General features: G+C 33.0%; 1 protein-coding gene across 1 annotated transcript; it reads right to left on the reverse strand.

Moving 5' to 3' along the window:
* Positions 1 to 21,505: 21,505 nt before the first annotated feature.
* Positions 21,506 to 24,031, reverse strand: LOC128207315 (microfibril-associated glycoprotein 4-like). Its single transcript, XM_052910166.1, has 3 exons — positions 23,895 to 24,031; positions 22,888 to 23,134; positions 21,506 to 22,491 (listed from the first exon to the last, which is right to left on the reverse strand). Exons 1-3 carry the CDS (start codon positions 23,961 to 23,963, stop codon positions 22,058 to 22,060), a joined length of 750 nt encoding a protein of 249 aa, XP_052766126.1. The 5' UTR covers positions 23,964 to 24,031; the 3' UTR covers positions 21,506 to 22,057.
* Positions 24,032 to 72,089: the final 48,058 nt, after the last annotated feature.

The raw sequence follows: 72,089 nt of genomic DNA on the forward strand, positions 1-72,089 counted from the left end.
ATAGTATACCCTTGGAAGAAGGTTCCAAGGGGAAGGCAATGGACTGATTAGCATAAGCGCAATGCAACACTGTCCCAGTATTTTCAAACGGATAAAATAGTCTGCCCCCAAATAAACGCAAACCATAGAAAGTGATGGAAATATTCAACGCATATAATATTGAAGAATAAATACAAGGTGAGACGATGTGTTTTATTAGTCACGAGCTTATAGCTAAAATGGGAGATTAATTTAATACGTGAATGATACACAGTTAACTTAAATGTTAGGTGAGACACATGTTGTGTTTAGTACATATGCTAACATCTTTAAATGGATGAACAATGGCATGAAACAATTATGTTTTTATTATTATTATTATTTACCAAACTTATATAGCGCCCTTTTCATATACACGTTCAAAGGCGCTTTACAACGATATAATCTGATAGCTAACTACAAGCAATATCATTAAAATACTAGACAGCTTTTGAACAATAAATGTACAACATACTAAAAAATATGAAACACAATAAAATAAAATGTGGTATTTAACTGGTCGTCTGAATTAAAAACAATAAATATTAATATCATACGATAAAAAAATAGTCTAGCGAAACTTTAAAAAAAAATGATATTAATATAATTTACGCCTGACATCTAAATTGCATTTATATATTGTCTCAATAGTCTAAAACAGTTTACATAGGATATGTAACTGTACTAAAAGATCATGGTAGAATTAAAACAGGTTGTAAAATTTTGTTTTAAATCACATAATGGTCACACAGTCTTCGCGAATCACTGTCACAGATCATTCTTGGTAAAAATGCTACTCATACGCCTGTTTGAAATAGTGTGTTTTAAGTGCACGTTTGAAAGAACACAATGAACTTGAGTCTCTCACACCGGATGGTAGGTCGTTCCACAGTTTCGGAGCTGCATATTCAAAACGTCGGTCGCCGTAGGTTACAGTTTTACTTTTTGGTATGATATGATGTGTGATATGATCGTACCGCAAGGTTCTGGTGATGATGCGGGCAGCAGTATTTTGAACGATCTGCAGTTTGTTGACTAATGTTTGAGAAACTCCATACAGTAGTGCATTGCATTAATCTAGGCGCGAGATAACCAATGAAGTCACAAGTTGTTTAGATGCATCAATCGTCAGATATTTCTGAATTCTGCCTATTTGTCTAAAATGTAAATAACATGATTTGCATACTGAATTAACGTGATCTTCCATGTTCATGTTTGAATCAAAGATGGCACCTAATTTTTTTACATTCACGGACTGTTTAACTTTCGAGTCACTGACGGCTACCGATAGATCTTCAATGTGTTTTGAGTTATGAGGAGATGAGAACATGATGACTTTTGTTTTATCAGTGTTAAGTTTGAGCATGATTAGATTCATCCATGATATTACGTCTCGAAGGCACGATTGAATGCGTTGTAACGTTTCTTCCTTAGAAATGCCATCTAATGGTTTTGTTAATATATGATACATGTCCACCTGTAACTACTCTAAGACAACAACAATGTGAATTGATGCGCAGTTTGTGATTAGTACGCGTACAGACCTTTCAGGTAGAACGGGAGATAAAATTACATAAAATAACTATGTTATGCTGTATGTCCATATTTTAACAAAACACAGCTTAACTGTTATGTTTGGCGCAAGTTTTGATTTGTTAAACAGCCCATAGATTGAAATGCAGATAAAATAACATTGAATAACTATTAATGCTATTAATTCACATGATGATAATACACTGCTTTACTGTTATGTGTTGGGCAGATGTACTCTTGATTTGTACACGGTGTCACTGTATTAAATGGAAACAAAATGACATAAACCAAATTTCTTATGTTAGATGTTCACATTTAAATACTATACAACAACAGGAAATGAAATTACATATTGAACTTACTGTGAGAAACAAATCGCAAAATTAATATATCAGGAAGAAATATCTAAGAAACAAAACCAGACGGGTCTGAAAACCGCACTTCATTCCATTGAAATGCAATATCAGTCCCCATCCAATACCGTTGACGACACCCTGAGGTACTTGTAATTAGGTTGTGCATTTAAATTGCTGTTGTTTTAACAACTGCTAAATATTTTAAAAATATTCACTTTTGGTATATTATTTTATCAACTACCACTCAGCCATAACATTGTGCAAACCTGCATGGGACCTTTGCAAAAGTTGGATAAAACATGATCCGGCAGATGCACCTCACATTGCGTTAAGCGTAATGCTTTTCTTTGAAAGATATACATCACATCAACATGTTAATTTAGTAAAGACATTTAGAATGATTTTTTAAAGATGCACTCTTACTCCCAAATAAGATTTAACACAGTTAAAACAACTGTATGAAAATAAATGTCGAAAACAATGGTTCTTATGAACGATACCGAGTTTAATTTGAAAGAAATGTGCAGAAAACACGGTATTTCTACCTTATGTGACGATAAAAGATCACAGTATATCTATTAGCATTCATCAATCATTTAATATTTTTGCGCATTCTATTAAATACACGGTTACAATCTTGTTATCAGTAATTATTAGTTTCCATAAATGCATTATTTAGTAAATAATATAAGGTGTATCACTCAAAATTTATGTTTGTTATACATGTGTATGCATTGATTTTGAATAATAGTGTTACTTTAAAACTTTTAATAATGCAAATTGCTTGCAAGTTACAAAAACAATTTACTAGCATCTTGGCTCTCTATTTGCCTCATTCAATTTTTACAGTCATAGTAAAAGTAATATATTATAGAATCTTCTTGGATTTAATTAGCTTGTTAAAACGACTTAGTTACTCGTTAAGTTGACTTACGTTGAAATGACCTCGTTACAACGACTAATTATCTCGATACAAGGAACTTTGTATCTCGTTAAAATGTCACCTCTATTCCATCGAAGATAAATCAATTTTAACATATCATCAAATCTCCTTTACAACATAATGAATATGTTGACATTTCAAAATATTTTTTCTTGTTTCAAAATAAAACGTTTTTAATCATCGTCAGCTCCAACAGTATACATTCCGTATTTTATATAAAGTAAGTTTAGTGAGAACTGACAAAATTTCATTTAATAACATTTACAAGTATATGAAATATGTTGGTTAATTTGATGCTAACCTATGACGCAATATTCTTTGCGCTGTGCATATAGGAGCGCAAAGCGATTTAGCTGTCAAGGATTACATAAAACCATCCTGCTTAAGTTTATACGGAATACAAAGCTATTTAAAGGGACTAGACACCAGATGGTTCGAAATTCGGCAAATACAGTATTTCCTAATAACAAGCGTAGTATTACCGACACGAGGTAGTACGTGACCAATAATACATTAATTTACTTTATAAATTTTCGAATTTGAGTTATACGCAAAAATATCGAAAGATACATGTGTAGTAAGCAATGTAATATATCAGTCAGTAAAAACTGAGTGTGGATTTATCAGCCAACTATCAGAATGTACATGCTGAAAAGCAAAGCATAATTATCACCTGGGCCATTTTCAGCATAATTACATCTAATTGTTGTATTTCATAAAGATTAGAGATGAAGTACAAATGGAACAATGCATATAAAAACAGTTTCGCTCAGGAATTATTGGCTGTTTGCCACAATTCAATACCATTGATAATAATATTGATAGCACTGGACAATCTGTAAATGATGCTGTTAATGATTTTTCGAATTTTATACGATCTGTTGCGGATCCTTTTTTTCTCAATATGATTTCATTATAATAATAAACCTATTTCTTTTTGAATGCTTGTGTAAAAAAGAATGACTGGTTTGACGCTGAATGTATTGAAGCGCATAATGTATACTTAGGTGTATTTATAACCGATAAATCACTTGAAAATAGTTCGTTATTAGTAGAATGTAAGCATGTGTATAAAAGTATTATGAAAAAGATAAAGAATGCTGCATTTAGATTAAAAATGCAAGAAATAGAACATCTAAGGAAACGTTAACCTATAGATTTTTGGAAATATTTTAAATCTTATTCTAAATCAAAGAATAATAGCTTATTAAACGAAACTTTTAAAGAATATTTTTCAGCTTTAGGTAGTAGATTTTTTGAAAGTTTCAATGAAGAGTCAGATAATTAAGGTAGCACAAATGATTTTAATTTTATCAATGATACATTTCCTAAACTGGACCAGCCTATAACTGTCAATAAAATTCATATTGCTGTTAAAACACTGAAGCGTAAGACATTTCTAGGTACATATTTATTGGTGAATTAATATTTTATAGTCTTTATATATTTTGTTATCGCATTTGTGTGATATTTTAACAGTATTTTAAATACTGGATATTTCCCCCGTTAAGTGGATGGAGGGTGTTATTATACCGTTACACAAAAAAGGGAATGTAGACGATGTTTATAATTAAAGGGGAATTACTCTCCTTAGTTGTATTTCGGAAAAGGCGATCCACCATCGATGCTTTATTTATTTTAATGTCATTAGTACAAACATATTTAAATGACAATAAAAGGCTTTATGTTGTATACGTCGATATGATAAAAAGTTTTTCTATTTATAGAAATGCGTTGTGGCTGAAATTATATAAATGCGGTCTCAAGGCAAATTACTTCGAATAATTAGAGATATGTACCAAAAAGACAAATCTTGTGGTGAAACTTGTTCTACATATTCCGATTTCTATGACAATGTAGTAGGCCTCCGTCGAGAGACAGTTCTATCCCCTTTGTTATTTGCTCTGTTTGTTGAAGGCCTATAGTTATATTTACAAACAAATTTAGACTCAGGCTTACTTATTGACGATATTGTTCTTATTCTATTATTATTTGCTGACGGCATGGCTATCGTAGGTGGAAATTCAACAACATTTAGATAGACTTTCAGAATATTGTAACAGTCCAAGATTATGGTCTTTCGTTAAAAGGAAAGGGCTATTGCCAACAAATTGGGCCTACAATGGCCAGCCTATTGATGTCGTGAATGATTTTAATTATTTAGGAACTGTTTTTAATTACACTGGTAATAATGCTTTAAACCAGGAACATTTAAGTGGCAAAGCTTTAAAAGCATTAAATGTGTTATTGTGTAAATGTAAGGAGTAACCTGCAAACCAAATATTTTTGTCAACTATTTGATGCTTTTGTTGCCCCCGTTTTGAATTATTCTTCCGAAATTTGTGGTTTTACTAAGTCTAAGGAAATTGAAGGAATCCATTTAAAGTTCTGTTTAACGTTAGAAAAAAATACATGTACGACAAGTGTAAATTGGGAGCTTGGTATACATTAGAATTATACAATATTGGTTAAAGGTTACAAATAGCGTTAACATTATAATAAGTAGTGTATATAGGTATGCATTATTTGACTGTAATAAAAGAAAAATTAACTGGGTATCAAATGTTATAAAAACTTTTGAGTCAATATGGTTTTGCATACGTATTCAATAATTCTAATACGGTATTTGAATTTATAGCAAGAATAATTGATTGTTTTAAGCAAGAATGGTATAGATCCCTTGATAGTCCAGTTTTATATTTGTATTAGGAATTTAAGACTACTTTTGTGTATGAAGATTTTTTGGATGTATTACCTAAAAACGTACGACTAATTTTCTGTAGACTTAGACTTTCTGCACTTTCTGCACACCCGTTAAGGATTCAAACGGGTAGATGTAATCGTAATCGTATACAACGTGAAGAAAGATATTGTTTATTCTGTAATTCAAGAGGTATAGAAAATGAATTTCATTGTATTTGCATTTGTACACGTTTTTAAACTATAAGAAAGAAATACATAAAACGGTATTATTATATACGTCCGTCTGTTTTTAATTTCATTGAACTGTTAAACACTAGAAATAAACAAGAACTTATAAATCTATCTTTAATTTTCAAACAAGCTTTGAGTATTAGAAGATCAACATTAAATATTAATTTAAAATTATAATAGTTTTGTTAATCCTCACCTGATTTGAATATATATTTTTGAATATATGTATGATTCTATTTCATATAATGTTTAACCTATGTTATAGCATGTGTTTGTTTATTTATTATTTATTTGTGGTTTAGAAGATGATGTACTTTGTACAAGTCTTAATAAAATATCTGTTCTGTTCTGTTCTGTTCATAAAATTTAAGGGGTGTGGATTATCGTACGATGGTATTTTATAGTAAAATGTCATCTAATTAGTGTTTTTCACAAAGTCTTGGGTGTATCTAGCAATGGTTTACAGTAAATATTACCTTTTAATATTTTCCTTAATAAAAGTGTGGGGGGATCTCGATTGGTTTATAATAAACTTACAGCTATATATTTTATTTCATAAAATACCGAGGAAACCTGATTATGGTTTATAGGAAAAATGCATCTAATTATTGCAATAAATGAAACACAGATATACGAGGGTTTGAGTAAAGATATATTTTATAGCTTTTTTCATTAACTACTAAGCTATCGGACTATGGTTATGGTAACATGTTAATATTGTAACATTCATATATGGCTATTGTCTTTTAGAACGAATTTTTATAATTATTATATTTTAAAACATATTTGTGTTTAGTAAGCATACATCTAAATAATGTATTGCCTACACTGAAGGAAAAAAATCAAACCAAGAGCACAGTAATCATTAATGACAATTGCAGTTTACTCAGTTTTATTATATACACTTGCACCTTTTCGTAACGAAATATATCAAATATCATATGGGATGGTAATACTCGTTCATTTATCTTGATCAATCAGGTGGCATTACTCGACAAATATATAGCAAAAACTATGGGACTTGTCATACATTTGTGTAATGGCACTGTGGTCGTATTTATCGAGTATCATGTTGATTCAAAAATGGGACTTGTCATACATATGTGTAATGGCACTGTGGTCGTATTATTGGGTCTCATGTTGATTCAAATATGGAACTTGTCATACATATGTGTAATGGCACTGTGGTCGTATTTATCGGGCCTCATGTTGATTTAAATATGGGACTTGTCATACATAAGTTTAATAACACTGTGGTCGTATTTATAGGGTCTAATGTTGATTCAATTGTGTTGTCTCTTTCCGTTTTGGCCAACATTTAAAACTGCGACAAACCGAGGCATCGGCGGTATCTCCAAGAAAAAATTAACAGACGACCGAGGAATAACATGTACACCTTACCATAGAGAGTAATATTTAAGTTTGATGAGAAATCTATACACCTTAACTACAGCATTAATTATTTATAAAGCAGTTTTAACAAATAAAAAGCTATTACAACTAATTGGAAGTTAGTCCTTAAAGTTCATATGTATTTATCTAGAGGGTTTCCGCGCAAATAACGGTTACTGAGATGGCGGTTATTCCTGGATCAAAAATTCCTTTAATGTCCATTTAGATGATTTGTCTTCTTGTCATATAACCATTTTTTTGTATCAGAACAATCTCATAATTGGCAAAGTAACCTACCTTTTCTCAGAAAGAGTACAATTGGCAATGTAACATGGTTTTCAGCGTACAACCCCTATTCACATTAAAGCCCTCCGTGGTGTTAGCTAGATTAATATTTCAGATCATCGTACATTTTTGTACGCTTTATTCTATTTTAACAATTTAAAACTGATAGTCATGTCAGGTTTTAGAATGCCACTATACGAATAAATCGCAAAGGCGTGATCATGCAGTGGATCATTCATTAAAAATATATAAAGGTCGATTGGATTTCGCGAAGTGAAACATGTCAGACTTTGCTGACATTCTCTCGCATTATTGACTGGACTGTGGAAAAGATATGCCTCTTAACCAACAAAATATAAACTAGCTTACTTTTTTTGCCTTACAATTCCTGTTTTCAGTTAGATTTTCATTACTCATGACTGTGATATCTTATATAGTTTAACATTCTTCAATTTATAAATAACAATCTAAAACTAAGTGCCTTGTGGTAGTCTAAAGGTTTTAGAAAGCTACCATATGACGAAATAACAACGGCTATGATTTACAATATTTATGTACTACACAACAGTAAACGGACAACTGTTCAATATGGGAAGTGAGTATTTTGCTCGACCCACTGGAACTTTGTATTGAAGATGTATTGTTAAAGGTTAAAGATATAGGCGTTTTCTGTATTTGAAAAACTGTTTCTAAATGCTTCAGTGGTTAATATGTTAAAGTGTTTTAAGTAAATGAAGTGTACATGCAATGGCCATTTTATTCCAACTCCCGATCAGTTTAACAATTAACATTCATAAAACAGAGGAATTCCTCTTGGAATTACTGCAAATTTATTATATTCAATGGTTAAGTGCTTAGGCAACTTGTCCGTAATTGAAAGAATTCGGCTAACGAGATTAAGAGGATTCTAGACATACCAAAACTAATGTTATTGGTCTTTGTCATGTCGCATTTTCTCAAGTAAAGTACATGTTAAGAGGCTAGTCAGGTTATGGCATATAGTTTCGAAAACTTCAGTCCTGTCGCAACTGTCATTCTAAAATTAAACCATAATTACTGCAGCATGTTCAAGGGCACATTCACCGCTCACTTTAATAGGTGTCCGTTCATTTTCGTCATTTATTACCAGATAAAACAGTATTGCCTTATCACAATGTGATATACGAGAATATCCTTCTGGCATACTGTCAAGTGTCGATCTTACTTGGATTATTTTAGTTTGTTAACTAATGTTTTTCGAATTGGCAACAATTTGGATGACACTTTCGTCGTATTATTCCTCGTTATATTGTAACATTTCATAAACGGCTATTGTCTTTTAGAACGAAACCATATAATTATTATATTTTAAAACATACTAGTGTTTAGTAAGCATACATCTAAAAATAATGCAATGCCTACATTAAAGGAAAAAAATCAAACCAAGAGCACAGTTATCGTTAATGGCAATTGCAGTTTACACAGTTTAATGACATTCACTTTCCCAATGTCTTAACGGGGTATATAAAATAACTAAAAGTATGGTAATATTCGTTCATTTATCTTGATCATTCAGGGGGCATTACTCGACAAATATTTAACAAGTATTATGGGACTTGTCATACACGTGTGTAATGATGATACTATATCAAATGGTGTTGATACTTTCAGGTTTGGTCAACATTCAACTTTGTATTTACCAGATGAAAACGGCAACAACACCGAGGCAACGGTATTATTTTCTAGAAAAAAAACAACAAAAACAGACGATCAAATAATAGCATATATACCTTGCCATAGAGATTTATTTAAGTCTAATACGAAATCGAAAATCCTTAATTACATCATCTACATTCGTTCCTAAACAGTGTCTAAAAATAAAAAGCAATTCCAAGTAATTGGAAGGGAATCCTTAAACTTCAGATGTATTTATCTAGGGGATTTCCGCGCAATTTACGGTTACTGAGATGGCGTTCTTTCCGGGTTCATTAATGCATTTAATGTCCATTAAGATGGTTTATCTTCTTGTCATATAACCCTTTCTTGTATAAGAACAATCTCACAATTGACACAATAACCTACTTTTCCTCAGAAATAGTACAATGACACTATGACATGGTTTTCAGCGTACAATACCTATTCTTACCACACATTAAAGCCTTCCATGATGTTAGCTAGATTAATCGTTCAGAACATCGTTTACCTCTGCACGCTTCATTCTATTTGAACAATTTAAAACTGAAAGCCAGGCCAGGTTTTAGAGAGCTACTATACGAATAAATCGCAAAGGCTTGATCATGCAGTGGATCATTCATTTATAATCTATTAAGGCCGATTGGATTTTCCAAAGTAGAACATGTCATTGCTGACATTCATTCACATCACTGACTGGAACTGTTGGACTAGACATGCCTCTTAACAAACAAAATAAAAACTAGCTTACTTCTTTCTGTTACAAAATTGGTGCCATTTTACAATTCCTGTTTTCAGCTAAGGTTTTCATTACTCATGACTGCGATATCTTATATAGTTTAACATTCTTCAATTTATAAATAACAATCTAAAACTAAGTGCCTTGTGGTAGTCTAAAGGTTGTAGAAAGCTACCATATGACGAAATAACAACGGCTATGATTAACAATATGTATGTACTACACAACAGTAAACGGACAACTGTTCAATATGGGAAGTGAGTATTTTGCTCAACCCACTGGAACTTTGTATTGAACATGTATGGTTAACGGTTAAAGATATAGGCGTTTTCTGTATTTGAAAAACTGTTTCTAAATGTTGCAGAGGTTAATATATTAAAGTGTTTTAAGTAAATAAAGTGTACATTCAATGGCCTTTTCATTCCAACTCCCGATCATTTTAACAATTTCCTTTCATAAAACAGAGGAATTCCTCTTGGAATTACTGCCAATTTATTATATTCAAAGGTTAAGTGCTTAGGCAACTTGTCAGTAATTGAAAGGATTCGGCGAACGAGATTAAGAGGATTCTAGACATACCAAAACTAATGTTATTGGTCTATTTCATGTCGCATTTTCTCAAGTAAAGTATATGTTAAGAGGCTAGTCAGGTTATGGCATATAGTTTCGAAAAACTTCAGTTTTGTCGCAACTGTCATTCTAAAATTAAACCATAATTACTGCAAGATGTTCAAGGGGACATTCACCGCTCTCTTTAATAGGTGTCCGTTCATATTCGTCATTTCTTACCAGATAAAACAGTATTGCCTTATCAAAATGTGATATACGAGAATATCCTTGTGGCATACTGTCAAGTGTCGACCTTACTTGGATTATTTTGATTTGTTAACTTAAGTTTTTCGAATTGGCAGCAATTTCTATGACACTTTCGTCGTATTATTCCTCGTCGCGATTTGTATGCCTAATTTAGTTTCCTATTCTCTGGTGGAGAAGTATTTTGTACTTTTGTATGCCTAATTTAGTTTCCTATTCTCTGGTAGAGAAGTAGTTTTTAATTTTATATGCCTATTTAAGTTTCCTATTCTCTGGTAGAGAAGTAGTTTGTATGCCTTATTTAGTTTCCTATTCTCTGGTAGAGAAGTAGTTTGTACCTTTGCTCAGCTTGTATCGACTGACAGATATTTAGGTGTTTGGTAATTTCAACCTTTTGATGCATCACACTTATGCAATAGAAAGATAATTAATCCTTTGAGAATAATAGCTAGAACACGCTTAAATCAGATTAATTTGCTTAAAATTGCTTTCGAATTTGCAGCAATATGTCTTTCGAAAACAAATTCATTGAATAATTCATGTGATGGTCATGTAAGTTTCAGTTTCCTATTTTCTTTTGTAAATATATTGTTGTCATAAAGATCGATTTTAAATTATCCTATTGCAGTATGATATCTTAATGGAGTATCATCCATCGATGCTTGATAAAGAAAATGAATGTTAAATCATTAATGCCTTAAGTGGGCTTTGTTTCAAAACCATCAAGTATTGAATCATATCATTTCAAAATATGATATTTTAAGTTTAGAACAATAAAATTGAATAATACTTTCACAGCGCGAATTGATTTTCCAACTAATGAGTGGTTATGTTTAGAAACAAACGATATGTAAAAATAAAATGTATCAACCATGTGGAGCTTAGGCAGTTCGTGTGATAAAACAACTAATTTTACTTTAAACCTTTAAAGTCGTTTAAGTTTGTTTTAAAAAAATAGAAATTAAACTTATTTATAGGCATTTCAAAGCATAACACAGCCGATAAACTGTTACATCTATAAATGTAATGATTATAAATCTAATGAAATTATTATTGCGTATCTTCGTAGTGTTTAACTTACTTCAAGGAATGTTTTATGTTAAATGTTATATAAAACATTTCCATGTTTCCCTAAAAAACTTCCGTTGACCTTAAGTCCATATCACTGGCATAAACTACACTCAATACCAAGACATGAGACGTATTTCTAGAAATTCTTGATAAACGGGAAGGGTATAATCTTTTCATTACAAAAAAAACTTTATAATCTAATTTTCAAGGGATTACTATGTCTATGAGATCCAAAAAAGTGGTAGAGGACTCTACAAAGACACGGCATTGCTTATCTCGGTTGCATGAACAGCAGATTATACTGACCTACAAATATAACGTTGTTAATGAAACCTGGTTGCCAATCTTTACAAAGATTTTCTTTTAGGATTTGTTATTTGCGTGCGTACTCGTACATCATCCAAATATGCATGCATCCACTTAAAATAGACGTTTTATAAGGTACCTTAAATTAAAAAAAATTATATTGATATAATGAAATAATGTATATGAAAAGCTACAGAAACAATCTTAGTAGCCGAAAGTTTAAACATAAATCCCGTTTAATTGCACAGGGTAAAGGCCAAATAACACTTGGTACAGTTGATACGCGTGAAACACTTGATACAGTTAGAAAAATAATCTTTAAATACGTACACGTTGAAATGCAAAACAAAACAATGATTAGGGCAATATTTAAAATAGTCAAGCCTTGTTCGAATTTCCTTGGACATTAAGTATATAGCTTGAATTGCTGTTAAATGGAGATGACTAAATAATTGTCAGCAGATCATTTGGTCATGATAATGGCTGATATAAAGATATATCAGTGTCAGGCTTATCAATAGCGTAGGCGGTTGTTGGCAAATAATCACATCAGTGCACATATTGGAAAAATGTTTAGTCCGGTTTCCTCGTCCTGTTTTGTTAAGCATTTTATAACGGTATACATATGAACACTGTGTCGGTATAGTTATATTTGATGGCCGAATTTACACAACTCACAATAGAACAAATATCAATTGTTTTGTGAAATGCTGAAAATTGCATTTATCTTAAAGCGTAAGTAACGCTTCAGTCATAATACAACAATTTTAGAACATAAAATATAATAAACGAAGAACTGATATTTTGTCAACAGTCGTTCGAGACATTTACGCAAAGATCGGCTCATACAAAGACAAAAACTTAAGAAGTTAAACGATACCTCTATAAAAGTGCAGCTTTAAAGAAAGTACTTAAAAATCACAAAAATTAATGCCTTTTTCGCTATTTTCATAAACAATGCAGATGTCGTCGATGTCTTCACTAAAATTATATAATTATATATTATCAATTGGGAAAATACCAGGTTATGGCAATAACAGTTTCACGCTTTGACACACCAATGGGGATTTTAGATACATATTAACAGACGCTAAAATAGAGTTTCAAGATGAAAATGACTCCATGCAGGTAAACACTATTGATTTGAGAGACCCGAATGTAGTCCTTTGTAACTATGTTGTGTTAATTAAAATGTATGGTTTGCTTGCTTCATTAATTATAATTCAACAAATACGATTTTTATTGTCTTAATATTTTGACAGTAGGCACCGAGAAATTAATTAATCTCTTGAAAATGACATCATTGTTTGATTTTTTTTCCACGACTCACTTCAACAACGACAAAGATTAAAGAACGCGAAATTTTCATAATTTCGTATTATCGACACAAGAACTGCGGTTTGAATGATGTTATGTAAATCAAAGGCTGTGTGTACTTTTAGATACTTTACATTTAAAACATTTCAGCAATGATGCCATAAATATAATTATTTTATTTTTTTATCGCGGTTAATTTTGTAACGATTTACTTGCCCGATTTATAGCATTGCTTTGTGAGTGTAATTTAGTGAAAATAAATTTTGCATTTAAAATCTGTTCATCAGGTTAAACCTAAAAGGTCCGAGTTGACTTTTCCCGAGCTGTTGTCAAGCTGTGGCATTGCTGGGAGATGTTGGTTATCGAGAATTCTGTGTTGTATTACAGGCATGTTGAATCTTCCGGGAATTCTGTACTTGTTGTTGTTGCTCCATAGGAGATAAGAAACACTATTTTCACCGAATTACACTCACAAAGATATGCTGGGCAACCCCGAAGAGCCCCGGTTACAATATAAATTCTGAACCAACTTAACGGCGCCCTTATCCGGAAGTCATGTCCCTGAATCTCTTATTGACATGGCAACAATTTTACGCAAATGTGACGCATTAATTATTTTTTCTAAAAGTGCATGGCAACATTGTATTGATTGTCTTTTAGCCCTACTTTTATGTTCTATTTGTTTGCAACAGCTTGTAAGCGAGGTTAAATTTATTAGGTTGGATATTCCAGTCCTGCTCTATCGATAGAACATTTAGGTGCTAGCATTAACTAGGTGAACAAAAGTGCATGTCTGAAACAGATAATAAAGTATCGTATTAAGATGAAAGAGTGTACTTTCTTGTCAAAGAAATGTCGTGTAATGTGTGTCAGGCTTGTTTCTTTTATAGTATTATCTAAATGAAGTATTGAACGCGTGTGATATATGATAACACAATTATCTGCAAAACCGTAGTAATGTCACATATTTCATCCGCGGTAGATGATATAAATCATTATAAAAAATAATTACTTCTTTTCATCTAGAACTGCAATTGCGTAATTATTTAATTTCGTGGAAAGCCTATGTAACTCATCCCTTTGATCTCGCTCAATGTACGTTTTGATATCCCAACAACGTTGCACTGAAACTCAACAGCTGGAACTTGATGTAAGCCTGTTAATCATTAAAATGAAACATTTTTTTGAAATTTTAAATGCGACAATTCAGTAGGTCAGATGGTATTGTAAACTTAGAATATATATCTCACACACTCGAATTAACAATTATATATATGACATGTGTATGCTATTATCATGAAAATCACAACATTTGCCGATATTTTGATAATTTTGCTGTGTGTTGTTTTGTAGCATTGTATCTTTTGTTTGATTTCGATATTTCGCACTTTCCATTTTTCAGAGTTATAACTGACTGGTCTACTTATCCATATTAGAATATAGATCAGTAGTAAAGTAAGATATGGTATATTATTGAAAGCATCTGCCAGTACATGAACGTTAAATATATTAAAATATGGAGATATAATATTCAAAATGTTGCATTGAAATTGATGTAAGTATTTTCAAAGAACACGTTAGAAAAAATATTAAAAGATAATCCAATCAAAATGGTGGACAGTTTATGATGAGTAAACACAATCAAAATAGGTATTGATCAATGAACCTTTGTTCTAAGATATAAAGATATCCTATTCAAGTAGCAATATACAAACCAAACCAAGTAGCCTGCAAAATCTTATGGAACGATTGCTTTTAGAAACCGTAACCGACTTTTGCAAAATTGGTTTATATTTGGTCATTTGGCAGGCATAAAAGTTATCTGGACGCTACTCTCCGCATTATAATGTCATCAAAATATGAACCCTTTACAGGTTTTACAAAGCATAAGCATGCTAGATTACAGGGTTTGTAACAAATCAATGCAAAACATATCCACACGTTTGACAAAGGTTACAGTCGATAGCACGCTTAAATGGATAACAACACGGTTACATGAGATCAATTGATTACATTATTGGAAACAACACATGAAATTAGATCTGAGTATTGTTTTGCTTCAAATATATAAATCATTTATTGATCGGAATTAAATGTTTGCGGATACTAATTTTATGCTTTGCAATGCCATATTATATATGAAAGGGCTACTTTACCTCGCCGTTTGCTGGCGGATGTAGCCAAATTTCATTCCATCTAAATCAAACATAACGCATAATTTGTTAGGGTTAATGAAGAAGTGTATACTATCTATGAGTCATTGGAAACGGCCTTAATGCAGCATGATGGTAAAAAGTCCCTTTATTAATTATTTACGACATGTCTTTTGATGTGTAATAACTCAATATAGTTATTCGAGAAATTATCAATATTCCAAACCGATTTTACAGGATGGCAGGTCACCTTTAGTCAGACTGTCTAGACAAAATTGGATCAATATCGGTAGAAGTAAGTAGGCTTGGTTGATGAAATTTGCTCAAGAGGCTTTACAAAGATAAGGCATTCACTGTTTTTTTTCTGACGAACGTGTTGCTGCTATGGTAACGAAAATTATGACAATACTACACTTAGAGATATTTGTGTTTTCTGTATTTGAAAACCTCTTTCATAATGTTGTAGTGATTAAAATGATAGTGTTGTTTTTATTAATTGGCAGCAAATGAACTGTATATGCAAGAGCCTTTTCCTTAACTCTCAGTTCCTTTAACACGTTCATCTGAAATAAACATGCTTACATTTCCGCACCAACCTCTTGGAATTACTTCCAGTGTATCATATTTGAATATTTAGTGCTTTGGCAACTTCATAGTTATTGACAGGATTAGACAGTCAAGTAAAATATATGTCGATACGCTAGTCAAGTTATTGCATGTACTTTGTATATTTTCGAAACACATTTAATTCAGCCGTGTGGCAACAATCAATCTTAGAATAAACTAAATAATTGCAGCATGTTAAATGGCACATACAACACTCACTTAAATAGGTTTTCATTTCCATCATTTATTAAAAAATATTACCTAATCAGATATATACGGGATTACCCTTTTGGCATACTGTCAAGAGTGGACCTAACTCGGATTATTTTTATTGGTTAACAAATGCTTTTCGAATTGGCAGCAATTCGGATGACACTTTCAGCGAATTATTTCCGATTCGTGATTTGTATGCTTAATTTAGTTTTCTATTCTCAGTTGCAGAAGTAGTTTGCACTTTTGCTCAGCTTATTTTGACAGACAGATATTGAGTTAAATAAGTGTTGGTTAATTTCAACTTCTCAATACATCACACTTAAACACTAGAAAGGAAATGAATCTCGTTGAGAATACTAGCAAGAGCTGGCTTCAAATCAAATAATTTTGCAGAAAATTGCTTTCGAATTTGCAGCAATATGTCTTTGGAAAACAATTTCGTTGAATATGTCATATGATGGTTAGGTCAATTTCAGTATCCTGTTTTCTGTTGCAAACATATTTTGCTATTTTGATAATATATCCTCGACCCGTTAATACGTGCTTAACATGATGTCGTTCTAAACGTGTCAAACGGTAATCACATCATCTTTACCTCTGGGTCACAAACGATTCTTTTCCATCAAGTTGCGGAAAGCATGCGGCTCGGTAATTAGACTGAAAGGTTTTATATCACCACCTTGGATAATAATCACTCCCTTTATCACCTGGGCCCTCCCATACGGTTAACATGGGGACCTCGTTTCGCGTTTTTGAACCCTTTCGCGTTACCGGCGGACCTAGTCCAATAAAGACGATACTGTTCAAACAAATATCATCCTTTCTTCAGGGAGATGAAGGCGGGCATAAATGTATGTTCCCCGCCTCCTTCCGGCAACATGGGATCCTGGAATCTCTGAGAATGCGTCTTTGAAGAGTTAAAGTGCCGCACTTCTTGTGATAAGTTCTCCCAGTGCTGATTATTTACGACCAATATGTTGAAATATAAATACAAGTAATTATTATATTCAAATATGAAAAAATATCGGCATGTAAAAGTAAACGTTTTCGAAGAAATTATTTTAGTTTTGGCTACTTAAAAATCGTTTTTCTTGATCATTTGATCATACTTATGTTGATGTAGATTCAAAGTTCCATTGGTGTATGTGTGTGCTTCTTTCAATCCTCTTGTTTCAAGTTGATTGTTTGTTTGAATTTACTTTATACTGTTTGGAACTTCTTGGAAACAATTAAATCATATTTTCTTGCTCTTCCCTCCATTTTAAAAAAGCTGCTGACACAAAATAGCTACAGTAATTGATTTGACCTGTAAACTACGCAATTATTGTGAAATGTACATTAACTATATCGTGTATAAAAATGTATTTGTACGTAACAATTCCTTTCGAATATTGATGTACGTAGCATATCTAGAAAAGTGTAATGTGCCAAATGCTCCTGGCCACGACATTGACATACAAACTTTTTCAAGAAGTATTTAACGACAGTGAATAAGATAAAATTCATTCTTTGCTTTCCGGTGGTTTGTAACAGTCTGGTATTTTTCAGTGTTGTGACATTTTAGTCCGCTCTCACTTCCAAATCAAACGCCATCGAGCACATGGCTGGAAAACAAAATCAGTGTCATTTCCGAACTAACTTGAGGTTCGAATACAATTTGGCTCGTTGTTCTGAAATACGATAATAAACCATTATCTTAGTCATTTAAAGACATGTAAAAGAAAGGATTGTTTTGGTGTAAGATCTATATATATGTATTGCTCCTCGTGTACTCCACAAGTAAATATTTTACGAGAAACAACAAATTATCATCTATTTATTTGACAAGGGAAATAAGTCGAACGCGTGCTTTGATTCAGTTTTATCAACACAACCACACAACACAAACTTAATGGCATACTTAGCAAACTTTAGGCAGAAGAGGAGATGTATGCAAACAAACAGTAGAGTATAGTTTGCATATAATAGTTTCATAATTCATATAGTTACCAATCGTTCAGATGCCTTGGTTATGCGTAACGAGTTTCATAAAAAATATATTAATTGGTAACTTGTGAGATTCGTGCTTTCACGTGACACACTCGTCGCATGAACTAGATATTTTAATCATTTTAGGTATACAATTTTAGTCTAATTTGGTAGAACGAAATGACGTTTATTAATATAAACATATTTAAGTTATATAGCAATGGTGTAAAGTAAGAGATTTATATACCTTACATGAATCTGTCCGTTCAAAATATTTAAATTAAGCGGTTTGTCAAAATCCGCATTTTGTTAAAAAATAGAGCAGCGGGATTTAAAGTTATAGTGACGACCCGTCCAACTTCTCTTTCATAATCATAACTCTCATAGATTTTCTACTTTCACTACTTCCGAAAGTAAAAAGCACAAGCATTAACCAGCGCGCCGGTCTGTATTTTCGTGTTTTTGTTTGTCAGAAATAAGTAGCTTTGGATAGAGATTCAATGTAACCTTTTAGCAAGCTTTCAATGCAAAACAATGTGAAGACAATATATTATAATTAAACATTGTGATATACTGCAGATTAACGCAACATTGTAAAGTTCATCAGATCCTTGTCATAATACAGTTTTTCTTTGGTACTTATTTTTGTGTTTTTTACAAAACAGTTCTTTTTTAACGTTTAACTTGATTCGTTCGTACCAATTGCAACTTAGAAATGTTTATTATTTCGAATATGTTCCGTGCATTCTCATGATTCAAGCTTTGGCATGAATATATGTAGACTTGACCGGCAGGAAAAAATATCCCTCACTCTAGGCCAAATGTAAATTCTTGTAAGGATCGTCAAATAAGCCCCTAAATGGGGCGTTCCTCAGAAACGGCTTGATCCATATCCACATTACGGGGTAAAGCCATATACACTTCCGGTACTATAATATTTCTAAAATACGTTATGGTTGTGTTTCGCGCGATCAAAGTATCTCCATGTTATAGCATCATGTAAGTGACTTGTATAAAATTGCGATGTGTTAGTTGTGTTTATTAAATGATGATGCATGGAAAAGCCTAAGATTCAGAGAAGGAAATAGATCGACATATGAAGATATCATAAATTAAAACTTGGAGTTTTACTTGTAATATCTGACTTGATATTCACATGCTAACAAAAAATGCAGACAATTAGACAACAGTTCTAACTTGAAAGCTCATAAATCCTTTTTGATTACAAGTGCAGGTGAAAATGTATTTTAACTTCGTGTCTGTATGGCAAACAATTGTAATGGATATGGTTTGAATTTAAACAACAAGTCCTTTTTGAGGCACCTTAAATCAACAGACAGACATCAACATTTGCTTTCATCACACTTGCTCCCACAACTAACTTCTGCACTGGTGCCAAATTTAATCCCGATTTTTTTATCAAGAAACTATTTATGTTTATATTACCACACGTTTCGCAAATTAAAATGACATTATGTTATGCAGTGATGAATTGAAAACAAACAAAATACATTGGTTGTCGTAAAGACTGTAACCTATGTCAGTTCTTCAAAGGTAAACAACCACCAGTCCAAAGAATGTCGTCTACTGTATCGTTGCTGTGAGTATATTTTATTAGTTCACTGTTGCCAACGCCAGTCTGCAGATGAACCTGTTTGTTAAGCACTAACAAACAACGCAATATGCTCATACAACAAATAACCAGAACACGTGCGCGGGTAAACATCTCAGTTCGGTGTGAAGTCCTAATTCCTTAGGTTACATTTTGGAATATATTCTGGAGAAATTTGAAAGATATGCCAGCCTATTTCGATTTGCTTGTGTTTACTTGAGAATATCTTTGTGAAATGGTGTTTTATTACTGGACAATGGACAACGTAAAGATGTTCCTTACTAGACTTTTGATTTATCGTCATTGCCAATGCAAATAGCTTTAATGTGGTTATTATTAGGTTGAAGCTTTAAAACACATTGATGTATCACTGTTATTCGACCTAGTATAGTCTTGTTTTATACATCTAGTTAGTTATGCCTGTCAAAATAGAAAGAAATTAGTCATGTCCATAACATGGGAAGAGGTTCCTGATGTCCAGACAACGAAAAAAGCTGTGTTTGTTCATTATTGTGGTAAAAAAGTTCAACCCAAATGCCCATTTGAAATGTATTTCACACTAAAACAGTCCATTGTCATATATTTTGACATACATCATATCAATAGAACAGAATATCATTTTCTTAGAATAAGATTGAAAGTGTAATTTTAAGATCTAATGAAAGTAAGAGCAACACTCATATAAACCACATGCTTGTCGGGTTTTTTTTTCGATTATATTAACAAATTATATTTGAATGGTTAAAAAAGTTGATTCTCAAAGAAAGAAACAGTAATGGAGTTAATAAATATGTTGTTAGTTGTTTGGAGATCTCTGTCGACATGCAAACATGATCTGTCAAATTATCATAAGATATGTATAATTTATAAAAGCTTCTTTATCATAAGGAGAAATTAATTAGTATATGTTCCATTTGGCTTATGAGAACACAAGCCCTGATAATTGTTTAAATTATGTTTTATTGCACAAACGAAATGTTGATATTACTGACACATTATTCGTCCTATCTGATATACAAGCAAATATATGTAAGCATGATATATGAATGACAGTTACTGTTATTTGAAACAATAAAGAAATGTTATACTTTATGCGAAATATGGTGGACATTTTATTACGAGCAATAGTTTTATTGTATGATATGTATATTATGTTTGATTGTTGTTCCCCTCGCAAACAGGAATCACGAATATACACTTATTATTATTTCTTTTCTAGGTAAACTATAACTGAAAGCTTGAATTAAAATGGGTCATGCTGATTAGTTGTGATCAATAGCTGAGGATGATTTATATTAAAACAGACAGGTTTTGTTCTAACAAAATAAAAATTGTCAAAAATATTTTTCAGATTTTACTCTTCGGAATTCCCAACATGAAATCACCTAAAATGAAATGATTGTGGGAACTATCGCGGATCTTTTTAAAAATGTTAAACTTGCAAAGTACAATTTCGATGACGGATGCTCGTTTATATAAAACAATTCGATGAACGAAACAGAATTCAGTTTATATACAAATGTGAAAATATAATACATTCAATTAATTTTTCCAAACAATTCGCAATATAAATCCGTCTGTAGCAAGTAAAAGACATAAGAAAATAATTTAATGTTAATGTTTATGCGTTTTTTTAGAAAAACGAAATAGTAATGTGAAACGTATTTCTCGGACATGGACATAGTTTCCAATATGACAAAGCATGCATTAGCGTTTCTGTTTTAAATTAGGTTAAATTAAGTATACAAGCCTGAGACAATAACCATTGCAACACTGAAGATACATCTGACATTAAATTTCCAAGTTCATAAATGCACCTGTGTCATAAGTAAAACCTGCATAGCCTCATTACAATTGTCATTAAAACACAGATTAAAACACACGCTGTGACGTCTATCAAGCTCATAAATGGTATGGAATATAGCAAAATGGGTGATTTGATATTTACAAAATGGTTTTCAAGCAGTATTTGCGAACGTTAAACTGTTTTCTAAAACATTGTTTTCGTTTTATATGCAGCTGTTTGCATACACCAAAAGACATAGATGAGTTCGGTATATATTTCTGACCACAGAACTGTTTCAATCCTGTGCCAAATTTGCAATAATGTGCTTGATACCGGTATTTTTAGTTCCTTTTGAGTTTGTAAACGTATATCTTGGGTGAATAGTAATGTCCCCAGCATTCGAACCAAGACATCCCTTTCCCAAACTGGTCAGTGGCCCCACCTAGATACAATCCGTTTGGATTAGCATAATGACATGATTTGTACCAATACCCTCCGGGGTACAAAACAGCACAGTTGCCAGAGTATTTGTCATTATCGTTATCAAATGTAGTAAACTGCATGTTGTTGTGAATAGCCATGCTATCGCCACAGTCGCCTATGAATCCGTCTATCTCTAGGCGGTAGTTGGTGAAAACATCGTTGACGACAAACTTGCTGTACTGTGCATTGACAGATGTCGGCGAGACATCGCCAAATGATTCAACGTAGATTTTCACTGATGTGTTCAGGAGTGTAAGCAGGTGTATGCTTTCCAGGCCAAGCCAGTACTCGCCTATTGTTAATATAAACGATCATAAAACACAAGGATTATCCACAAATTCGTGCAATGTGCAAACACCAAATAATTAAACATCAACCATTAAACAACAACTGGCTAAACATCTTTGTTAAATTACCTGAACCTTGAGATATATAAAATGTATGTTGCACAAACATGCACAAACTGAAACCATTATCTAACAACTATCAGATTTAACTTTTTTTGCGGATTCAAACTATATATAAACGTGCATATGAGCATTGAAGTGAATAACGACTCTTTGAGTAACATTTTTCTCGGGTAACATTTCACCCGTGTAACATTTCACACGACCCAAGTTCCGGAATATAAAAATGCGTGAAACTTTCAAAGAAAGACATGAAAACGAGATAGTGGATGTTCAAATACCTGTACGTGTTCCGAACCCTGCTACATATTGATTCCATCCGCGGTTAAAGTCCTCTCTACCGTCCAGTCGCCTTGAGATGACCGTCCATCCACCGTGTTCCATGTCACACCAGGCGTCCGTTGCCGCCCCTTCCGGCGGCCGTATCGTGTATACACCGTCAGAAGTAAAGCCTTCCTCGTACAACGATTGACAATCTTGTCGTTCTGGCATCACGTGACGTCGAACAAACTTGCTGTCTGCGGAGATCTAAAGTGGCAATAAATGTAACTGGATCCTTTCAATATAACTGCTTATTTAACAGAATAAAACCATGAATAATAAGTAAGCAGTGCAGACGTTTATTGTAATCATAAGTGCTTACAGCTATTTGAAATATTCTGTCTTAATCCGTTCCTTTTTGAACAGGCTTATGGATAAAATCATGACTGCTGAAAATGCCGTAGTGCTTCATTGATATTTTATATCCGAAACGAAACAAGTTAATTTAAGGAATGAATTGCGGGGTTGATGTCATTATCGGGGTATGAACGCAATTGGGTTGGTCAATGTGTGTGGAGTCCGACGGAGTTGATCTTTATTTTACGGGACCAGCAGACACAATACAACCAATAACAAGATCAATAGCTTTCATGTATATTGTTATGCAATGAATTACGATCCGAACATTTCCAAAGATGTTGCGTTCATCGATTGATGAACGCAACTGCCAAAAGGCAGTTCATTTAAGGAATGGAGGTGAGGTGTAAATTTATAGTTTTGAAATATTTCCCGTTTGATAAACAGATTATTTAAAATGTTTGTATGCAGACTCAATAAATAACTCACACCGTCACAGGAAATTAAACCAAAATAAGCACAATAAGTGATAAACCGGTTTATGAGCTCTCGACCTAACACTTATCCTTACACAATGCGAGGAAACACTCCAACCAAGAGGCCTCGTCGGAGCAATCGATGAAACACGTGTGAATAAAAGAAACAAATAACTCAACTTTGTTTTTACTACCTGAAGGCCATTTTTCCGTTGACCGCAGTAAAATCCTGATGCCTTCGACGGGTCCTCTGTAAATGTCATTGAAGTTTCATTAAAACATGTACAGGCTCTTGTAGTCACGGAGTAAGTGAGCGAACTGGCTATGAGATCACAACACCAACTGGAACAACTGAGCAAAGAATGTGTAGTAATTGTATTTAACACATTTACATTCACGTTTTGTGCTAGAACAATCGATAGACTAAAATTGCAGAAATTTTCCTTCATAATCCAATTGTTCATAGATATTGTCGTCATAACAGTTATGAAAATAGTTAATAAGAAGAATTTCGACATATCTTTATATAAACTTTCTGATATTTAACATTCATGAGAATCTTTAATATAACTATTTCTTTGTGACATCGAAACAGAATGGAATGTTCTAATCGACAAAATGTATGATATACGATATTTTATCATCAGAACACGACTTAAACATTAAGAGCAAAAACAGCAACCATAAATCCCACGAGATAATAACTTTCTGGAAAATCATTCAATTGGTGAACTGTGGATGATTATTTATTGTGTTTTACTATACGCTCTAATGACCCGTCAGAATTCCATCAACATTCAGTTGTTCAATCCATAATTAAAAAATAAATAATTCAGTTTGTGGAGAAATATTTTCCGTTCAGCTTCGTTGTTTTGCAACATCCCTAGATGTCTTTAGACAAGTGACCAGCACTGAAACAATATCGTTAGGTTAAAATGTGACAGTGATTTAAAATTCCGTAACGCAACTGATATAACAATATAAGACATAGAGCTCCACTATGATGTCCAAGCAAGAAAAATGAGTTTGTTATATTCAAAATCAATTCAGAAAGTTAATGTTTATTACGAAAACTGAAAAGTAACTTTTGTTAAAACAAGTTTGTGACATCATCCCGTGTTCTTTTTTTAGTACTCTGTATGGGTTATTGGAATTCATTCCGTATTTTATTTCTATAAACTGTCCATTATTTGAAGAGTCGACTGTCCAATATCTTAATAATGGACTGTCCATATTTTAATGGATAGTCTTTGTTCAAATAATAACTATGTTGTGTTTACATATAATCTAGAACAGATTACAAATTAAGGAAACTATCATGAACAATTAAGTTTAGTAAACAACATGAACTCTTTCCAGTTTATGTGCCAAATGAATACTGACCGATATGAGTAAACCTGTCAAGACTGAACGATTTATTGTATGTTGTGCCTCTGGTTTGGTAAGGTAAACGTTCGTGACCCTTGCTGTCAATAGGCACGACAGGCTAGTTATACATCACGTCTCGTCCTACCATCTCCGCCAATCTTTTTTAAAATAGTATTATATTAAAGTACTGTTTAATAACAATAAACATTTCATTTTATTGTTTTTACTAGTAAATATATTGTGTAAATCCTGTGTGAATTCGTTCAAGGATACAACTTCTGATTTATTTGGTATTGGTGCTTCCTTGATTCCATGGTATGTCATAATTAGTTATACACATTTCAAACAATAAAGGACGAAGACCCGTCGTTTCAGATCAATTACAAAACCTACTGGGACCGCCGTACATCAAATTCAACCAGTGCGCATAGGCCCCGCTTAGATATCAAGTGGAACCTCATCCCTACGTACAACGCCTTGCTAGTATCAACAAACGCATCGTGCAAACGTTGTTGCTTTGTTGTTTCGATAATTTTAATTTTGGTTGGTAGGAACTACGTATTCGTCATAGAATGTCTTATAATGTTACTCCATGCGTACATGTATTCATTAGTTTAAATTTGGCTTCCATGTCGAGCATGCGGTGGTTCTGCTGTATGTTGTGCATTAGTAAACGCGTCATAAAGGAATGGTTTATGAGTAAGCTGTGTATAAGTAAACAGGTCCTGATTGAACTGTTCCGCTGTATGTTGTGCATGAGTAAACACTTCATGACAGAATGGCTCTGCTGTATGATGTACTAAGTGAACACTGCCTGACTGAACCGTTCCGCTGTATGTTGAACATCAGTAAACACGTCAAGACCAAATGATTCTGCTGTATGTTGTTCATCAGTAAACACGCCATGACTGAATGGCTCTGATGTATGTTGTTCATCAGTAAACACGCCATGACTGAATGGCTCTGATGTATGTTGTTCATCAGTAAACACGCCATGACTGAATGGCTCTGATGTATGTTGTGCATCAGTAAACACGCCATGACTGAATGGCTCTGATGTATGTTGTTCATCAGTAAACACGCCATGACTTAATGGCTCTGTTGTATGTTGTGCATCAGTAAACACGCCATGACTTAATGGCTCTGTTGTATGTTGTTCATCAGTAAACACGCCATGACTGAATGGCTCTGATATATGTTGTTCATCAGTAAACACGCCATGACTGAATGGCTCTGATGTATGTTGTTCATCAGTAAACACGCCATGACTGAATGGCTCTGATGTATGTTGTGCATCAGTAAACACGCCATGACTGAATGGCTCTGATGTATGTTGTTCATCAGTAAACACGCCATGACTGGATGGCTCTGATGTATGTTGTGCATCAGTAAACACGCCATGACTGAATGGCTCTGATGTATGTTGTGCATCAGTAAACACGCCATGACTTAATGGCTCTGATGTATGTTGTTCATCAGTAAACACGCCATGACTGAATGGCTCTGATGTATGTTGTGCATCAGTAAACACGCCATGACTGAATGGCTCTGATGTATGTTGTGCATCAGTAAACACGCCATGACTGAATGGCTCTGATGTATGTTGCGCATGAGTGAACACGCCATGACTGAATCGCACCGCTGTATGTTGTGCATGCGTAAAAACGCAATCACGGAATTATTCTGCTGTATTTTGTGCAAGAGTGAACGCTACATGACTGAATGGCACTGCTGTATGTTGTGCATGCGTAAAACGCAATAACGAAATGATTCTGCTGTATTTTGTGCATGAGTAAACACGTCATGACTGAATAACACCGATGTATGTTGTGCATGCGAACGTCAAAGGTGTAATATTTCACACGCGTATAGTGCCTTTGGAGGACTGCTGATCATATCTTGTTCTCAAGGTCAGAGGGTTCAACTTTTTTGGCCGTTACCCCGATTTTAGCATAATCAAGTACGTTCCTCGTTATTTGTAACACGATTCGGGCATTACTTGTTTCGATAAAAGTTCTTTGTCCGTAATTACTCCGAGATTTCGTTGAACGTAAGAACTTTGCACTTAAACAGGTACAATAATTATCTACATTTCCTAGACTTTTGGCAACAGATGTCTAACATTTTGTCGGTAGCTGATTTCATTACAATAATTACAATAATAAGACCATGTCATCTGCTTTAGTTTGAGAATTCATTTTTACCATAAATACTAAATCCCAAGCCACTATGTTCTATTTGCCTAATAAGCCCATCGGTTAACACGAGGTACGTAATCGGCCAGCACTTCCGGCCTTGTGGGCAGCCTTTTAACACGGTAAAATATTCTGATATAGGTCTATGTTTTTGACATATATTCGCGAGGAAAAATGTTGTTCGCTCATAACAATTAACAAAGTATCATCAATGACACATTTTTTTCAGATTAAAATCGCCAATGGTATCACAAATGGTCAAAGGCCCGGAGGCCTTTAAGATCAAAGGCCATTCATACTTTAAGTGAGATTTGTTTTACAGCCATTTAGTATTATATAAAATATTCACAAGGTTCTCTTAACAACTTCCGCTAACCTTAAGTATATAACACTGGTATGAACTACACTAAACTCTAAAACATCAGACGTGTTTCTTGTATTCTTGAAGAGGATAATCTTTTATAACATAAATCTTAATTCTCTAACTTACAAGGTGTCTGTGAGATCCGAAAAAGTTGTAGAGGATTGTGCAAAAGACACAACATTTCTTATCTACAATACATAAATAGCACATTATACTTGCTGACACGAATAACGTCGTTTAAGAAACCTGATTGCCAATGTTTCAAATATTTTCTTTAAGGATTTGTTTTTGCATGCGAACTCGCACATTATCAAACAATGCATGTTTCTACTTATAATTAACGTATTGTATGGTACCACAAATTCAAAAATATAATGATACAGTTAATTCAGTTAGAAAAATATATCTATAATGTTTAAACACATAAACGTTGAAATGCTGAAAACAACGATTAGTGCATTATTTATATTATTCATTATTTATATGAAAAATTACAGTCACAAGCACAGTAGTCAAAAGTTTGAACATAATGCCCGTTTGATGGCACAGGGTCAACGCCAAAGGCGTAGTACACAAATACAAACAATCACAAACCAAGCATTTATCTGCGATGTGGCATATGGAAACTTTATTTGGACATTCAGTATATAACATGAAATACCGTTCAAGATGACAATAGGGTTGTCAGCAGATCATGTCTTCATGACAAGGGTTGATATAAACACAAAACCTTTATGTTTACATATTTCTCCTATGCAATCCAGATTGAATGAATTTCAGCCACGTCAGCAGATTTCTATGAGCGACACAGATAGTTTGTCAGTGTCTAGTTGATCGATAGCGTATGCGGTTGTTGGCTAGTAATCACATCAGTGCACATATTGGAAAATTATTAAGTCCGGTTGCCTCGTCCTGTTTTGCAAAGCCTTGTTGACGTTATGTATCAGCAAACTATTTCGGTATAGTTATATGTCATGGCCGAATCGAGCTTAACGAGGATTTGCGTCAATGAAACAGTTCTACTTATCAATTGCTCATAGTTCATGTCTCCATTCTGGATGGCGAACTTTTTTAAATCTATAACAAATGCTACATTCTGTCTTATTTAGTATATTTAAAGCAGTTTTGAAACTAAAGTAAAAACATGTTTTTAGTGAAATATCAACCTTAGTTAGTTTGATATTTTACCATATAAGGTGTAATATAATTCAGGAAAAAAATGGCACCTTATATAGTAATTTAAGATGTTTAAAGCTGCACTCACACTGATTTGGATTTTTTCGTCTCAGAATATTCTGATTTTGTCATCAAGGTATTAATCATTGATTTATCACAATAGAACACATTTTAATAGTTTGGTAAGATGCCGAAAATTGCATTTTATTCAAGCGTCAGTAAGGCTTTAATCATAAAACATCAATTTTTGAACGTAAATATGATATTCTCCGAACCTATATTTTGTCAGCTGTCTGATTTCACTCGTTTCAAGACATTTACGCAAAATTGTATCATACAAAGACAAATACTAAACAAATTATCAAAAGAATATTCTGTGATGGTACAGCTTAGAAGTAAATACTTAAATATTAGAATTGCCGGTTTCTCCATTTTCATAAACAATGAAGATGTCGTCGATATCCTCACTACAAAATACCTTAATATATTCTATCAAGTGGGAACATCAGTTAATACCAGGTTATGGCAATATCATAATGCTTTATGAATAATATCTTAACAAATACCATGTTTATTGTCTCTTTATGTTATAACAGTAGTAACCGAGAAATCAATTAATCCCTTGAAAATGACATCATTGTTTGAAAATAAATCTCAACGACTCATTTCAACAACGACATGCAAAAAAGAACGCAACATGTTCATAGTTTTGTAATATCGACCAAAGAACTGGTGTTCCAATGATGTTATATTAATAAAAGGCTGTGGGTACTTTTAAATACTTTACATGTAAACCAAAACGGCTTTGATGCCATAAATATAACTATTTTAAAGTTTTTGTTAATAGCGGTTTATTTTGTAACGATTTACTTGCCTGATTTATATCACTACCACATATTTTTGAAACAACATTTGTTAACTGCCATTTTTATATATTTTAAAATAAAGTGGGTTGATAGTGTTAAATTAAAACATTTAACAGTTAGCTTTTGTTTGTACTTAATTGACACATTTATCAGCCAGAATCCTAGTTCATTATATAGATGTAAATATTTTTGTTCCTCCTTGACCGACAAGAACTCAAAACGAATAAAAAACTTCGAATAGTTCTTACTGTAAACAAAATCCGCATAGCGAAGTCAATTTCATATAAAACACCTAACTTCAAACATATAAACGAATGTAGAGGTCAATAGCCCGCTTTGCTATATTATTAGACTAGTGAAAAATATATGGTTTCATTAGCTTTAGTAGCGTTTGGAAGCATTCATGGACGTAAGGATTGCAATAAGCGCTAGCTTGCATATTTAAAATCGTTTTCGCATGTCTTATGTGTACATAGAACTGTTTATGAAATGTTGTATATGTATGCACATGGAAACCCAAGTTTTCGATCAGTAATAATACGTGATACCTTACACCAGCAACATTTAGTTCTTCTTTGCCATTTTATCATGATAACATCGACCGTTAAATGGATACTATATGACTGTTTCTATTAATAAGGTTTCATTTTCTTAAAGACAGTCCAATATATAATTCATGGCAATGTTTTGGACAGCTTTTTAAGAAATTGAAACCTTATTGATATAAAGTGTCATAAATTATCCATTATAGGTTTAATCGAACGTTGGCATTACTTCTCAAATTTGTTTCTCAAGTTGATACTGGCTCCAATGTGGATGACATATTAATTCTTCATGGTTGCAATTATTGATAAATTTAGGAACACATTTGAGGTCAGCTCGGTATATCTCGTTCAGTGTAATTTCAGGACCTAGCTGTCTGCATCTAAACATTTTCTATACCGAAATATTTCATTACTATGCATAACTAACTTGTCCCTCTCAAGGATAGGAAAGACAATAGTTGTATCGCTGCATAATGAGCAATGCATACAAATAACATTTTATTGAGATAACAGATATATGATAAGTATATACATTCGGAACCAACTTAACGGCACCCTAATTTGGAAGTAATATCCCTGAATCTCTTATCTGTATGGCAACAATTTCGACAAGACAGTTAATTTTACGCAAATGTGAGGCATTAATTATTCTTCTAAAAGTGCATGGCAACATTGTATTGATTGTCTTTCAGCCCTACTGTTATGTTCTATTCATTTGCAACAGCTTGCAAGTGAGGTTAAATTTATTAGGATGGATATTGCAGTGCTGCTCTATCGTTAGAACATTTAGGTGCAAACGTTAACTAGGTGAACAAAAGTGCATGTCTGAATCAGATAATAAAGTATCGTATTAAGACAAAAGAGTACTTTCTTGACAAAGAAAACGAAATGTCGTGTAATGTGTGTCAGGCTTGTTTCCTTGATAATATTATCTTAAAGAATTATTGAGCACGTGTGATATATGATATCACAATTATCTGCAAAAACGTAGTAATGTCACATATTTCTTCCGTGATAGATGTCATCAATTAGTATTAAACATAATTACTTCTTTCATTTGGAACTGCTATTGCGTAATTATTTTATTACGTGGAAAGCCTTTGTAACTAATCCCTTTGATCTCGCTCGATTTACGGTTTGATATCCCTTATAATCTGAAGCAGTCTGTTAACGCTTTTTAAAAAGATTACTGAATTTAGGAGCTTTATTTAAGCCTTTTAATAATTGAAATGAAACAAAGGCTTGAAATGTGGAATGCCGCAATACAGTAGGTCAGATGGTATTGTAAACTTAAAATGTACATATTAAGCACTCAAATTAACAACTATATATAAATGTTTATGCTATCATCATTGAAATCACAACATTCGCCGATATTTTGATAATTTTGCTGTTTGTTGTTTTGTAGCGTTAGATAATTTTTTTGATGTTCGATATTTCACACATTCCATTTTTCAGTTATAACTGACTGGTCTACTTATCCACATTAGAATATAGATCAGTAGTAAAGTAAGTCATGGTTTATTATTGACAGCATCTGTCAGTTCAGGAATGTTAAATATATTAGAATATGGAGTTATAATATTTAAAATATTGCATTGTAATTGATGTTGGTATTTTCAAAGCATAAGTCAAAAAAAAAAAAAAAGATAAACCAATCGAAAAAGTGCACTTTTTCTAATAATTTAACACAATCGAAATAGGTATTGTTATAGGAACTTTGTTTGCTTTTTTAACCATCAATGCCCAGTATTATAAATTAAGAATAGATAATGTGGATATGCTGTATTAATCAAAATGGCATGCGTATTTAGCATATTTTGCCCGAAGCTGATGAGGCACTAACACACTCCATTTTTAGAGTTTTACCGCGTCTAATAACACGTATAACAAGTATAGATTCTTGAAAATTAAGCATTTTTTACATTTGAGAGCATCTGCCAGGAACGTCAAATATTACACATATGAAGTTCTAAATTAAATGCAAATCAAGAAACATCACAGTTTCATGAACTTCAATTAACATGAGGGAAAAAGATAATTGTTGGATCTGGGATATAAGGGTATACTTTGTTTAGGCAGTAGAAGTAGACATGTTATGGTTAGATGGAGCATAATAGTTGTTCACTCAAGCTGAAAATAAGGTACCAATTAATATAATTTTATTACTCCTAAGAGTCCAAACCGAAAGCAGGAACTGACGATTGAACATTTATCACATCTCTCAGGCATATATTTTTGTTCTAAGTTAAGATTTCTTTTTAAAAAACATTAAATATAAATCCTTTGCAAGATCTATAGTTCACATCTCCCACATCTCCCATGCATTGTGTATACTGGTAGCTGTAAAACTGAACCTAAGTTGGCCAAACGAAATAAGCATTCCAAGATATTATAAACAGGTTATTACGTTAGATACTTTAAGGGTTAAATTGAAGATCCGGATATGAAAGCAACGCATTTACAAAGAGTTAAAATGATTTCATTTAATTGAAAGAATACGTGAAATTTGATGAATGTATAGTTTAAGATATTAATCAGCAGTTTGCTGGAACATTAATTCAAACGGGAGTTCATGCATGCGGATAATACATTTGATAACGTCTTAAACAATCTTATTTACCATTTCATACATGTCAATAATTTTGGGGGCGCTTCATAAAGCATCCTTTATTCGTACCTGATTCGTGACATTCGATTACTGATATAAGGCAACAGTTATAGAGTTAAAACCGCATTACAGATAAAAATGGAAACAAAAATGACTAATATATATATATATATATATATATATTTATACAAAAAGATCAGCTCACATCCGTACAGCAAACCTACACGATCCAGGGAAACAGTACACAAACATTGACTACAACCGTAATGATTTGTAAGAACAATACGGGTAACCGATTAATCGAAACTGATATGAGCTGTTTGCTGATTTCAGAGTAAATATTTTAATTGATTTCTGGAGATCTTTTTTTCCTGTTTTCTTATTGAAAATGAAATCAAAACTAGGGCAATGTCGTATGCATTTCTGTAATTATATCCCGTCAGTGGCGCGACTTCACTGAGATGTCAACCATCTTAAGAAGCGTTTAAATGCGGAAGTATGTATGCAAATAGCATTTATTGATTCAGACTGGCAAGTGGTTATATTTTCTGCCTTTTTCTGTCTTATATTTTGCCCTACTTCTGTTTCTAAACCTTCTGCCTGAATTGAATAAAAATGTTTTGTAAGTGTTGGGTTTTTTTCAGAATCAATTTAATGAGTGTTTATGACATTATAGAGGAAAGGTTTTAGATCGGAACAAACCAGAGCTGAAATCAGTGGATTTTCATAATTAAATGCACTAAATCAACAAATAGTTGTATTTGTCAAATTTATCTTCAGAACATTGATGATGTTAAAAAATGAATTGAAACATATTCTAGAAAACCCGAAGGGCATGTCAGACCATTTTCATTTGATTTTAATCAGTTTTTGATGTACAAACACATTTTAATGATGAGGTAAATGCAGGTTGTTCAAGGCGTCAATGTGATGAAAGCATACATGAGTTATATTTAGCTATTTTTTTATCGGCATAAATAATATTGTGTATAAATATATATTTTAAAATATAGACAACTAAATTACATTTTTATCTCCGTTCTTTGTAAGCTGTTACTTAATAGTTGAAAGAAAATTGGTCATTCTGGTCAGATTTGATCAATAGCTGAGAATGATTTATATTGGAACTGATTGGTTTTGTTCTCACAAAATAGGAATTGCCCTAGATGTGTCTCTGATTTCCTCTCCTGATAATTTTCCGTTCTACAATACATTACATTTCACTCCATCAAAATGACCTTGAAGATTGAAGACCAAAGCGGAATCCGGTGAACCAACGATACAAGGTCCAATCAATCAGTATATAACAAAGAAAAAATGTTTCGTCATTTATTGATTTAGTGAGGAGTTTCTATTTGCCATATAGTTTTGTACCTGAAAAAATAACATTTCAAGTATCTGAAAAAAATGAAGAAGGCTGAAACGAATCACATAGCGGGAGTTCACATTCAAAACTAAAACTTAATTTGTTTTTAAACAAAGGATAACTCTTTTCATAACAGAAAACTTAACTATCTAACTTCGAGTGATGACAGTGTCTACGAGTTCCAAATAGTTTCAAGAGGACTCCAACAAACTTTCTGATATATTGATAGCAGATATTCTCACTGACACTGTCCTTTACCTAATTGCCAATACATTTAAAGATTTTGTTTTAATTTGTACGTGAAATCGTACATGATCCAATTATGCATGAACCTACTGACACGTTTTGTCTGTTAAAGTTCCTCAAAAACAAATAAACATTTGATACGGTGGATAGAACATTATTTGTGATATTCAAGCCTACATCTACGAATATGCGAAAAGACGTTCAGTATATCACTAGCATCACCGTTTAACCACGATAACATGGAACTGTAAGCCGATCACATTAAATAAAGACGTTTAATAGTACCTTATGTCGTTTTAGTTAGATTTTATGGTCAGATCGTGCTATAGGGGTATTCCTCTTCCACATAATAAACCGCCTTTCTCATTAGTATCCCTTTTTATTAAGGTCTCATTATTTCTGCTTTTAGTTTGGCTAGCTGACGTTAAATATGTATTAAAGATGCTTATTTAGTTGCACATTCTATGTTATGTAGTATGTAAGGGATCCTAACACCTAAAAATAATTGTACTTTTTCCGTCAAGTATAGCAAGTGCGCAGTGTGATCGTTGAGCATCTAAATATTCAATTCATTGAGAGTAAAATCTTCGTTGACTCTATAATCTTTAAATATTCATTCGTTGAAAAAATGGAAAAAATATATATATTTCAACATTATCATTAAAACGTTTGTACAGATAGGTATAGACTTGTGCGTGACCAATAGGTGTGTCCCTTGTTTAATGCTTTTTAATTCTTGATCCATAAGCCTTAAAACAAGGTTAAATTAAGGCTGTGTTAATCAATATGTCATTAATATATAAATTAAGGCTAATGGGTTTGTTCCTGTAGTTGCAAATATTTTATTAAAATGATAGGGGTATATATTTTTTGCTACTGACAAAAACGGACGACCATAAACCAATCAGATCCTATATCTGCTTTATAGCTTGTTAGCATACAAAAACGTACGACCATAAACCAATCAGATCCTATATCTGCTTCATAGCTTGTTTGCATGTCTTCACTTAAATTGTGTCATGCATGCTAAATATATATCCTCATATTTGCGGTATATTCATACTAAATTACTATAGTAAATTGGTAATCTATAAGAAATGTCTTCAAACTTGTAAAATAGGATTCATGTGAGAAATAATGGGAGCGCGTGTTATCTTTCGTCAAGGCGTTTTTGTTACTCGCTTTCTGTTTTTACCATTACTAACAAGTATTATTGGCTAATTTTAGATAAGGTAAAACTTGTAACTGTGTTATTAATATTTCTAGCAAATATAGCAACTCAAGATTTTTTAAAAACGATTTTGGACGTGTTTAAAAGCTACTCCTCTCAAATTGTTGACCTTTTTGGGTTAGTTTCGAACTCGTCTTGCAATCGAGATCGGCAGCTAGACTGGACTTGAGGTATTTCCAAGAAAGTGTCCGTTGTGCCAAGCTAACAGTAGTATTGGAGTAGTAATAACAGTAGTTTTTGAAGATGAATACCGGAAACAAAATATAGGGTTGAATATAGCATCCTTTCTTAACTAAACTTTCAGTGCTTTTATTTTGTATGAAGATATTGCTAATTCATGTTATCTTTAAAACCTTCTTTTGCGAACACGTTTTTGGCTGACTCGGGGTGATTTGGCATGTGACTTCAATTTCTTCAAATATTCTACATTTTCTAAAATCATTTGGAAGGAAAGATTAGCGAATACATGTCGCTTTTATTTTTAAAAATATTTTCTTTATTGGTTCCCAGTTTTAGTACAATGATGCTTTTTATTATGAAACTCTATGATCATACAGTTTTAAACCTTTTATTTTATAAGGCAGACTGTGTGTTTGCATTAGGTGCTCTAAATTGTTTCCCTCCGTCTGCAGATAGAGTTGGGATCTCTAATCATTGAAGTACTTGGGGTTTACCTTTACGTTTGGTATTAGTTGTGTTATTGATACATTTCCTTAAGTTAATGCATACTTTACCTTTTGCGTTTTATCTTTATTAAGGATTGTTGGGATAAGAGCGAGGTTTGTGCACATAAACTGGTTTAAACCCCCAGTAAATTTACATTTTACTGATCGTTCCAAGGCGGTACCTAACAATTCTTGATAAACATTTATATAAATATATATATATATATATATATATATATATATATATATATATATATATATATATATATATATATATATATATATATATATATATATATATATATATATATATATATATATAATTGTATATATATATATAGTATGTATGCACTGTGCTGTTTGTGGAGATTTGTGCTGTTCTTCTATGTTTCTTGTCTGTGATTTTGTGTTCTATGTCTTTGGCGTTTGCCTAGTGCCACTTAACTGGGTTTATGTTTAAACTTTTTGCTACTGAGCTTGTTTCTGTAGCTTTTTGCAAAAATATTGGAGACGAGTACCACTATCTACTTGAAAGTCGTGCTCATAACAATAACAGAAAGCGATCTATTGACATAAAATACTATGTTCATTGAATGTAATCCAATTTAAAACTTTAATGTGTTTAGGTTACATCTGTTTTTGCAACTATAAAAAGAAATGCCATTTTGTAAAAGAAATATTTAACATGTTTAATATGTAACGCTGTCAATAAATATATATTACCTTGCAAACAGCAATTTGAGTTACTTAATTTTATTAAAATCGCACATACTCTTTCAAAGCAGTGTTAAATATATGTCTAATTTCTTTTATGATAGCTTTGTTTACAATATTTCTTCAGTCATATAATAATGCCGTCATGCCATCATGAACTGGGTCTTTTAAATAAGCTTGTTTATTTGAATTCAAATGGAATGCATATTTTGTCGAAAGTTTGAGAGTCACTTTTCATTTTCTGAGACTTTCAACTGACTGGTCTACGAATAATCATGTTTCATATACCTAACTGCCAATCTATTTAATGAATTCATTTTAGGATTTGTAATGTGTATGCGTACTCGCACATTATCTAAATAGGCATTAATAAACTTACAATCTACGTATTGTAAAGGACCTTATATTAAAGTATACAATGAAACACTTTGAATCAGTGAATGGAGTATTTATTTATAATCTTTGAACAAATAGGGTTTGGTATGACGAAGAAATTGATTTTAAGATTATTTATCATATTGAAGCCTTCATCTGCGATCTGGCAAATTTTGAATTTTCTTGGACCTTTAGCTCACATATTATTGTCAAAGTATCAACAGACTTTCAGGATTTAAAATGTGTGCGTGTAATCGTACATGATCCTAATATGCGTGAACCTACATATAATAAATATTTTATTTATAACCATAAAAAAAAATTATTTGAAAAAGTTGATACATTAAATCGACCTATGCCTTTGAAATGCGAACGAACCTGATTTCGGCATTCTTTAAACGAAATGTTAAAAATTCTAAGAAATGACAAAATCAATGTATTCAATGCAACATAAAACTTTGAAATATAGAAGATCCAGATATTTACATCATTTATGGGAGATTGGAAATGTCCAATTTTATAAATATGCAAGAAAACACCATATTTACTTACGTCATGAATAAGGAAAAGTGCAATATGTTAAGCCTTAAGTAAATAGAAATTTTTGAACCACATATTGTCGTACTAGTTAAATTTAAAGGTCGGATCGTGCTAAACGAGTATTTTTCGCGTTTTAAACCGTCTTTAACAGCATTATTCCTTCTAATTTAGTGTACGTTAGTTATGATCTTTATTGTCTGAGTTGGTGAATTTCAAATATCAAATGTATCAATGATGCTGAATTTGACGTATATTCTGCCATATTAAGTATGTAACTGTATTTGTTCCGGAAAGTTCAAGAAGTGCGCATTGTGGTAGTTCAACATTCATTAATTTAAAACTTTGAGGGTAAAATCTTCATCAGAAAATATTATTACTTTATGAGTATTTGGTTGAGCAGGATTGTGACGAAAGCTTATTTAATAACTCGCGATTCTGTTTTCTTGTAGGGATTTTGATTTCCACTGATTAGAATCAACCACACACTCACTTGGGTGGTAAGAGGCCGATACCTTCACCAGTTAACTATAGTATCCCGAGATTTTTAAATAATATTTGATATACTGTAATTGTAATTTGAAAATATACTTAATGATTTTTACAGAATTCCTTCAAAATGGGCGATAAATATCCATAACAATTACAGTTGGCATATATGTCATACTTGATTGCCACTCCCATTATATAATATATGGGAGACAATCAGTCAAGCCGACGTAATGGAATGAACAGAAGTATATGCTGACAAGCTGATATTTTAGATGTATCTTCATTTGTTCAACAGATGAACAAACTTCAAGACACCTATCGTACCAGAAACAAAATGATATAGCGGTGAAAAGTGCTAACCGTTACAAACATCAACACATATGGTGTTTCTGTTAATGTTTTTTTCTAACATTTTTCATCTTTTTACTCTACGTGAAGTATTTGACGATTGCGACATAAACATTACTGTTGTCATTGAAACTAGTTAATTAGTCACGTAAAAAATATATTTCCTGGAAAGGTTTTGTATTTAATCCTTTTAAGTGGCTAGACTTACACTTTTATATCTCTAAAGCCTTTAACAGTTTGTTAAAGGTATTAAAACAGATTCCGGCTTTATTCTTTGTTGTACTGCGTTTACCCGCAAAGCTTAATGAAGCATGTTTTCGTTTAAAATGAAACACATGCTTGAAAAAGTAAACCGTTAGCCAATACGTGAAATAGGAAGACGTTGGTAAAGGACAACATTTAAGATATACTGCGGTGATCTGTAAGGCGGCTATTTGCTGAAAAAGGGACCACAATGAAAATAGAAGTTATATTGAAACTGTGCTGTGTTGGTGATACCCTGAACATGTAATGTTAGTTGATGACACGGCATATTGTTTTTAACTGTATTTCATAATTTTAAATTATATTTATAACATAACTTACGGCGCAGGAGTGATATAACCCCATGCAATATTGTCCATATATCACAAGTGTAATAACTATGCAAATTAGGTAACCGCATCACAGAAAAATGTATTCATACGCGCTGTCAAAAAATGTCAACAAACATTAGGCACGATGTTTCAAAAGAAATCAGGTCGGTGTCAACAAACTCAGCTCCACGATGAAACGAATGGCTGGGATCAATCCAAACCAAACACCTCCCTGATCACAGCAACAGAAAATACCTTGTCTAGAAATTGAATGACAACAATGTTCCTGCGAACCAGATTATGCAAACTCAGGTACATAAGAACTTGCATCTATAAACAACGATAGCCACATAAATCCAAATAAACACAAGGAAATGTCCAGCATCCAGTACTCAAGTGAAAAAACCTGTCTACCACCTAACAAAATGCTCATTCTAGGCTGTTCGCCATTAATGCTATAGTTCACACACTGCCACAGTCACTGATTCCAGATGAATACCCACCTTTCTGGTGGATTTTACAACATTTATGTAGTTTGAATTCACGGAAGTAATGTCCTTGTGCACATCCATTAAAATGACAAAAATTCATTCTGTAATCGACCAACTAAAAAGCGAATTTGCACTATTGAAAGCGACTGTGACGCGCTTATGGTCTTTTTAAACTTCAACCGCCAAATGACATGTACACATTCGCGTGATTACTTATGACGTCAAACAGTTATGACATTGCTTTTATTATTGATTTGCTTGATTTAAATGGATTGAAATATGTATTTTTGTTGTTTTTAAGTGAAACCTTTGAAAATCGGTTGATAATTGAGACATGATTTATGTTTTGGTGATGTTTTGTATCGTTAATAAAATGTTTTTATGTCGGGCTATTTTTTTTCCTGCGGATGAAGCATGCTAATAATACACAATGTAAATTCTTCGCACTAGTATGACAAGTGAAGTGTATTGAAGAAAATTTGACCTAGATTTGGACCGTAAATGAGTTATGTTATAAATAGAATCTCAAATTCGTGTTTATTTTGTATCAAATTTATTAAACTTGTCATTTAAAAACGTCTTAAAATGAACTCGTTTAATAAATTCGATACAAAATAAACACTCATTTGAGATCCTCTATTTATCAATCTACCCATCCATCAATCTACTCCCCCCAATGCATTCCATCCCATCCATCTATCCATCTATCCATCCATCCATCCATCCATCTATCCAACAATCCATTCACCAATCCATCTATCCATCCATCCATCCATCCATCCAAAACCCAACCATACATCCGGCTTCTCCATTTTATTCTGCTTATGTATATATATATGTGATACAGTTTGTCAGATTAAACAGGATACATATAAAAAAGCTTTTTAAACATTGCCGTTAAGGCTTTTGTATATAAAGACAAATTTTTGTGCCTGTGCAATATATCAGATGGTATTGCATATTTAGAATATAGATGTTACAAGAATTGATTTACCATGATTTTTATCAAATGTGTTTTTGGTATGACCATTAATTGTTTATGCTACCGTAGCAGAAATATAAACATTTACGATGGGTAGATTGTGAAATATTTCTTGCCTTGAAGCCTTCTGTCTCTCTGTAAAATTCCAAAATAAATTGATTTTGTTATCTATATATCCTTTTTTTCAAATGAGAAAACCCGACAACCGTTGACCAATTAGATACCAGCGTCTGCTGTTAGACCATGTTTGCATGTTTTCATGTATCATGCTAAATAAATATGCGACAATCTTCAAACTTTTTGAACATATATGCAATAAATGAATAATTATTTAGAAATGTATTCAGACTTTCCTGCAGAATCAGAAACATTGAAAATATTAAAGGAAGCGCGTGTTACCATTTGTGTCGGTGTTTGTTGTTATTGATTTCTGTTTTCTCCAACTTTTCTGGTATTGCGAATTGATAATAGAAAATGTGAAAAGTGTTGTGTTTATTAAAATATCATGCATATCTAACATAGTTTTGTTGAAAGAAGCACATACATTATATTTACTGACTGGTTTGCTAATCTGTATTAAAATATAGATTCTTCTGTTTCATGTTCATTCATTAATACCAGCGAAGTTTGTCTTGGAAAGAGAATAATTTTATTTGGGATATAAAAACATTTCTTTTTAAGTAATTATAGCCACGTTATCGATTGTGTTAGCAAAGCGGTTGTGTATAAAATATGTTAATAAGATATCAAAGGATATATTTCTATAACCTTTGAAAACTCAAACTGACGACAGGAAAGGTTACAGAAAGGTTATTACATTGGTCAGGCACAACATCTGTTCTAAGCCTAGTGCGGAGTTAAGATATGTTTTTGCAAGACATTGGAATATTAATCTTTAAAATTACATGTATTCTTTCACTCGGGTGTAAACTGTTAACCGTTAAATTGACTCCAGGTTTTATCGCCAATCGAAAACATGATATCAAGCATTTTGACATGTGTAAATAGTCGTAAACAGGTTTAATTGAAGAGCAGGACTAGACTACAAAATGATAAATTGAGATCATGTCAAATAATATATGAAATTGCGAACAAAGTGTAATTTCTTTATTTTCATTTGTATATAGCTTCAGATAGTTATTCACATTTCATCCATGCGGATAGTTATTATAAGCAAAACGTATACTTATATAATAGTAAAATATTATTTGGCTCAGTCTTAAGAATTAAAAAATAGCTATTGCCATCGATTCCGTTATTTTCTATAAACAGGAAAATTGCTTTTCTTGGCACGAGTTGCTCTGGTAAAATATATTTCATCTGAAATGTGGAAACATTACATTTTACCTTGAACATACTTTGAATGCGCTCCGTTTCCACTTGCAGCTCTTTCACCATTGATCATGAAATGATTAATTAGCAAATATCATTATCTCTTCATTAAAGGGTAAGTTTGATTGATGTTCGATATTTCGTTGGCTTATTTTAGTCGATGTAAGTATTACGTTTTTTTTCTGGAGAGTTTTTTTCTGGTTAATGATTTTTTCCTATACACATATTAAAAAGTAAGACAAAATGGCGTATGTACTTGTCAAATTAACCACCTCATGGTTGCAACCTTACTGAAGTGTCAAGAATCTTAAGAACCGTGTCAATATGCGGTTTTAAATGTTGTTTTTAATATCCGGAAGAGGTTTTGGAATTGAATATTGCAGAACTTCGAAAAGTCTTTTCATATTTAAAATTTCATGCACTATGTTAGCATTCGTTTTGTTGCCAGACACCTTCCAATTATGGTTAGAGATCAATTGTGGAGTCAATTTAAAGGCAAATCAGTCCGTTTCGAATATTTTCTGTTGACTTACAAAATCTATAAAATGTTTCTCATGAGAAAATGGCAAGAAACAGGACAAAGCTCTTTGTCTGAAGCATAGATTTTGAAAATATACATGGCCATTATTTGGTTGTGGTGTGAGCCTCATATAAAATTGTTATCTAAGCGTTTAAGAAATAGCTCAAATGTTTAAATTTGTTCTATAAACATTCAAATTCTTGATATCTTCATCATATATGGCAATGAATACAGACAATGCATTGTTGGTCGTGCCATAAATAGCGTCATTAAACTATGTTTAGTATTTCTTGTTATCTGATAATGCATTAAATACCATTTCCAAATACTCATAAAATACATTGCAGACACATATTTTACAAAATCCACATTTTAAAGTTTTTAAAGCGTTTTGAATCACAGGAACATGTGAAATATGTCTCAACTTCGTGACTATTCTCTCTAGCATTGACTTATAAAGAATCAACACGACGGGGAATGTGTAGCGTGTGGCATCTATAATTGATCGGCAAACAAAAACCATTTCCTTCATCTCCTTAAGCATGTGCTCGAGATACAAACTTGGGCACAGTAACTAAGTTTAATTTTTAATTTCCTTATCAATAAAACATTTAAGTTCATACTTTCTCATAGTATGCGATGTACATTGCATAATGTTATGCAGTGATTAATTTAATCATCAACAAACTAAACACCTTGGTAATATGGCAAAAATTGACAAGCACCTGTGCCTACAGCACCAGTGCGCAGATAAATGTGTTTGTTAATCACGATATGCTCATTGAAGTTCTGTTAACGAGCCTGGGAAAAGATACGTGTGCCAGCAGCTTAAAAAGTTGTCAGAGTTTTGGAATCAATTCTGAACAGTTTAAACGTCTGTCAGCTTATTTGATAATTTTATTTTAACTTGAGAAATATTTTGTAGAATGTTGTTTTTGCATTGACAAACCGCAAAAAAAGAAGAAAAAATGTCTGCATTTCTTGCACCGACGGTCATTCTCAATTCACATGGCTTTACTTGGTCATGTTTAAGATTTGTGGAAAATATCAATTTTTTTAGTGATTGTAACCTTTTACCTAGTGGTGCCAATAAAAATGAACAAAACTAGTCATGTCAAAACAATAACAGATAATGAATTGTAAACTGCGTTTATTGTTATTGGATCATGATCAAAGGATACATCGGTAATTTATTGATTACAAACATAAACAATATTCCATGATATAATTTTAAGGTAATCATATTTATAGCGTATCTTATGGAAATAAATGAAAAGCTAATATATAACACATGCCTTATAGAAATATTTTCGAATAAATTTACAAGTTATATCTGGATAAATGGCTTTATCTTCAAACAATTATTCAATCAATCAAAAGCAAGCAAATAATGATTTATGATAGTCAAATTATTAAATTAGAGAACGTTTGTTGCAATGCAAGTGCTCACACGATCAGCCAAATTATTATTATATTTTTATAAATGAAAGCTTTTATATATCGATCAGTAAAATTAAATGCAGTACGAGGGTTGATCCAGAATTACGTGGACTTTCTTAATAATTCAAATATCGTTGCACATAGAACATAGAAAAGTCACATACAATACATAAAAAATATCTGGTATAATTCCTGAGATTTTCAGAACAATACATAATTTATTTGCTGAATAACAATGCATTAATGACTTATGGTTAAACCCGACCGGCGCAGTCCAATGACGTTAGTGACATTGCGCTAATGAAGCGCCGTATTTCCCACCAACACTGACACACTTTTCATGGCGCGTAATCCACAGCGTATAAATGTTCGAATACCACTCTAAAGAAAACGTGGATATCGTATTATGCACATTAACTTGCAGTTGATGGAATAATTTAAAACGATGCCCTCTAAGCTGACTCTTGCATCCATTGGCGCCAGATCTGGCGATTATGGCGGACGCGTGACGGTCTCCAAGTCTAACAATCGAGGGACCCATCTTGCACAAACCTTACGTATGCCTAAATCATCAGTTAAAATCCTTTGCACACTTCCGTACCCTAACCCGACGACGCATGTCACATCACGACTGTCAAACGGCGATCCCCTTTGATGGTGTTCTTCACCGACGTCACTAACGTCGTGCCTCTCGTCTTCTTCCGTCCTCTTCACTTATCGTCTTCTTTGGAATCTCGCCCTTCTCTAAAACATTGATGCAAGTTGAATACTAATGAACGACACACGGGTTGCTTCATTTTCATCTTGGGCATCATTTTCATAGGCTGTGTTGTTTTTTTTCCCAATGAAACGAAAAACTGTATTACCGCTCGCGCTTCTACAAAGTGTGATGACGCCATATTGTAGTCCAGACTGTGCTTGTAATCAACTCAGAAAATAATGCCTTAAAAACGGAAATGGCATCAGAAATTTAACAGTATATTAGTATGACGTCAGTATAACGTCAGCGTAATATGTGACGTAATTTCGTAGATAAACATTGAAGAAAAGCGTGTTGTGAAAGATACATAAAAAGTTTGTAAACTAGATTCTAGACGGTGCGCCGACCGTGCGTTACTGTTATTTTAAAACCTGTAATTTTCAAACTCATACAATTTTCAGACCTATAATTCATATCGTCTATGCAGAATAAGCTATTCATGAATTTATTAATGCTTTAGACGATAAATATAGGAAAAAATGTAAGAAGTCCACGTAATTCTTGATCACCCCTCGTATGTTGACCCATTTAATTTAACGAGAAAACAAGCACCGACAAGTGGTTTAAATTATTTTACAGGTACGAACGTAAAACATATTAATGTCACTAAATATTATTTAAAGCTTCTGTGTGATGAAAGCTTAAGCGAGTTATAGCAGAGGTATTATCAATTCTATGTTTTATTAGTACACGTATTTCGATATGCATGAAAACAGCTGCATTAACCAACTTACTGTATATGTCTTGTTAAGTACCGTTGAAATTGAAACACTTGATTCATTGAACGGGACATAACTTAAAGTGACACTCTAACTCATAATCTAGACATACAAATCTATTGAGTAGCTGAAAACCTAAACATATTAAATGATTGGTGAGCGCTAAAAGATTTACTTTGATCTATTATCGTCTCATGAGGTAGAAATTACGTGCTTACTGCACTTTTCTCTCAAATTAATGTCGGTTTTCTTCATAAGAACTATTGTTTTCGATATGTATTCTTTTTTGATGAATTAAAAAAATTGTGTTGATGGAATGTCTTATTTGGGTGTAACAGTGTGTGTATACCACGTGATAAATTGCGTCATAAATGCTACGTCGAAAGGCAATATTTTGCTTCGAATGAAGACTTAAAAAAAATAACTTCATTGCTTCTTCACCATTTTAAATGAAAGTTAGCGCAGTCGACGCCGCTTACGGAGCCCCGCCTTCGGTCTTTTACCAAAGTTTGATTGGGAGTTTAGTTTCTTAAAACACTTGACAAACCTTTTCACAAAACCGCTGCCTGATGGAGCACTGTCAAAACATCATTTTGGAAACAGGTTTGTCGAAGTGTTTGATGAAACTAAACTCTCAATCAAACTCCGGTAACAAACAAAGGCGGGGCTCGTTAAGCGGCATAGACTGCACTTTGTTTTATTTAAAATAGTGTAGTAAAAGAAAACTTATCTCTGATTTAAGTTTTCATTTTGAGCAAAATGTTGCCTTCCGACGTAGCATGTATGACGCAACTTATCACGTGGTATACACACACTGTGTAATAGTGCATCTTTAATATTCGGAAAAAACGGATTTCGACAATATTTCTTGGAACCAAGAAATGACGTATTTTTTATAGATCTTCTGGCCCCAATTTCTCGAAACTTCTTAAGCTGAAAAGGTTTAAGTCGCTTATTTCAATTAGCCAAAATACATACTAATAATGAATTTTGATAAATGAAAAATGGTTTCTTCTAATTAGCTTTCAGAATGTTCTTACATAATTCATAAAAACTCTAAAAGAAGTTAATATAACGCATATTATAAAACAACAAAAATAGTGAGTTTAGCTTAATCCTGTTATAAAGGACTTAAGAAGTTTCGAGAAAATGGGGCCAGAACAACACCTGTGTTACCACCGTTCAACAACAATGGTTTACAGTCTGTAAGCAGATCCTATGGTCATGAACAAGGATGTAAAATTGCAATATGACTGATCTTAAATAGATAAACACGTTTCATACCATATAAAATCGCATTTGTTAAATTTATTTGTCGAATCGTGCTGAGTGGGGTTTTTTGCACGTATTAAACAGCGTTACAACATCTTATTTCGTGCTCATAATTCATGCTTCTTGTCTGGCTAGATTATTTCAAATATCAAATGTATAATTTATTTAGAACTAGTTGTTTATTCTGCCTAATTAAGAATGCAAGCGGTCTTAACACCAAACTAAGAACTGTATTTATTATAGAAAGCTCAACCAATTCACAGTGTATTTGCTCAACATTTGATAAGTCATACAATGAGGGGAAATCTACATTTGGAAGGGATATCTAATTGATAGTAAATTCATTCAGCTCGATTTTAAGGATATCTGATGATATTATTATCTAGTCCGTTTTCTTGGAAAAAAACAATGTTGCTGTCCGTTTCAAAAGGCAATGTGAAAGTTCAAACAACCTCACTTACACAGACAGACTCCATTTTCCACTAGACCATCATCAGCCTCTCCAACAATATTTGATACCGTTATATTTCAGATATATCATTTATTTAAGAAATAAATTAAAGAGACATTTCCTTATGTGCGTTTTTAATATCCATTACAAACTACAGATAGTGCTTTATGTCACATTTAATTGCCAATTCCAATATTTAATATATAGGGTGACCATCAGTCAAGCCGAAGTAATGGAACGAACAAGTTGATGGATAATAAAGAACAAATTTCAAAACAATCTGACTATAAACATGCAATAAATAGTTATACCAGAAATAGAAAAAAAGTCCCTTGGAACATTTTGGTATTAATTTAAATGTAACGGTTGTCTTGCTTTGTACCTTGAAATGACTTAACCCATTTGGTGGTTTTGGTGTTTTTATTTCGTGTTAGTGGTTTAAATAAATAAGTGCACACCCGATAGGCATACTGATTTATATATATATATATATATATATATATTAATCAACTATTACGTATTTAATGCGATACGAGGACTAAAGTGGTACTAATACTATACAATTGACAACAATATATGCAGGAACTTGCCGCATATCGACCAACGTCGGCCAATATGAGTTTCTGCTGCTTTGTTTGGCTACTTAACCCGCCTTATACGGGATTAAAGAAACGGACTTTTTGCATTGGCTTTCTCAACTCGCCCTAATATGATAATTATTTTAAAAGGCAGCCATTTTTTTCCGTTTACAAAACTAATCTGAAAATTGTGTGCCTTGATTTAAACATCTGAATAACTAGCCGATAAAATACCTCAGCCGCTTTATACGGTTTGATGTAACAGTTATCTCTAACCTGTTGGTGGATTTTATGACAATTAAATTTTTGGAAACCGACAAAATGGACGACGAAGGTATAAACACTCGCGAAAACAATTTTTAACTCGACCCCTTTAACTCGCCATTAGCAAAGATGTGACAAAAGCAAACAGTATATCGTTTCTAACTATTGACAATGCAGCTGCTGTGTGTACAACATATTGTGGTTACTTTCTGCCTGTCACGTTAATTTTGAAAACAATTACATTCATGATTCATAGCATTGCCATATCTGACTTTGTGGGTCTATTTACGGTAAATGTAATTGAATACTAAACTTCAATTCATTAAAAATGTTAGTCGCTGTTCAAAATGAATCATCAATTAATCAATAATTGATACTTGTTCATTTTATATTCGATAGCTTTTTATTCAATTTTGACAGTCAAGAGCACGTAATGATTGAACAATTTCATGTAATCCCCTATGTACACTAAATCAGCAATGCAAGATCAATTTCAAAAGTTTGGTTTGTGACACCAAACAATCTGCAGAATTATTGTACTTACTTCTTCCATAAAATATATTGATTATACCATATTCAGAGTGTACAATATACACGTATATAATAAATAATATGTGGGTTATGACAACGGCATTGTCGACCGATTCTTTATGACACAATCAACTTCACACTAAGAATGGTATGTACCGGTAAAGAGCCCGTATCTGTTTTAGAAGAAGCACATTGATGAAAAAATAGCTTCATTAGTGTTATTACCTTGCAAAATCATGCATCAATGAAGGTAATTGTATTAACGCCAAATGCCTGATTTACAAACAAGTTCTAATGTCTTGCGTGTAGCAATAAATGTCAACGAAATGTTTTATTTGTCTGCGCTGGAAATGGTGAGCAACAATGGTGAGGTACGTTATGCCTTCAATCAGAAACATTATGTTCTTCATTGCCATTTTATTATGATTAAGTCGACCCTAGAAAGGATGATATATGACAGTATGTTTTAATAATGTTCCTTTTTTACAATACAGTTCATATCACTGCCATGAAAATGTATTTACAAACTACTAAAATGTTTTTCTCAAGTTGATACTGGGTCCGATCAGGCTAATATCTTCAAATTAGCAACTATTCATAATTGTTGGAACAAGTGTGAGGATGCAAGTACATGAATTGATTTAAACCCCAGTGAACTCGTGTTCCGTTGTTCAGCTGATCGTTCAAAGGAGGTAAATATGTAATTTATCATTGGAGCTATCTGATGCATGCATGTATGATATGTCTGCAGTGTCACTTCTAGACTGTGTTATGTGTGTTATGGCGTGTTCTTTTATAATATCGTCTCAATGAAGTTTTGAAAGATTAAGATATCAGATTTCACAATTAAATATCTTCCATGACAGCTGCTGTCATATGTTATTAATTGTTATTACTTCTTTACATCCGGAAACTAGAGTCACGAAACAATTAAAATTTCCTTGTAAGGCTTTGTAACTAATCCCTATGAACTCGCTCGACTTACAGTGTCATATCTCCTTAAAAATTATAGCGTTTGTTAACGGTGTTATTACAGATTACTACAATACACTTTATTGCACTGAGTTTTATCCATCGATATTTATTTATATCGATTTTTTTACGACATGAGAAATAACAGAAATTTACTAGATATATACTTACGAACTATTATAAATGTTATTCTCAGGTTATTCTCAGGTTAATTCTGGGTCCGTTCAGGCTGATATCTTCAAATTAGCAACTTTTCATATATGTGTTCGGACAAGTGTGAGGTTGCAAGTACATGAACTGATGTAAACCCCAGTGAACACGTGTACGAGTGAACTCGTGTTTTACTGTTTAATTGGTCGTTCAAAGACGGTTAATATATCATTTATTATTGGAGCTATTCTGATGCATCATGAATGACCTGTTATAGTGTCACTTCTAGACTTTGTTATGTGTACTATGGCGTGTTTCTTTAATAATATCGTCTCAAAGAAGTTGAAAGATAAGGATATCAGATTTCACAATTAAATGTAAAAACATATTTCTGTCACATGTCTTCCATGACAGCTGCTGTAATAAGTTTTTAATTGTTATTACTTCTTTGCATACGGAAACTAGTCACGAAATAATTAAATTTCTTTGTAAGGCTTTGTAACTTATCTCTTTGAAATCGCTTGACTTACAGAGTTATATCTCTTTAAACAAACTTATTGCATTTGCTAACGGTATTATAACAGATTACTGCAATATCCTTCATTGCACTGAGATTTGCCATCAATACTTTATTCTACGACATAAGAAATAACAGAAATTTTCTAAACATATAATATATTTATTCATATTTTCCATAATAATAGTGTAATGTTTATATTACGAACATCACAATATTTTAAAAACCTATTGCATTTGCATGGCAAACATAAACATTATAAACGGACAGCATGAATGACATAAAGAGTACATTGTGGGTATATTTGATAACAATGCAACTCTGCTAGGTTATTGCTTAGTAAGAGAGAAGGAGGAAAGAACCAAACGCGGGATACCAACGACATGTGTTAACCAAGTGCATGTACACCCTTATGATGTGGTTATGGTAATGTGTTTCGTTACTATCTCCTTTATCCATATCTTTTGCAAAATCCGCAAGCTTCCGTTTCCACAAATTCCTAATAACCATAGAGTATATCTTATAGCAGAAATATAGGAGATACACGGGGAAACCTAGTGTAAACATTTTTGGCTATACATTGGCCCATTATTACATTCAATACTGTAACCAACAGCATTTATTTAATATATTCCGGCTAAACCTGCATCATCCATCCTCCCCAACCAGGTTCAACGCCATGGTCAAAGGATATTGATCTTTAATAAATTACTAGAATGATTGATCTTGCTAGGTTAGTCAATAGTTAAGACAATTTTATAAAATTACCAAAGGTCAAGCGCGTGTCCCCCATAATGCACCGCCCTTTTCTTGTGGGCTTTTCTAAACAAAGTTATCATTTCAAGTTCAACGTAGCTATTTACTGCAGGTTCATTGAGCTACTTGATGAAAGCTAAATGACAAGATACATCCGATAACCTACTTGGGGCAGGTGGTCACCATCAGAAGAGTAAAAACTCGACGTTCTGCGATCAAAATAAGAGTCAATCATCCGACCACTATGATCGTTACAAACAGCCTGTCGAAGAAAACAATTGGCGGACAGTTTCTTAACCTACAATGTATGCATTTGCACCATCCATGCTCCTATGAAACCGTAGGATGCGCTTTAAAATAACCCTGCTTCATAGGTGACAGATCATCCAAACCATTTATCTCATGAAAAAAATAAGAACCCAAAACATATGTACAAATTGTTGAAGATGCATAATGTTTCTCGAGACATCTGGCTATAAAGTGAACTATGCAATTAGTAGGTGCGCCGGAGAAACCTCAATTCACGTTATTGTCTGAACATTTTTACGGCAGGGACTGTTCGCCTTTTGTGTTGCATGAATACTAGCGGCTATTAATTGCCTTTTTGTGTGGTGAATATATTCACTTTTTGAGTTGGGACTATCTTTGGTCCTGGGTTTGCTTCTCGAACTCTTTGAACCGACTGATCTGTAAATGAGTTAAGAAATCACACATAAGGTTGTGTGCTGCACCAGGGTTCTGATAACGATATTTTGTGTCAAATAAGTTAATGGAATACTTCTTAACACCTCAATTATATGAACAATTCTAAATCCCTGTAACCTCATGAACACCACTATCGGAAAAATGTCTAAAAGCATGATGTCTTTAGTAGACTCCTTCTCATGTCGAAGTCAGGTTTCGCACCTTAGCACCAGTTGCTCTAAAAAAAACACCAAAAGCTAAGCCTATGCCACCTGCACTGTCCATGAAAAGTTAAACTGTCGGCACTAAAACACCAAGAATGATCGTCGATCCCCTATACGTGCTAAAAAAAGTCAACCACAATACCAGATTTGCCTTTAGTGCATTTGGAACCCGGCTTTAAACGGTATTTAAACAGATAACTACAATTTCCTTCTTGCACTGAGATTCACCAGCAATACTTTATGTAACAATGTACGTAATGAAAGCGAAAACTACTTATGCTTCAATCTGGAAAATGATTGGCAGAACGTGAATAAGAAAATACGCTGGTTAAAGGTTATATTTGAGAAATACAGAACGGATGGGTTATGCTAATATTTACTGAATATTAGTTTGTTTCAGTTACATATCGGCCAAGTGACCATTTCGGCCGGCTTTCGAAGGGGCGACATGCCGTCAGCCAAACACCACAGCGTTTGAGAAGCCATCTCCCTAGATGTCGTCAAATGTATTTTTAAGTTACTGTATAAATCGTTGTAAATCAACTACATTGATAACATAACGTGAAAGAAAGCATTTACCAAAAATAAGATTGTTAAGAATAAAACTAATATAGAGGTATATGGTTTAGCTAGTTTTAAAATACCAAGCTCTTGTAATGATCACATAATGATGTAAACCTTTTGGATTACAAAAAATATTAAAAGGTTTTTCTTCACATTGGCTTGACCCCATAGCACTCCCCAAACGATGTAATAGTGGAATTGGTAAGCATTAAGGAGGCAACTTATCTGCTTTAGTGAATGAGTTCACAAAATAAGGGAAAAGGAGGGCTAGCTCCGGTTAAATGGATTCAAGCCATGTTAACTCGACGTCACCTTAATCATGTATTGCATCGCTTCAACTGAACATACTCATTGGTATATAAGAGAGATGATTAATAATTTGAAATTATTGCAGCTTATATAAGTTTTAATTTTGGGTTGTATTATTTTGATGAAATATGCATAGCTCAGGAAGAACATGAAGTTTGGATCTTTAATAGTGGAAGGGAAACAAATCTTGCCTGATAAAAAATGTGGAATGACCGAGGAAGCTTTGTGGATTTTTTTTATTATCTTAAAGTTAGAAAAAAACAATATTGATTGTTATTCGTTTAGTAGAGCTCGTTAGTCCAGAACCTACCTTGTTTGAGAATTTCACATTGAAACAGAACTGATATAGAACATCAATAATGACTTTGATACTTGATTTTCCAGGAATTTTAAATGCCTTTGTATGAAAGAGGCTTTAAAGCAACAATATAATAAAAGGCAACCGGACAGTTAGTATTGTATGAATTGTTTATTATTTTTATAGGAATACGATAACATTTAATTGTGCTTATGGTATTTCCAGAAGATATACTTTGAGGATTAAATTTCTCAAATTTTGTTTCGCCATCCGGGGAATTATTAAAGTCACAACATTTTGTTTTGCGTTAAACATCATCGGTGTTAATTACTTGAGAATGAAGATAAACAGTGAGTTTGGTCAGTTATATTTCTGTCGTTGATTTGTTTATGCGTATTTTTAATCAATAAAAAGTCGGGGGGGGGGGGGGGGTGTTCCAAAAACTATTTACTACGTGCTTAAAGGGATTGTGCACCAGATTGGCACCAAAAAATGTTTTTCTGTAACGAATCTCAGGACAATTATTTAATAAAATGGTTTACTCTTTGATATCATAATTGTAAAAAATACCAAAATGTGAAAAACTAATCGAGTCGAAGACGGGTTCGAACCGGTGTCTCCAAAATTGCAGTCCAGTGCTGTATCCACTGTGCTACGAAGGCGTACAACTGTAATACTTAAGCTTTATACATGGCAACTTTGTAATATCACGTGATAACATCGACTAGCCAATCACGCATAAGGATTGAATTCTACTAGGTAGACATATCTTGTAATCTTTTTTAATGGAAAAAATACGAAAAATCTGCTAAATCTACTAAACTAATTGTTAACTATGTTGTACTTCAGTTAGTAAGATTCAATGCATTGTACACATCGATACCAAGTTTATGTCAGGTCTCGACAATTTTCTTTTTTTTTTTCCTTATTTCATCATACGGAGTACAGCCCCTTTAACATAAAAGTCATCCTAGAAAGACACTCCTATTAAATAAGTTTTATCTATATAGAGGTACCAACATTCAAGCCGATATCAAAAGAACGGATTTGCACTTTTAAAAGATGTACTATCTCAATACGTTTAGCAGATGCCGTGGTTTCCTTTTCCGGGACCTTAAGCTGGGAAAAATATACTCGTGCATATGAGAAGAAAGAGTACAGTCCGCTAGAAAAAGTGTCGATTTGAATACTGTAACAATGGAATGCTTGCGTTTTAAAAATATAACTTAACACCGCAATATATCTGTTTTGTAGGGCATTGTATAAATGGTGTTGACTTATTCATACTGATTCATACATCATCTGTTTGTCTAAAATAAGATTAGAATGACTATTTTGTCGTTTCCATGGATTCCGGAGATTATAACTACATTAGTGGAAGTTTAAATACATGTCTAATAGTTTTTACTCTTAACTATTATGTAGGTAATTATTGTAAGGTTTAGTCAAGTTTAAAAAAATGGTACATTCATCTGTTATTTCTTATAATGTTTTTTTAAAGTTGCTTTTGCAACGTGCAGACAAAATAATGAATGCAAAAGCAAGAAGTCATGAATCTGCTTGGAACGACAGCATGTCTTATATACACACAAATTTCATGTCTTGCGTGTACAAATAAATTCCAACGCGATTTTATCTGTATGCACGTGAATAACTGTTTTGAGGTTAGTGGTACACTATGTGTAGCACTTTCAGCATTTACATGGTGTGTTTGATATAATTATTTTTTGCATTGGCCTCATGACAGGAATGTTAAGCACTTTGACGCAGAGGCCAAGGCGTAATAATCTCCCTTATATAGTGAAATGTGATTAAGTAAACCGATAACTCCTTCTGTAAAATATTGATACAGTTACACAAAGTACATGCTTATAGAAATGCATTATTGTATGATAAAAAACTTTCTAAGCCACCGTGTTGTAGAATATCTGTCATGAAGTGTTACTTATACTAATTTATTACTATATCAAAGCCGTTATTTCACTATAAAGTATTTGTCTGTAGCATAGCATATATCTCAGTAAATTATTTATTAAAGTGTGTCTTTCGAAGACAGCATGGCGTGTTATATATCTTCCTTTGATAATATAAACTCACAGGAGTATTGGAAATGCTAACAGATATAAAAAAATGTTTAAACGTATATGGGCCTCATACATCTTCTGTAATAACTTGCATTCTTTTTTATTGAAACAGATTACTTTGAAGCTGCGTCACGCAATAGCTCCATTTCCTGTAATGTTCTTTTGAACTCGCTCTAGAAACAGCTTTACATCTCTTAAATCCTGTTCCAGTTTGATGACCTACTTTAACGTATTACTGACATACATTTTGTTGCACTAAGTGGCACTTGTAGGATATTTATATAAAGCTGTTTTATCAAGAAAATTAAACACATGCTAGTAATGTGATGCTATAAGTAAAGAAAAAAATGTTTTATAAAGGTAAACAGTTACCTTGTTTGACAGTAAAGATCGTTTGGATAATTTTCAAAACTCGTTTTCAGAATTGTCATAGCAAACTAAGGGATGGTCTATTTTCCTTGTCATTATCAGTGGTGTCATCATCATTAAGAATTATGTCAATGGGGTTGTGGTTCTATGGGGTTCAAACTCAAAATACTTTTTTACACCGGTCAAATCATTCATAGTTTATGTCTGGCAGCTGGGCTTGTAAATATGTTGTGTTAATGTTGCACACAAACATGTTTGTTTCATTAGCATTTGTGTTTGACTATAAACTGTTTTCGCGTGCACTTTTAAATATGGATGTGTATACCCCTTTCTCTAAAAAATGAAATAAACAGACGGCTGATGACTGATCGAATACGAGTATCTGCTTTTAAGCTTAATGGGGCCTGTTTTAACTTAGAACTGTATAATCAACTAAGTAACTAAAGCCTACTTTTCATAATTCAATTAGGTATTTGTTTAAACTCCTAATCTGTATTTATATAGATATTCAGGTTCAGGTGTTGTCTGTTTTTGTGACATTGTGTGTCGCTCGTTTAGTGTCTGTATGACCTTCAACAGTGTTTTCTTTAAATGTTTGGCTACCGGGTAGCCCAAATAGTAAGGGCCTCGCAGGAAAATGGCGGGTGCCATTTACCAATCACCCTGTCCGTCTGCTAGTCCGTCCACGTACTTAAAAAGATATGAACCTTAAACTTCAGACATAGGATCGCAGTCACAATATGTTATTGTGTTCAAAAATCATTTTCAGAAATTAAACTCTTCGTCACATAATTAAAACATCCTGTCAGTTGATAAGTTCCCCTTGATAAAATCTCGAATATGGTACGTTTGTTGTACCATCAAATGTTGTGAATGAATAAATACAAATAACAACATTTCCAAGAAAAGGTTTATGATCTGTGAACAACATTTTTAATTGCAAGGCCAAAAGTTCCATAGTCACTCCCCTAAGCATTTTCACATACCTACAAAGTTTTCAATATATTTTGGAACACGTCATTGAAATTTCGGTACGATTTTTTGTTACTTGCTTTTTGATGTAATACCCTTTACCATTTCTTATTATTTTAAACTTATTATAGAATATGTGAAAGTGTTGGATTGACTAGAATGAAATGAATATTTAAGAACGTTACGTTGGTATTTGTATAGGAACACATCAATTCGCCATCCAGTCATAACTACATTAAAATATAAATATATATCCTACCAAATAATTGGTGTTATACTCGTGGAAACATCCTTCAGCAATGTCTGTTTATTGGATATAATATATGAAGTTTAAAATGCAATGTAATGATGACAGTGCACAATTTAATATCAGGGATAAAGGTCGTAGAAAGTGAACTTTTTGTTCTGAAAGAACAAGATATCCTACTTTTTTAAACCTTGAAGGACACGTTATCATAAACGTGGGCAAGGAATTTTCTATATACGATCTTAAAGTAAGTTGCTAAGCAATTTTATTTCATCACTTTCGCAAGCCTCAACCGACAACAATTAATTTTGATAAATGTTCACACCTTTCAGGTATAACAGCTTAGTCTATAGATCAGTTTTGTAATTGCAAAACATTTTAATATAAATCCTTTGCGAGTTCCGTCATTCATTCCCCTGATGCCATGATCATGCTAGTAATCGTATTACTGAATCCAGGAATTATCGCAAATTGAAATAAGCATTTCAAGTATACTAACACAGGTAGCAATTATAAACACTTTACAAGTTAAATTTCAAAGCTTGATTTGATTACAACACGTGTGCAAAGTTCAATATTTTATTTCGCTAATGCCATGTTAATGCTGGTAATAGTTTTACAGAATTCAGGTTTTATCGCCAATCGAAACAAGCATTTCAAGTGTTTTGGCACAGGTAACGGGTTACCGGTTGAATTGAAGAGCTGAATAACAGCACATGGTAGTAAAAGGTCCTATTTGTATTCTTTCATATTCTCAAAATGATATTATATCCTGTTTCCATCGTTTCAGATTTCTAAGGATGATCAGCTTGACAACCTGCTCATGTAAATGTGTATTTGTATTTTCTTTACGTTATATGAAAATATGGTAAAAATGTTGTCTATAAAATATACCTGTTCACGAAGCTGAAATAGAAAGTTGCATTGTTCGGTCACTAAACGCATTAATATAGGTCTAGAATACCACCTGAACCGAAGTGCTCATAGAATTTAAACTCAGTTGACTTGTTTCGGTCGTAGAAAAGAGTTCTTTATTACTATTGTAATTTTATGTTTTTTGTTCAAGTCTCTTATCGCTAAATGCAAGTCAGAATACCACCTGGCAATTGAGTGACAACCCACCTGCTAGTACTGAAAGAGAATACTTATATGAGCACCGGAAATACTTGATTTCTTAATGTACTGTACAATTGCAATATAACTGTTACAGTCGAAACCCGTTGACTCGATATCTCAGGGATCGGCCAAAATACTTCGAGCCTCCCGAATATCGAGCCAAGCGGGAATGCTTACAAAGAGTAAAAAATAAATATTTCAAGTTTGAGCCAACGATGATATCGAGCCAAGCGATATCGAGCTAACGGGTTTTGACTGTATTTGAATTTGAAAATAAAATGCTTCGTTTCACATGCCTTCTTTTTAGTAACTTTATTTTATAAGGGTTATATATTTAAATCGTAATCTTCGTTCGTTAATTATGTACCCTTTCAATTATTCATTCATGTCAGCTTTGCAATAAAAATAGATTGTCTGATTTGCTTCCCAAAACCTTGAGACAAAAGGTTTATTAAACATTCGAAAATTGTGGTTTCCGTTGCTAGCTATTTATAGAATTGTTCAACTCTTGCTATTTATAGAATTGTACGACGCATTTGGATCATAACATATTTTGAATGAAATACTTCATACTGGAATACAGAATAATGAAGCATGTAGTGTGTTTATAAAAAAGATTACGAACAGTACTGAATTTCTTGGTTAACGTTTCATTAAGTGCATCTCTATATATGTTTCACAAGATCAAAAACGAAATAATGGCAATTTTAGTACACGATGAGTCTAAACTGAATCAGAATTCGGAATTCTGATTTTACTTTTTAACAAAACATGATGACATGTATTTTAGGCATAATAATTATTGCATGCTTTCCTACATATATGTTTGTGAGTTATAAACATGATGGTTGTGACTGTCATTATATGTGACCGGGCTGTGTTTATATAGTTACATTGATTATTTATATATCATGCCAAATATGTATTGTTTATTATCTTCAAATATATTCTAGAGCTTTAACAAAAAGGAGGACTTTTCAATAAAGGATTTTAGTCGTAACTTAGATAACCTTAAATCTGTATTAAAATCAAAAAAGGCAACTAACGGATTTCTTGTTTTTATTTCCTCAGCTTAGTGATCAAAGTTCGATTCACTTAATTATGTAGCAAAAAACAAATACAATAATAAGATAAATTCAATTTCCAAACAGAATCGACTATGATCTTTATTAAAACGGCCCCTCACACAGATAGTAGCCTTAATTCAATGAAAGTAATCAGCTCAATGAAGTGGATGACTTTGTGTCTTTTCACTCTTTCAAAAACATTAAATGTAAGTTCTGCTTTCCTTTTTAGGCAGAAGAGGCGACATACCGTCACAAATGCCACAGCTTTAGAGTCAGCAGTAACATCCCTTGGGGACGCGTCAAATATATTTAGGATGTAAACTTGCATGGTACCGTATAAATCGTGATTTATAAACAACATTAATAACGAAAATGGAAAGAAAGCATACATCAAGAGAAAATTGCTTATAACAAATTACAATGTGTGTTCAAGGGGAATATTGTTTAGCTTATTTAAAAAAATATTTAAAGGTCAGCCCATGCACATTGGCCCCGGTAAATTGGATTCCGGACAGGTTCCGTTTTCGGCACATTGATGATATGTTGCATCGTTTCAACTAAATGCTGTGTTCTTCAAATGCCATATGCCTTGCGCAGGGAGTATGTATATAAAAGTTCGTTACAGTCAAAGGGAAACAACTCTTGCAAAAACAAGAAAATGTAGGATGACAAAGATTTGTTGGATTTTGTATTTGCCTTAATTTAAAATAAAAACATATATTAAGTGTAACTCATAAAGTTAAGCTCGTCAATCCTCAACCTACACTGTTTTGAGCATTGTAGATTGACAACGGAACTGATATAGATCATGTATAGAAAGTGACTTTTAAATTAGCTTCTCTTAGATTTTTAATACGAATGTAAACTATGAAAGCTGCTTTTATGCCAAGTTTAAACAAAAGTCACCGAACTGTCAGCATTGTAAAAGAGTTTTATACAATATTTGTTTAGAAATACAATAAAAAATGTTCTTATATAGTATATTTAGAAGATAAATTAATTACGCAATAATAACACGACCGCAATATTATTTTATACAAAGCAAAGTATATACTGTGTTAAATTATCCACGATGAATGATGAATCATCTGCTTATCTAAATAAACTTGAAAAGTATAACGTGTATTTCTACATTTGCGGAAATTAAAAAAAAAAAACGTTCACGTTGGTTTTCACTTTAAACTATGATTTCTTCGAATCAAAATAGCAGCATGCTTTGTTGGTGCCATGACAGGTAGGTATTTTTTGTGTTTTGTTGTTGTTTTTTAAAAAGCATTTGCAATGGCAGACGAAATGATGAATGCAACGACGAAGTCATGAATCTGCTTGGAACACCAGCATGTCTAATTTACACACATGTTTTCATATATTGCGCGTACTTAAAATGTCAACGAGATTTTAATTGTCTACTGGTGAATAACTGATTTGAGGTTAGTGGTACATATTGTGATGAACCATCAGTATTTCTTATGGTACGTGTCATAGAATACTTATTTGCATTGTCTTCAATTTTAACAAAATGCAGTTTGACGAAAGGTTCTATGCGTACTAATCTCCATTAAAGTGCATGTCAGCCTTTGTATTAATTATATTCACCTCATGTTTTATGATCTATCCACTTGCTCGAGGTTATATTTTATTTTTTATTTGGCACTTAGCGGTATTAAGTATGTAACAGGTTGCAATAATGTACGAACATATTAATATCTCTTATAACTCGTAACAGTCCGTTTGGCCTTTAAAACAGATTACTGCTATATATTGTGTTGCAGTTAGTGTCACGAGTAGGAGATATTGTGCGTCGGTTTCTCATTAAAATGAAACAAATGCTTGAGAAAGACGCAATATGAAATAAATAGGATATTTACTAAAGGTCAACAGTTAAGATTTACAACTGAAACGATTTTATGTAAAAAAATTAAAACCCATTGTCAGGATTACAATTTTAACTCTCATTGTCATTGATTACCTTGGTGTGTAAAAACTTCAATGCCGGTAACATTTGATTGAACATTTTTGGAAACTGGTTTGCTCTCTGTAGTCCTCATTTTAATAACGGTATGGCTCTATTTAACATGTGATATTACTTTTGCTATGACATTTGTAGAATGTATTAATGTTAATTCTCGCATTAACCGCTAACTATTGTTTCCAAGAGAGTTTTATTTTCCTGCTGTTTATATGTCTGCCATTCACATGTTTGCTTCATTAACATTTGTGCATGACTATAAAGTTTATAGTCATGCACAAATGTTAATGAAGCAAACAGTATAAACTGTTTACGCATGCATTCTTAAAACTGTATGTTTATTTCCCTGTCTCTAAGGGAAAAAGCAGACGAAGGTTGACCAATGAAATATCAGTATCAGCTTTATAGCTTGATGCGTGCCTGTTTTGATTTACAATTAAATCATGATATATCACTATACTATGCACTACTTTTGCCTGTGCCACTTAAAAAAGGGTCATCAGTTTATAAAACTAAGCACTTCTTTTCATAGTAAAACAAAACTTTGTTTAAAATATGTCTTCATGGCGATTCCGTCCGTCTATTTGTCTGTTCACATATGTCGCGGTTTCAAATTCACTAAACCGCGGGATCTGCTTTTTCACATAATTAACCGGAACTCGTTGTAATATACTCGTTCACATTTATTCCATACAATCAAACAGTCAATCAGTCAGCACAACATTACGTAATGGAACTCATCTTAACGCTATTGTACGTATAGGAACGTAAATGAACGCTAAGGAACGTATGAACGTATGAACGGTTATCTGAAATAACCCAAACACAATAATCAAGACACATACATCATATACGCAATAATAATCCAAATAATGCAATTAACGTAGCAAATAGATGTTCACAGAGTATTTTCAGGACATTCAAAAATACTTAAAGTTACGAAAATGCTCTGAAGTTTTGTAGCTATCAAAAATTGCCTTAACTAACCTTTCCGTTATATATTGTAGATTAACTTCATTTACATGTATAAAAAACAAAAATGTTACAAAATATAACTTACTAAACATTGGTACGTATTCCGATTTATTTAACCAAAGCCCAAACATTCGTTCATGTCTTTTCACTCGCACCTCACTTACTGACCAAATTTACTTTCGCCCAGAGCCCTCGCAGCTGCCAGCCAATCAAAACACAAAACATTCTCATGGTAACCATGCTAAATATATTTTGTATACGTATCTTGCATATCCCAAGCAAATAATCTAAACATTGGGTCTGATTAATTTGTTCTATTATTACTACAATGAATCATACTCGTTAGCGACCTACAAAGCTGATGAATTTAATAAACATATTCCTAGCTGCGGCACACTTTAAACTTCAAGCTTTATCCATTTCATCGCAGTTATCATACATTTTTAGGACAAACTACATAATTGATAGTCGGATGTATGTCCCTTTTTAAAGTTAACATCAATATTTAGATCCAAAAAGGCGTTTGCTTTTCTTCAAATCGTGAGAAGTGTTTATAGGAGCCTTTAAGAGTTAACATAAAAAGTTTAGTACTGATGTGTAAGACTAAAACCATAAGTATGTGGCCAACTTTCACCAAAATGTATCCTTTGTTATGAAAACTTATGGAAGTTTGCTTAAAAGCAAGTTCATGTTAGTTTAACTAGCATTTGTTTCAAATAAACATACATCAATGGTGTGCATTGAATCTGGTAAAAGGCGAAAGAAACATTATATATGGTGATATCAACTTTAACAGCATTAATTATACTGAATTGTGAAGTAACAAAATCAACTGGATATTCTCAGTTTTCCTTTAATTTAATGTTCACCTCCCGCACATTCTAAGAACAATAATCATTTCCCGATTTACCTCCATTTGCATGAAGAGTTCTTGCAAATGCTTTTCCTATTTCTCAGAACTAGGATGGACGTGAATAAAACCTGACAGAGACCAATACATAACCAGATATTTGATCAGTACAAAATTCTAACAAACAAGCTTCGATTACTTCGGTAGTGGTTAGTCTAAACACAATCTGTATGATGACGATCAAAAACATCCCAATCCCCGTAAATATTAAATGTATATTAGCGATACTTCTGAACAACATAATGATTTTATAATTAAAGTTTAATCATCCTACCACTAAAGCACAGTTATTTTGTAAGGACGGAATAATACTACGTACAAAAAGTTATAAAAGCCCTACAAACTATGATCCTGTCTTGGCACTAGTTTTTTTGATAAACTCATCTTTCGGCGGGAGTTTTGGAACTTCACGTTGACAATCCTTTGCAGATGCTTCGTTTCCACTTGCAGCAGCGTTTTTATGGTGATTATAAATATGTGTTATAATCATTTCAAATATAAGCGGAGCGTTGTTAGTTAATTTTAGTTAAGCTATTTTCCCATTAGATCAAAGTAAGGCAAATTGATTTGAATATGTTGTGAGCGCCAGTCTGTCTAATTTACACACATGTTTTCATGGCTTGCGTGTTCTAGGAAATGTCAACCATATTAAGTCTGACTGCACTTGATTAACTGTTTTCGGTTAGTGTAACATATTGCGTGATGACACATTTCGTTTGAGTAAAAGTATAAACGTATATGTGCAATATATACCTTCTTTGATAGCTGGCATTCATTTTCATGAACATATATAACTTGTTACATCTGAAACTGTCTCACGCAATAACTCCATTTCCTTGTATGTCCTTGTACCTAGTTATTTTGAACTCGCTCTGGTTACAGTATCATGTCTCTTTAAGCATGTTACATTTTGTTTACCTATTAAAACAGATTACTGCTATACATTGTGTCACCATAAGGAGATTAATGTAAGGCTATTTATCTCGAAGGCAATAAGTTAAGAAGGAGATATATGGTAAAGAGCAACAGTTTACACATACAACAGAAAAGATAGGTCAGATGATTGTTTAATTATTCTTTCATATACAATTTTCAAAACCCGTTTTAATGATTGCCGTATCATATTCAAAGATTGTCTATTTTTCAAATGTCATGGTCATTGTCATGTGTGGCATATATGTGTATGTACTTAAACGCTGGTGAAGAGCAGAACAAGCCGAATTCCCACACAGAATCACACACCCCTAGTCACTTTTCTCTAGAAAGTCGCCTAACGTGATTGATGTTCGCATTTCAACAGTGCCGTAGCCAGAGGCACATTTAAACCGAGGCAGTCTAAAGGGGTCCGGGAGCAAGCTCCCTCCTATTTGGGACTTCTCTTAGTTTGACGACACTTCGGCCCTGTAAAACCACCGTAAAATTCGTATTTTGGCACTTTATATACATTTTCAGTTTTAATGAGCGAGCAAGCTTTAAGAAAAGAATTTCATAGATTCATATATTGGTATTAGGACCCAGGGACGAGCTCGACGGAAAAAGCGGGGTTTAGTGATAAAGTAAGCAAGCACTGATTCAAGATACACCTTATAACATCTAATTTCTATTGGAATGTTTTTATGAACAAATATCAAAGCCAAACGATTAAGACAAGCGTCTAACATGGTTGATCGTTTCCATGTTTTGAGTCTTCTGAAAGCGCCAAAAACTGCGTTCGCACGAACAGGAACCCACAGGCAATCTTAAAATTAACTTACAGATTGCATCAATGGTGGGAAAATCGTTTTCGTCCCACATTTCAAATCCTTCTTTGAGAGACGCAGGAGTGTTTCCATCTTATAACATTGGTTTAAAATTTGCTTACATTATTATCATTGGAAGTTCGTTTGAAAATGTTTGATTGATTTTGTATTCAAAGCTTAACGGTAGATGGTCATTATTTCCAGGTAACAGTATGTCCCCTCTTTCACGTCCTTCAATCGTTCAGGTGAAGTAAAGTACTGTATTACGTGGTCAAAAATGGAAAGAAGTGATTAAGCTTATAATGGTCCATCACTGATGTATTTACACCGTCATTATCCCTTTGATATTGTCTGGTTTCCCTGGCAATATATTTATTTGTATAGCTATTATAACTGACATGTCATAAATATCTATAAAATAGTCTTATAAATGCAATTATATACCGCTTTCCATTGACTTCAAATAACTTGCCGCATCTTGTTTGTTAAAAGTATCTTAAATGCGATGAATATATATTTATAACTGGCAGGGTTCTAATGGAATCCTTTCTTGATAACAATCTTGTCACTGAGAGAATGGAGAGAGTCCGTCCTTTTGTAGTCCACTGAAAATCTGAAATATGACACATTCGTTTCCTCAAACTGCGGTGAGTCGGCTCAAAGGTCAGACACTGCGCTTTTATAATTATGGCATTTGTATTTTGCGGAGTTGTGAAAAAAGAAAGTAAGTTGTTAAAATGTGTTCATAAAATTGGAAATTGATGGAACCTGGGTGCATGATGAGACAAATATTTGATTTAAACAATACTTTCGTAAAAGCATGACACATTTTCCATAATCTTTAGATAAAGGTCAGTAATCCAGAGCCTGAACGCCAATTACTTGGCTACTCACTTTCGATGTACCATTAAACACTTTTCCTCGAGAATTGTTCGGACTTTGTACCATTGTAATTGGCTGCAGCGATGTAAAAACTGCGCAATATTTGGTTTGGAAAGTGTTTTCAGTGCTTATTCAGTTCATAAAATAGTTATTATTTCCGTTCTCGCGGTTTTGGACTTTTATCTATCTTCCCCCGTGCTGAAAACTTAAATCATGTCTGTGTTTGCTTATTTAAAGGCCTAATTTGATCCTTCAATAAGTGCCCCCCCCCCCCAAATAAAAAAATAAAAAATAAAAAACACAAGGAAAAAAAAAAAAGTGTATTGTACACAACCTCTGTGTATTGATCTTAATCTAATTGCCTAATTGTCTTATCAGATCTCTGATCTGAATGTCCGGCTGTGCAGTTTTGGAGGTTTTATTATTGAAATGGACCCTAAATGGTCCTGAGCCAATAAACAAATAAAACAGGAAATTGACCCCTACTGTGACATCAGTGCAATAAGCAGGGGATACACAGCAGGGGATTTTCATGTCAAACATTCCTTAAACTACACTTAGCAACCGGAGCTTTTCATTCCATTAAATTTCATTAAATGTTTATATATTTGATACATGTAGCCGAGATTTAAGCATGTATAAAATGGAACATGCAATAATTCGTTGATAAAACATGTATATATTGTCCAGCCTATTATAAATATAAAATATTTGAAATTCCTGTGGAATCAGTTGAATAATACAGAGTGCCATTCTATACATAGAGCGTGCTCTTAATGCGCGAGCAAAAACGCATTGCTCTAGGGTTTGATACATTGTACATAGTCCCGGCAGTGCTAAATGACAGCAAAGAAGGTGCCTCGGTTTGGCTCAGTGTCTGTTGCTACGGCATTTTTCATAATTAAATGCAACATTGTAGTCGTTTCACGAATTCAGAGGTCGATGTTATTAGTTTTCATTTTATTAGTTATTTTATTCATTTTATTTATTTGCTCTCTAGATTTTAACCGAGACAGCTGCCTCGGTGTGCCTCAGTGTGGCTACGGCGCTGGTTAAGAGTATCTTTCAGCAATGCCATTTGCATTAGTAATGTAATAAAGTTTAAACATTATATACAATTTTATTAAGAAGACAGCACAGTTTCATGTTATACCGTTAACATCAGGGAAACAGGTTTTGTAAACAATTTCATCTGACATGCAGATATCGTATGCTAAAACGAAAGTGTTTTTTTCTGATATAAAGTTTCAGATATATCTAACAGCGGTTTCCTTGAAACATTATGAATCTTCTGTATGCGGCTAAATAAAATAAATAAAAGTTAGTATAATTTGATTCGGTTGTAAACATTATTTTTGTCAAGTTACAGGTTTGGTTCCGACGGAAATGTATAGAATGTAGACATGGACACTACACGGACGAGTAAAAAAGGTCGAGATTCATACATAAAAACAAACACACATAACTAAACACAAACAACTAACGACATTGACATGACTGTATCATCGACAACAATTACATTTAACAATTTTAACATATTTCATCAGCCATATATACAGGTAACGATGTGATAATGAATCATCGACCACACATGCAGTTACCTGCATGAAACATGTTAGTTTCAATTTGGAAAAAAACAACAACAATGCATCGCTTCATATGTCTTCTTTGTAGTTGATTTCTTCAATTACAGATTATATTTTTAAATTGCTAGCTCTTTCACTGTTTATAAAGCATAAAGCACATGTCACTGTTTGTTCCCCTATGTATTTCCTATTAATTATTTTTGTATTGACTTAGCATACAGCACACGTCAGCTTGATTATAAAAAATGGATAGTTTTATATCCTTGCTGGGATTTCGATACAATTGTTAAATTAATTTTCCGGAAACTGTGGTGTGCTATTTATAGAATTTAACAACGTATTTGGGTCATATTGTATCTTGAATGAACCATTCATCCTGGAACACAAAGCAATGAAGATTGAAGTGGCGGTATCTCCAGTGAAATATCAGAAGAAGTATTGAAATGTTAAATTAAAGTTACATTAACATGCATCTCTATATATGGACCAGGAGTTTTGAATTAAGTTTTTAAAAGATCATGCTGATATACATATGCCATATATGCACGATTGTAATGTTCATTTTTATTTTAAATTTCGTGCAGATCATGAACATTAAAGGGGATTTTTTGATACAGAATTTTAGTCTACAATAGCCCGTATAAAAGTTACATTAGGCAACTCACGGATTTTTTCCTCAGCTCAATGATCAAAGTTCGATTCACTCAAATATGTTGCGAAATAATAAAACAATAATTTAACAATGGCACTAAGATAAATGCAATTTACGACTAAGATCTTAATTAAGATATTTTGGAGCAGCATCCAAATCTCTTGGAGAACACGTTAAATATATATATAGCATACAAACTTTTATGGTACCGTATAAATCGTGATTTATAGACTAAATTGATAACGAATTTTGAAAGACAGCATATGCAAAAAGTGACATTTGCTTACAAAAAAATGTTTGTTCAAAAGGTATATGGCCTATCTTGTTTAAAATACCAAAACCTCGTTAAGTTTACACCATGAGGTTAACTCAGGGGATTAGACTTATTATTTAAAGGTCTTCCAATGCAAATTGGCTGCATTATTGCTTGAGACCATGGCACTCCCCGCGCGATGTAAAAGAGGACGGTGTAAGCATTTAGTAGGCAATTGATCTGCATTGGTGAATGAGTTCACGAAGATACCAAGAGGGGCTAGCCCTGGTTCAATGGGTTCCGGACTGCATGTCAGCCTTTGTATAATTTATCTTCAGCATTTATTTTATGTTATATCCATTTGCTCGACGTGATTATTTGTCATTAGGCCTTTGGCAGTATTAAGTATGTAACAGGTTGCAATAATGTACGCATATTATCACAAGACGTGTCTCACATCGATGACATCGCGATACGTAATTTAGTCAACCGATAACTCTTTCTGTAACATATTGATACAAGTACGTGCATTACGAAACGTGCATGCTTGTAGAAATGCATAGAAGAGTATTTAACAATTGTGTGAATATCTGCCATAAAGTGTTGCTTTGATACTACGATATCAAAGCCGTTATTTCACTTTAAAGTACATGTCTGTACAATAGCATATATTTCATGTAATACTTAACACAAGAGTGTCTTTCGAAGACAGCATTGCGTGACATATATGTTCCTTTGATAATATAATCTCACAGGAGTATTTGAAGGAAATGCTATCAAAATGAGAGTATAAAGAGTAATATATTTTTTGAACTGGCACTGGGTACAGTTGTATATCTCTTAAAACCTATAACAGTGTGTTTACCATTTAAAACAGATAACTGCTAAAATTTCGCATATGAGCACGTCAAATGTCATACATTTTCACGTAAAAAACACATTTTAGGGAGGTAAGATAACTCTAACGTAATTATTGTCAGAGTTATGGCCCTTTTTAAATCTTATGTGGGTATTCAGATTCCGCAAATGCATTTACTTTTCAGCCCAGCTTGATAAGATTGTTTGGGGTTATAGGGGCTTTGAAGCATTAACATATCCAATTAGGAGCTTGTGTGTATAACAAACAAAAACCTATGTGACCTTTTGTTACAGAATTGCATCCTTTTAATAGAAAATCTTTTCAGCATAAATATTGAAATGAATATATAGAAGTTTGCTTGTACACATTTAAAGAACCACAATATCGCGACCTATTGTTTCTTAAGTGCCTGGTTACTGACAAACATGTTTGTTTGAAAAGTATTCAGAGCACTTATGTGTTGTTATTTTAATTGACAGACGCTTGTATCCTTGTGAAAAAAAAACAAATTAGTCAATACGTCCAAAGATTATTTACCTATCATGTTTTTTAACATTGTGAGATCTCAACAGTATTTAAGTATTATCTGTTTTGGTTTCATCGTTTGCTTAGAGTAGGTGGCAGCGAGAAGCTGTACAAAATTGTGTGAACGTTTACCCTTTGTCACATTTTTTATAACATTCTGCGACATGATAAATTTTAAATGTTAGGTATGATGTACATGAATATGTCGTACATAAGAAAATACTTCAATAAAATTATTGCAAAGAAACCTCTTTCGGTTTAACTTCTTACCACTACTGAGTATATTATCAATTGATAATAGTGAATGTGAACAAATATGTGTTTATTAGAATACCATTTATATTTTAGATATGTCTGTTGAAAGGTTAAGAGAAACTTAGATATCCAATTTTTATCTGGGTATAACTACATTCGAAAGTAATTGTTGTTTTACTCTTATGAGCACCTTTCAGCAAAGTCAGTTTCATAAGAAGTAAAAAAAGTAATCAAGATAGACCCCGGTTGTATGTCATGGAGGTAACATCAGGGATACAGGTTTTACAAAGTGAACAATTTCATCCGACATTGACATAGACATGTGTTTGTTTGAGTGAGCAAACGAGTCCTATATACAGTCGAAATAAATTCAAATATATCTGATTCCATTACTTTTCAAAGCCTAACGACAACTAATGTTTTATATGTCCAGAGTTGAGATTTGTTTAAGTAAAACATTGGAATTTATCTCATTTGCAAGTTCCATATTTTATTTCTCCCACACCATGTTCATGCTGGTAATCGCATTACTGACTCCATGTGGTATCGCAAATCAAAGGAATCATATTAATTACTATTACACAGGTAACGGTCGTAAATACATTTAATAGAATAGCTGGATTTAGAGCCAGATTAGATAACATCATGATTTCAAACGATATAAATTAATTTTATGTAATTAAAACAATATGTGAAATTTTCTGATTTTTGATCTGGAAGATATAGTTTCAGATATTGATCAACAATTTGCTTGAAAAAAAATGTCCAGTCATAGATTTTGTTCCGACGATAATGAATGGAATGCAGACATGGACACAACAGGGACGAGTAAAAATAAATCAAAAGTCGAGATTGAGACATAAAACAAAACACAAAAAGCTTCATCGGCCGCACATACAGTTTACGATGTGAACATGTATTATAGGTAACACATTCAGTTAATGATTTGAGTATGTTTTATCGGCCACACATACAATTAACGATGTGAACATGTGAACATGTGACATCGACAACACACATAGACAGTTAACAATACGAGCATGTTCAAACGGCAACAGCTACAATGAACTAGTTTTTAATTCGTTTTATCTCCATTTTCGATAATCGCTATAAACAGAAAATTTCTACGAAAAACATATACAAACTGTGATCCTGTCTTGGCACGGATTTCTGTTGTAAATGCCTTTTTCAATTGAAGTGTGGGAACTTCGCCTTTAACCTTGAAAATACATTAAAGACACTACGTTTCAACCTGCAGTGTTTTCATCCTTGATTATCGATGTGTTTTATACTCATTTAAATTATTAGAGGGGATGTGCTTAGTCGTTATCTTCTCATAAACTGTTACTTAATAAGTTGCCATCAGACGAGTATGTAGGCATTTTATTGATGTCTGGAGACCGTTGTTAAGGCTAACGAATTTTCTTTTTAATTGATTGTAATTGATTCCAAGTTATTTATCCATTAGAACCAAAACATGAAATTACCTAAAATATATGCCAGCAGGGTTACGACTGTACTAAAATGCTAGGCATCTTGATTAGCGTGTCACTGGGATGCTATTGCATATATATGCTAAATCATTTATTCTTTAATTAGTGTGTCTTAATTATTCTATGCCTCCTAGTATTTCATGTTTCTGAGATATCGTTCAAATATTTAATGAGTTGTTTTTTTAAGAGTTCAATCAGAAAATATTTTATCACATGTTTTCTTAAAAAGAACATTACAGAAAAGCCATACATGAACTTTCAAAATGAAATACACTACGTTTCTTTTCAAAATGAGATTCACCACGTCGAGAAGAAAATGTTCGATATAAAAATATAATGATAGGAACATATTGTTGCAATATTTATGTAAAAAGCTACAGAAACAAGCTCAGTAGCAAAAAGTTTAAACATAAACTCGTTTAAGTGGCACTGGGCAAACGCCAAAGACATAGAACACAAAATCACAAACAAGAAACATAGAAGAACAGCACAAAACTCCACAAACGGCACAGTGCATACATACTATATATATAAAAATAGGTATGTTTATCAAGAATTGTTTGGTAGCGCCTTGGTACGATAAGTAAAATGTAAATTTACTTGGGGTTTAAACCAGTTTATGTGCACAAACCTCACTCTTATCCCAAAGACTTCATATTATCCTAATAGCCAAATAGTATACCCAATAGCATAACTTCATTTTTTTCTACAGAAGGTCTGCTTAACATTGTGTCATATAAACCTGTACTTATATTTACTGTTAGCACTCTTTGAACGAAAACTAGCAAGAGTGACTATGTAATGTACATGTACACGTAGCTGCATCATTATAAGTCATAAACACACACAAAAAAAGACCAAGAATATCACGTGAACCGTAGTGCTCACAGATTATAGTCTTCGGTCACTTGTTTAGTTAGTTGTTTATTACAATTGAACTTTGTTCAA

This window comes from Mya arenaria, chromosome 11, assembly GCF_026914265.1.
Source record: "Mya arenaria isolate MELC-2E11 chromosome 11, ASM2691426v1".
NCBI lineage: Eukaryota > Metazoa > Mollusca > Bivalvia > Myida > Myidae > Mya > Mya arenaria.

Excerpts from the sequence above, each read along its gene's own strand:
- LOC128207315 (XM_052910166.1), bottom strand. The coding sequence starts at position 23,963 with ATGACATTTACAGAGGACCCGTCGAAGGCATCAGGATTTTACTGCGGT. Across the intron at positions 23,135-23,894 it reads AACGGAAAAATGGCCTTCAG|ATCTCCGCAGACAGCAAGTT; the intron begins GTAGTAAAAACA and ends TTGCCACTTTAG. Across the intron at positions 22,492-22,887 it reads AGGGTTCGGAACACGTACAG|GCGAGTACTGGCTTGGCCTG; the intron begins GTATTTGAACAT and ends TATTAACAATAG.